Raw genomic sequence first — 72,089 nt, 5'->3', positions numbered from 1 at the left:
ACTGTTAACAAATAAGTATCATTTTATGAGATTTAATGTCACATGTCCTCTTACATTCTTATCAAACCTTCCGATTATCACATTGTCATGTATCTCAGGTTTCTTTTACTACCTAAATTTTCTACCCTAATTGTCTTTCTCATATGGGATGTTAATTATTTCTATGTTCTTATCATTAATCATTTTTATTTTAAGATATTTAATTGATAAAGTTTGACTATAATCAATGTATACAATGTCCTTATTTGAAATATGCAAATGCTATGTAATGATTATTGCAATCAAACTAATTAACACATCCTTACCATCCACATAAACAGTATAGCTCCAAAATTTGGGAGTGAAGGAAAAAGAAGAAGTTGATAACGGGTCAGTAAATCACTTTTAATAAGTCATCCAAATTTTCTTATCTTGGAGCAGTTTCTATTCTTTATGATAAATGCATTAACCACTTTATATTTGACAGTGTTGGTTTTATTCACTTTTCAATTCCTTATTTAAACATAAAATATCTTCTTTAAAATATTTTTCTACATAAATTTTCAACAAGTTATTTTCTTATATTACATTTGGATGTGTTACATTTACCTATTTTACATCACATTTCTATCCTATCAATTTCTCTTTTGTTTTCTTTTTCTTAGATTATTTGAATTCCCTTGGTCTTTTTAACTCCTTACCTTGAGTATTTAGATCACTGATTTTCTATGTACTTCTCTCAAAATACATAGAGGCAGCCACAACAGTGAAACTAAAGATATTCACAAAGAAGACTTCCAGAACTGCTTCAGAAAGTGTCGAGCATGGATGGGTAATTGTGCTTGAAGTGGGGAGTATTTGAGAGAATTAATAACAATGTGTCTTTTACTATAATGTTTTAAAATTAAAACTTCTTATTTTTTGATCACACGTCATATATCTCGAGTTTCTAAGATGTTATCTGGCACATGTTATGTCTTCAAAAAAAAGTTTTAAATTGAAGAATTGGTTGAAAGGTCTTGGAAATCTTGGATAAATTTGTGAATGAAGAATATTTAAATAAGACATAGCCAATAAAAACAAACGAAAGAATGTCCACATACTCTAGAGAAAAGAAGAAAAGTCAAATAAATTAAAGGAGAATGATTTTCTCCTGTCAGACTAATGAGTCATATAAGTAATGACAATAACTGTGTTACAGCAATGATGTAGCGAATGACAATAACTCCGTGTAGCAGCTATGGGTGAATTCTCATTAGAGCTCACGAGAGTCAGAAACTCTCCGGTTTCCATGGCCTTCTGTCTTTGAACTTAGCACTGCTGGATAATGAAAAACGGATAGCTAGGACAATCTAGGAATCGGACTAGTACAAGGTCACCAGTTCCAAACCATTCTATGAAACACCAGGGGAACTGATTTCGTTTTTTCTCAGGCTACAGTTTCTTCCTGGCAGTGGTGTTATCGTACAGAATGGTGAGGTCATTTTGGGAATATGTGTGTACATTGACTCTGTAGTTTAACCACTCCTTACTTGAATGTTTTCATTTTGATTTACTTTATTTTCCTCAGAATTTGGCACCCTGCTCCACTGGCCTTTGGTATCAGATGTGGAAATAACAAAGAAAGCACATTCAGGAAGTAAGAAAACCAAGAACATTTGAGGCATACTTGATTCCATGTACATCTTATTTATTTCAGTGCATTTTTTTTTAAGAAAAAAAAGAGGAAACAGTAATTTTTTTTTTTCTGGTCCTATTTGAACCCAGGCCCTTTACACTGAGCTACATCCCTAGCCCTTTTAATTTTTTTGAGACAAGGTGTAAAAGTTTCTCACTGTCCTCACACTTGCTATCATCTTGCTCCAGCCTCCTGAGTACACAGAATATCACAGAACTCAACAAGAATAGTGTTTAAATCAGGCACTCATGACCGTTTTCCATCTCTTATTTAAGAGTATGAGTCTGGATATTACATCTTGTACAAAAGGTATCATAGCTCTTTCCTTACATTTAAAATGAATTACCTTGACTACCCTGCTTATATTAATGGAGAAATTTTTTGGTCTCTGGCAATTGGGAAATTGTGATTTCTTCTCTGTTAAGGATGCTTCCTCCTTTAGAACCTTAGCCATTTATATCTTGATGTTTTTAGTATTTTGAGTGCTTTTGTTTTATTTCTGCCTCTCATTGCCCATCTTACATGGAGTAGCATTCTTTTCCCATCATGTCCCCTTTGGTTAAATCCATGAAGTTTAACATCTGAGAAGAGTTAATGTTGCAATTTTTTGAGCCTGAGCAAGGAAAATTATTTCTTAAATATTCCTGCAAAATGACTTGTAGTGCATGTTTCTAAACTTTTAGCAGCAAAAACAACTTTAAAGTAAAAAGAGATAGGGTGGGGGTGATGCATGTCTGTAATCCAAGCATTTGGGGATTCTGAAACAAGAGGATCTCTAATTAAGGCCCATCCTGTACTATTTAACAATTTAGCCTGTCCTAAAATTAAAAAAAAAATATGAAGTGCTGGAAATATTGTTCAGTTGGATGGCCCTAGCCTCAGTCCCCATGAGGACTGGGAAGGAATCTGATGCTGGCTTTCATCAGCTCACAGACAAACAACTTATAAGTAACTTCTCAAGCAGTAAAAACATTCCACATAGACTGCTCCTTTTAACAGTGACAAAATGCAGGGGTATTATAGGCCATTGCACAAGCAACAGTATCAAGTTCCTCTGTTCTCAGGCTGACAAAGGAAGACAGTAGAGTGCAGAAAAGGCTAATTAAACTTTCCTTAATTAGAATACAGGCCAATTGATACACATGTTTATTTAGTTCCGAAAATTTAATGCAAATAGCATTGAAAGAGCGTACTATACTTAGAATATCTTCAAAAAATAAACTTAGCAAATGAGCAAATAAAATAAAAGCAATCACTTGTTTGCAAATAATATGGTAAAGTGAACTTTTTCTTATCTAGTAAGTATAGCATCATTACTAGATGACAGCTATGGACAGCTAAAGCATGTTTATTTTGTGTTTAGTTAATAAACATTAAATATAAAAAAATTGGAAAGAATTCATGATTCTGAATTACAATGAACTCAGACTGGCTTTCTTCCCAAATAAATCATTCATTTTATTTAATAAATATTTCTTTAACATTTGATGTGCATATACCAGTATAACAGAGTATATGCTTTTCATTATAGTGTTCATCAATTGATGTACAAATTCTTTATAAATATAATGAAGGACTTTAAAATGTGAAACTCTAGAGAAACAATATGCCAAAATATAGAGTATAATTTTGTCTATATACACTCAGCCTTAGAGGTTTTCCACACTTCTGTGTATTTTCTATATGTCTACCTTGGTTGTGAGAGTCCTAGGATTAGAGATGTGCTCAGCCACTGTGGTGGATTTTGTTCTTGGAGACTGTTTGTGACAAACAAATCCTAGAGATTGGTGTGAACTTTATAATCTTTATTATTGATTTGTAATAATTTTATTTTAATGTCAAAATATGATTATATTGTTAAGATTTCTTTAAATTATTTGATTTGTCAGTGGCTTATTGGTAATATAAAGACAATGTTAAATATTTATCTTTGCATTTTTCATAAATGACATGTTATGTGGAAAAATATAATACATAGCCATTTTTTCCGTTAAACAATGATACCTGTTCAAATTATCTCTTAACTTGTAGTTTAAATGTTTACTAAAAATTCAGTTAAAAGTATCAAAGTATACTTAATCTTGATGAAATATATAACTCACCTGTTATTTGAAATTTGTGATGATATTTCACGGCAATTAGAAAAATGCAGGCATCAATCAAGGAATTAAGAATTGAATTACATAAATGATATTGCTCTGTTTCAATTATTTTTACATTTATTTTTTTGTGTCCAAAAGGGGATTTAATTTGTCTCATCAGTTCATATACATTAATTCACATGAATTAAAAATATAATTGAGTAAGAGATAAAAATATTGCTCACAATTGTAAATTAGCTATCAGAAGTATGGTCATCAAGTAGGGATTTGATGGTAAGTGAAATTGAAGGGGTAAGGTAAGATAAAACTAAGGCTAGATAAAAACTAGTCATTTAAACAAAATAATAGTAGTTTTATAACTGGTTAAATTTTAAAGGACACTTATTATATTTCATACTTCTTTAAAAACATATTACTTTTAAAACTGAAATAGGTACCATCTTATTTGATATAAAATTTGAAATTCCTAATTGGACTAAAGAATTCCCTAGTTATGCTAGCTCTCTGACCTCAACTATAGTTGTACACCTTTACTTGCAAGGAATACATTCCAAGACAGTAGATGATGTCTGGAACAACAGGTAGAAATGAATCATATAGACTAATTTTGTATGTATACATATATACCTATGATACTATCTAATTTATTAATTAGTCATAGTAAAATTCTAACAATTATAATCAATTATAAAATACACTATGATGTTATTTAAATTTGAATTTTTATTTTTAGAATTTTCCATTCAATATTTTTGCACCTCAGTTGAGTATAGATAAATCCAACCATGGAAAGAAAAGCCTTGGATTGGGGCAGTTACTGTACTTCCCACTCTGGCACTCCCTCAGGTCTCTCTGCAGTGGTTTCTTTGCTGTACTCAACTACCTGAACTGCTTTCCACAAAAGCGTTGCACTTGCCATCCTCTATGGTTAATTGGTGTCTCATTTACTTCATATCTTGACTCAATTGTCATCTTTGTGAAATCTCTTCTAAATCACCTTTTACTAAATAGCAGCCAGCCCTTATGTCTATTTCAGGGAGTCCTTATTTTCTTGCCCCTACTATATCTTTTCTTAGAAACATTGATCTTACTAAATAATATATTATCAATTAAGTTCATGTTCTCTCTTTTTCTACAACAATATAAGCTATCAGAAAATTTGTTTCATTTTATTGTATCAATAGTTCAGTTTCCACTGTCTGGAACATAGCATTGTCCAAAGGTAACACTACAAAAATAAACATACTTATTGAGAAAGGAATATTTTCAGCCAGGTGAGAGTAACTGTTCTGCAGTAAGAGAAAGTGTATCCACTTTTAGTAAACTGTTGTGAACTGGAAAAGAATATTGCTGACGGCTCGATCCCTGTTTTCAATTGACTTGAATAAGTTGTGGCTACCTTGTGGTTTCACATCTCAGCTAAATCTTTTCAGTACGAATGTTCATGCCAGCACAAGGCACACAACAGATCTCTTTTGTGTTCTGCTTTTCTCAGTACCAAAGGCTCTTTCATAAATATACATAGCGCACATTTAGCTCCCAGAATACCACAGAAGTAGTGAATTTCTTTTTTTCATTCCATTAACATCTTTTATAAAAATGCCACTCTTTAGTCAAACAACAACTAAAAGAAAAGAAGGCAAACAGTATCCTGCACTCCATTTCTGTATACTTTGTGTCCTTGTACAAAATGTTGGCTACTTGGCTTCATGGTTCTTTTTAAGGGTACAGGCAGAGTCCAGGGGGACATTTCTCTTCCTAAATGTTGTGTTGTTGCATGAGGATCAATATATATAGGTCAACAATTATTTTTTCTCATCAAACTTACGGTCAGTGGGAATTATTTTAGGACACTATTGAGCTGTGTATCACTTTTAGGGTACAAGACTGTTATATAATATTGGTGTCATGCTATTTATTTATTTAGTTATTAGGTTTTAGAGGTCAGACACTGGCAGAATGTTTATGACAAGATGATACTCTGACTCAATTTAAAGTGGAAGTAAACTTCTTTTTAAAGCTTACACTACTGGTTTTAATGTACGTCATTTTTAAAGTTTCAGAGAATACTGCCTCATTTATCACCAAGAGAACTGTTGCTGTAGCCCACAAATAAAGGCTATATTGCATATACAGATAACATCAAAATGAATCATTTATATGAATAATTTTATTAGGTAAGTACAAGAAATAATGATTATAAATCACATTCACATATTAATAAACTTGGCAATATTTTTGCACCTTTAAAAGAGAAGGAATAAAAGAAAGGAAGAGGAAGGCAAAGAGGAAGGAAAGGAAGTAAAGAGGAAAGTAGCAGAATATACTTCAGATAATGCGTTGGTGCAGCTAATTTTTAACCATCACAATTAATGTATAGCTGAAAAAGCAAGTTAGATTTTATATGCTACAAGCTATAATGATCAACGTACTACAAAAATAAGTTGAACATGAACTGCTCATGGAAATACATGCTATAATACCTAGCAATAACGCAAAAAAGCACAATAAAATAGTGTATAAATGTGTCTTAATTGCTTTTTCTTGTCACTGAGACAAAATACCCAACACCCAAAGTTAAAAGAGAAAATGTTTATTTCAGCCCACAGTTTGCAGAGGTTCCAGTCTATAGGCAGCTGGCTCTAAGGCAGGATGGTATAGCGGAAAGATATCAGAGGGGAGAAATAATCCGTGGCCAGCAGGGAGGGGAAAGCACATTCACTCTCTTTCTGTCCCTTACATTTATAGTGGGTATCTTCCCTAGGGCAAGTGTAGCACTCACACCCTTAATCCTAGCCAGAGCTAAGCCAAACTCAATCCCTCACTGAGTAATAGCATAGTCTCGACCCTAGCCCCACACACTGTAAATCCGGTCACCTGTGAAAAGTGCCTCCCTGTGACTGCGTGAGGTTTTGGGGGGATATCTAGACATAAGCCATAACTAATGTTCATAGATTTAATAAATATTATTGTTATTATATGAAAATTACATACTATGAGTTCATTGTATGCTGTTAAACATCTCTGAAGAAAGACTTTACTCTGGTTCATATTACCTGTTAATATTTGTTTGAAATATTAAAAGTTGACATGAACATATATTAGAATACCTAAGAAGCCGTTCATTAAAAATCCATGAGACACTAAGAACTGTGTGATAAAAAGCAAAAAAATTTGTATTTAAAAATTATTATTATGATTAGAGGTGTCCAACTTAATGTAAACCTAGAATCATGAAAAGCTCAACTTACAAATATATTTATACATTTTGACTGTGTTTGCAAACATTAAAGGTGATTTAAAAAAAATGAAAGTAGCTTAACCAATGAAGTTTGTTTTCTTTTACCTAATACATAGTCTGGATGAGCTAATCCAATGCTGGGTGGTCAGGGATTCCACAGAACCACCACTGTGCCTGATTCCATGATCAGACCTTGCACAATCTAGGCAAGGGCTCTGCCACTGAGCTGCATCCTTGGCTCAGTCTTTCGGCTATGCCATCCTAAGAATGGAATTCCAATCACCACATGGTTTTGTAATCCAAGCAGAGCTACTGAAGCTCTTGCCCTCCAAGAAGGAGCATTCTTCAAAAGACCTAAACATACATACTTATCAATTTATCAAGCTTTCCTGGAAGGCTCATCATTTGGTGACTCATAATTGTATTCACTGACAAGTCACTTTTTAAATGTTTTTAGGAAAATATAGGCTTTTACCTGGCCATAATGTTGCCCTGACAATCTAACACTTTTTTTTAATAAAGGAGGTATGGCATTAGGCGGAAAAACACCAGCCTGTTCTGCAGTCTGTTATGAAGATGCAATAACACTAAGAATATAGGCACATCATAGTAATGGGAGAAATTTTCCATAACAGAATATCTTAGAGGGACTTTTCATTATGTGAGATTCAATTTAATACCTTTTAAATAGCTAATTAGTGGAAAAGCTCTTCTCTCCCCTATCTTCCTTTCTTTGGTATTTTAAAAATCTCTATTGTTTTTGTCCTTCTAAGGCATTGACAGGTTTCTAGTCTTTTTTGTTGTTGTTTTTGTTGTGGTACTGAAGGTAGAATTAGGGTCCTTGCACTTGCAAAGCAGGCAGGGGAACCACTGAGCTAAATCCTGGACCCTTTCTAGTCATTTTGTAATCTTTTAGTGTTTTTCTTATTATTTTAATAAGTTTTGGCAGGGCCTGGTGGTGCACGCCTGTAATCCCAGCACTCGGGGAGGTTGAGGCAGGAGGATCACTGTGAGTTTGAGACCAGCCTGGGCTACATAGTGAGTTCCAGGTGAGTCTCAACTACATAGTGAGACCCAGTCTCAAAAACAAACAAACAAACAGGCCCAAATAAGTTTCAATTCCACTTTCTTAAAAAGTATATTTGAATTTTTGTGTAAATCTTCAAAAGATTGTGGCATTTTTCTGGTATTTTCATTTTATTTCCCACCCAGTTGATCACTTACTACGGCTACTTTACTCTAAGATCAACATTAGGTTATATTTAGCCACTAGTTTTCATTTTCTTCTCCTCTCTCCCCTCCAAAAGAGGTAAGATTTTAGTGTGCTTTTATAATTTTATTTTGATGTAACTCTGTGGACAATTTCTCTTTTCTAATTTATTTTATTTGAGGTTTCTTTCTTTGCAATCTGTGGTTTCATGTTTTTAATATAATGCCATATTTCTCTCAAGCATGATTTAAAAAAAAATGTCTCTATTCTTCCTTTCTATTTTCTTCACCCGGAAAGCCAGAGACAGGCATAGTAAAGACTCAGATTTAATTCTCAATTTCTTAACATTTTACTCAAAAATTTTTTCTATATATTTCAGTGGTTATGGTGAGAAGATGGTATCTGTTGGCCAGAGTTGTTTTTTTGTTTGTTTGTTTGTTTTTTTTTTTTTTTTTTTTTTTTTTTGCAATGTTGTGCATTACTATGTAATGTTGGCCCTCTGGACTGGTAGAAAGTGTTGATCTGGGAGAATTTCACGAATGTGAACATTAGGTGGATGTAGGATTAAGAACTTGCAAGTGTACTGATTAGAATATTAAAGAAATACATAATTATTGTTCTACTCACACTTTTAAACTTTCATTTATATATCAATATCCACATATAACTGAAACATTTTGTAACATGTTTCAATCTAATTATTCAAACCTTACAGACACATAGAAATATTTTCTAAGACAATCTACACCATTGGATCATCCTTGGTGATGCTAGGATTTTTATATTGAAGAAGTTTCCATGGTAGACATAAATCCTGTATTTTCTTACTACTTCAAATGACTCTTGTTTTTTCACTGCCAGTACTTATACTTCCTACACATTTTGAGAATCTATGTAAGCTTCAAGAACATTAAGTATTTTTGTGCACTAGGAAACAATAAAAGTAGCTATTTTAATTTCCTTTTCTTTTAAATGTTTAACTCATGTACTTATATATGCTCACAAAATGTTATTGGTGTTTAAATATATTATAACAAAGGGATAATCTTATCAGTAAGCATAAATAATTTCCAAATTTTGATCATAGCCTGAGTGTTTCTAAAGAAAATTAAGTAGTCTTTTCTTATATTTCTAGTAACGCCTTCTCAATGTAACTACTTTTTTCTTCTTTTTTTGTAACGGGGATCAAACTTGGGACCTTGCACTTGCAAGGCAGGCAGGTGGTGGAACCACTGAGCTAAATCCCAGCCCTACTACTTTTAATGACTTAATGCGAACCTTTTAAACAAAAAGGTATGTATGCATTTATCTATTTCTGGGTATACGTCATATACACATATCATATTTGCTGTTTCAGTACTTTACTAAATATTTTATTCTGTTATATAAATGTACCCAGTTATTTTCCTATAATCAAAGTTCATATTCTCTCCTTTTATGTTTGCCGTTGTAACATTGTCTTAGGAAATACTAAATGGCATCACTGCATATTTGTTAATCCAACTTCTCAGTGGTGTACTTTATACAACTTTGCTGAAAGTTTCAAGCAATTCTTTTTAGAAAGTAGTAAGTTACTGTTCTTAGGAAAATTACTAATATATAGTCCAACCAGCATTTTAAAGTATTGTCCTTGCTCACTCTATTTCCAGTCAACTTCTCTGTGCTTCCTTCTCTCTACATTCACAAAAATGATTATACCTAGCCCATAATGCTCCTGGAATGATTAAGTGACATAGCATGAGAAGAGGTAAAATAAACAGTTCGCTACATTACTAAATGTCAGCTAGCATTTCAAAGACCTACTACAGATAAATCTTTAGCTATGCCTATGTTTACTCTACTCATATGTCCATTTTAGCATATTTTAAAACTTGAGAAATTGTCTATAATAATCACAATTGTTATTTTAAGCCTAGATACTTTATTTATATTTCATCTTTTTGTACAGTTTAAGTAAAATTATGATTTACCTATCTTACATACTGCATTTATTGTCCTACACAAAATACAATTACTTTGATTAGAGTTCTTTTTGTTATTTAGTAAAGGGTGAATAATAGCATTTTTTAGAATTTTTTCATTTGGTAGTTACAAAAGACATGCTTGATTTATAGCAAACATTAAATTTATTCTTATGTCTTCTAAATTGTCCAACTATACTTTTTAGGACAGCAAATGATGTGCATATTCAATAACTCTGTTATTTTTCTTAATAGAATTTCTTATACTATTGTAGAGTAAATGAAGCAGCTAAGTTATAATGAGGTGTTTACTCACTTGCTTGGCTCATAACAGAAATATTCAGTATTGCCTCTGAAATGTTTCTCAATAAGGTGCTCAAATCTCTGGAAACTAGCATTTTAAAAATTTAAATGTTGTGAGTACATTATATATATACATTGTACATATTAAAGTGAATGTGGATATCCTACAGTAAAATCTACTTGTTCCACGGTGATAATTAGCAAATGCAAATCCCTTAAAGGCAGTGAATAAGACTTTCAGTTGAAAAAGTCATCTTAGAGAGTTTACTGTCAATAAAAGCAATGAGAAATTAGATCATTCTTAGTCAATATGTTTGAGCATCCATAGCTAAGTACAGACATTTGAGATGAAAATCCAGATTTCCCCAATATAATGTCCATTCTATTGCATTTTGAGATTTTTCTGATTAAAATATATAACACAGATGACACTTAAAATATATGTGTAAAGACATGACCTTAAAATTTGGATAATTCCCTAGTATAAAAAAATAATATCACCTGCACTTTTGATTGTTTCAGTGAACTTCACACATTTAACTATGGCAGTAGAAAGTGCTTATGAAAATGAGCAATTGTACATGGAATTATTTCATTTTCTTCCAAAAAGTGATTGGTTCCACCGAAACTTATTTATTTGAAAATATTTATTTTATCTTATTATTTATTTTATATTGATTTGAAATATAAAATGTTGTGGTAAGTTATCTGATTTCTTACCCAAACTTATGTATACATTTACTAAGCACTAAAGTGGTGCTAACTGTGAGAAAGGAAACATAGCACACCCCTTACAGGCAGACAGGCAACGTCATTTCTAAGAGATAAAAACCCAATTTAGGAAAGCAGAATTTAATTCGGGTTTAACCTGAGAAATAGAAATTTAACTTAAGGAGGCAGAATTTATCTCAACCTATCAGGCAGCTCTGGTTTGTTCCTTTCTGCCCAATCACCCTTACCCAAATCTCCTAAATCCAGAGCCCTGGGTATGTAACTTGGACACCCCCACTGGGGGCCTACTCCTGGATTCATAACTCAGGTGTGTGGTCGCCAGAGGTCATAAAATTTTCTCTTTAAATTTCCTCGTGGCTGGTTGTATTGCTGATGTTGCATGGATATTCTTTGACCTAACACTAAAAATTTCCTTTTTTAAGGATTATATGGCCTCTTACAGGCTTTGAAAGGTTTAATTCAGGAATTAACCATTTACCCTTCCAAAAATTATCCCAGAGTACGCTCTATCCTTAACTCTAACATCTAAGTCTCAAAAATGTTCCATTGTAAATTCACTCATAATTTGCTATCTGAAACATTCAATTACTGATGTGAGTCTCTACTGAAAGTTTCAAAAGACATTTATTCTCCCTACTATGGTCACATATATGTAAGAGGTTTTCATTTCAAAAACATGAGTCCTGGAATAAAATTTTCTTCCATCACACTTGAATGCTTCATAATGATGTGGTGACTCAGTGTACGTGACTTCTAAAATCTTTTTGAAGACAAAGAGATATTTCAGATGTTTTTCTTTTTAATTTTTTGTAATACTTAGAACAATTTACCAGAATTTACTAATAATGACTCAGTAGGGGTAGTTTTAAGATAATGTTTGGATTAAAATTTGCATTGATAAATCTTTAGTCCTTCACATTACAAAGCTAGAATATCATCTCAAAATTTTAGTCATCTCAACTTCCATATATTTAATTTGAATTTTTATAATAAATATTACTTCTACAATATATTCATTTTTTTCAGCTTTAATTGAGTTTATTGGTACATTTTAGGGATACAGTACAGTTACATTCATTGTTGGGATTTTGTACCTCTACATGACAAGTCTTGATTCTCATTTTTTCCCCTTACCTCCCCTCCCTTCACCCCCTCCTCCCCTCCCCATCTACAAACACTTTATTTTCATCTTTTTATACTCTCACATTTTTTTCTTTTCCCTTTTTACTCTTCCCCTACCAATCCCACCTTCCATTTTTGGAAACACTTCACAGGAAATACTTAAGAAGTTGGAATTGAAGTAAAAGTATTCCAATGTTAAATAGGGAGAAAAGGTCCAAAGGGGTAGGGGAAAGGAAAGAAGTCAAAGAAAATATATGAGAAAAGGAAAAAAAGGAAACAAAGTCTTTGTAAATAGGGGAAGGCTGAGGGGGTGAAGGGAGGGCAGGGGCATAGGGAAAAAGTGAGAACCAAGAACTGTCATATAAAGGTACAAGATCCCAATGATGAGTGTAACCGTACTGTATACCTAAAAATTATCAACAAATTCTATGAAAAAAAAAAAAAAGGAAACAAAGCCTTTGCAAATAGGGAGGGGTGGAGGGGTTGAAGGGAGGGCAGGGGAATGGAGAAAAAATAAGAAGCAGGATACATCATATAAAGTTACAAGTTCCCAATGATGAATGTAAATGTATTATATACCAGGCTGGGGATTTAGCTCATTGGTTCCACCACCTGCCTCTCAAGAGTAAGGTCCAGAGTTCGATTCCTGGTACCTAAAAAGAAACAGAATGTATTATATACCTAACATGTACTCATAAAAGAATTTAGGAGAAAAAAATAAAGTAAAAGTATTTCAGTACTTGGAAGTTTTTAAACAGTAACGCTTTCAAAACTGTATTGATGAAAGACTGGTAGGAAAGGAGGTAGGAATGAAGGGAGAAGAGGGAGAGCAAAGAAAGGATATAGATTGACAGAAAGAAAGGCAGAGAGAGTCAGAGAGAGAGAGAGAAGATGGGAATGGAGGAAAAAAGCATTTACCAAGAAGTAATATTTTGGCCATCTGATGTTTCTTGGTACTCGTAGATATATTTCCAATGTAGAATGCTTTGACAAACTAATTTATATCACACATTTACATGTAGGTGAGCCGATGAGTGAGTGGTACCTATAATTTTGTTTAATAAAATAACTGTATATTCTGTACAACTATTTTGAGTGCAGATTGACCTGTTATTGCAGTTTTCATAATAATGAGTCTAGTAGAACACTTGATTTATAAAGGATTATTTTTATAGTTTTTTTAAAGTTAAGCTTAAACCACTATGAAGATGATAATCATAATGATCATGATCATAATAATAATTATTAAGTTACAGGATATTTTCAGTGTGTTTCATGTGTATGATGATATTTACTTTTCATCTCAGAACCACGGATCAGTATTATTTTTAGATTATAGAGGAGAAATTGAAAGATTAAAGCATGTAATCAACTTGCTCATAATCATGCAACAAATGGGAACATGGTGGTATATCGTGTTCTCAACCCACAGTGGATACTAACTTTTAATGATTTATGTTTTATGTGATTCAACAAAATAATTACAACTCAATTTCCTTCTCCGTTTCTCAAGGATAACTTCTGAATCCTGTTCCTAAATCCTGTTTTAAATAACAGGTTGGAAAATGTTTCTGGTCCCTTGTGTCTTATGTATTGTGTAATTTGGGGGATATTTTCTCTTGTATTTTCTACTTCAAAAATAATAAAATACAGCTTCCTAAAAGTAAAATAATATGGAAATGAATGACTTGCATCACATATTCAAATAATACATGTAAGTGTGCATCGGATCATATATTCATATATGAATAATCTTCATCCATCCCAGACTACCTTTACTTTTATGGACACATGTCTTTAGGATGTGTGTGCACTGGAGATCTACCACCTGAGTTCTACAAGGAACTAAATGGAATGTATATTGAATTTCTTATAATTTTCTGTATACTGAGTATCCAGCACTTCTCAACTGTTTATAGTAATTTATTTTTTTCTATGTACTTATTTTATTTTTCATTATAATTTTGTCAGATTAGTTCTAACCATAAGAAAGGTTAATCAACTTAGTACTTTATCTTTGTGGGAAAAACTTAGTGAATTCTTGTGATGATACAAGAAAGACTTGTGACTGAAAAAATATGATTTTTTCTTCAACCCGAAGGCTGAAGTTAAAAGCCATTTATTAGTTTTCCTGGATATAATAATCTATCTTTGGTGACACAAACTGTAACTGCATCCCTATTAAAGTTAAATTCTCAGGACAATGTGTTTTTATCTTTAAAATATACTTATTATGAAGAGATAATATTCATGTTTTCCTTAGTGTTTTAAAAACATCTGGAGTTATTTTGTAGAAGTGGCTTATTTCAATCCCAATCAATGACTAATGAATTGAGTATCACTACTATGTAATAAAATGTCTTTCTAATCATATCTATAATTTACAACCTTATTACTCAGTTTTCTAACATTGTTAAGTAATGTAGTCCTCAGCTGTATTATATTATCAAATTTTAGCTTAATATAAAAATATCAGTATTATAAGAGAATTTAGCATTTAGTGAAATGTTCAGAAGAAGTTGAATTTGGCCAATGTTTTAAAAGTATGGAAATAGTTTTATAAGTCATGCCTAACTTTTTTTAAATTAACACAATGTTAACTGTACATGAGATATGCATTTCTAAAGAAACAAGGTCATCTGATCTTTATCCTTTCCAATTTGATCACTAACTACTTTTAGGAGTCCCTAACTTTCTTAATTATAATTTGTAACAAAGGCTCAAATAAGAAACATGGGGCATTTTCTATCTCCATACATTGCAAAACATTTTATGACAAAGATTGAATTGGAGACATATGAAAAACCACATTAACAATTTTATTCTAGTTCCAACATTTTCAATTAAGAGACATTTAACTTCATGACATCATCTAATTATTTTTAAAATCTGATATTTTACAAGTGTATCCTGTGGTTGCTTAATCTTTATTAGCAATTAATCTTATCATTTTGTTATACAGTCTGATTATGTTATAATTTAACTTCAAAACTACCAATTGATTAAGAAGGAATTTGCTTCCAAGTGTTTTTCTCTTTGTCTGATTAAATAAACCCTTAGCGACAATTATTTTGGCCTTAATCAATAATATGAAAATGAATTTTAATTGCAGTGATTTGCACTTGAAGTTGCTCTGTTAATGTTAATTACAATATGAGAATTATATCAGTAGTAAACTTTTTTTAAATAAATGCAGCAAATAATTGACTATTATCAATTTTTCTTGAAATATTTCATCTTCATCAACATCATCACCAAAATCACTTCAATTTGAAAACAAATTTAATTCATCGTTTTACTTGTAAGGCAACTGTGTGGGATTGAATAGGCAAGCATTGCTCCTACAGCTGTGAAACTGAGCCTCAGGAGATTGAATACCTTTGATGTGAGGTTTCAGAATTAGAGACAAAAGTAGAAAGATATACTGAGCCAATCTAATAATGGGTGGTATCAGTTTATACATCCAGAATTTCATGTAATCCCTCAGCCAACACCAAAAAGTACCAAGACAAGAATATTACCACTTTACATATGACGGGATTAAATTGTTCAGAGTCATATAGTTAGGTAATGTTATACAAATTGCATTTTTATTACATCACATAGATCATAGATCCTAGACATGCATGTTATCAAATAAACATATTGTGTTCTTGCATTCAAAGCAGATTTTGTACTTACTGAGACAGAATCCTCAAAATCAATGGAAATTGTTTTAGTCATTATTTCATACAAGTTTTAAAAAGAAATAGTAAGTCATAAAAAGAAAAAAGAGAAAGAAACTGTAGGCAGTGAAAAAGAAAAAGAGCAACTAGCCATAAAAACACATGACCTGGGTCAGGGATGTGGCTCAGCGCACCATGCCTGCCTGGCAAGCACCAGGTCCTGATTTTGATCCCTAGTACGGAAACAAAACAAAACAAAAGAATCACATGTACTGTATGGTATGCTATACTGAATAGGATATGGAGATTTGCATATTATTGTACTATCTCTACATTCAATTGTTCTAATGAAAATATTTTCAAAACAAGAAAAGAAACAGTCTCTGCCTTAGTTACTTCGCAAGGGAAATATTGTTCACTGGAGAGCAATAGAAATATTTTTATATTCCCACAGAATCCAAGGAAGCTGATAAACATGGAAACTTTGTGATCTACAGCCTTACAGAAGTGAGTAAAGAAAATTTCAAACGTTAACCCTGGTCTTGAGAAATAAGTCATTCACAAGTATTGCTCAAAATTTTTTTTACATAACTGCTGTGAAATAAGAAAACAAAACAAAGAATACTGTGAAATTGCTATTCCATGTAATATGTGGTGGCAACTAAATGAAATATTTAAATTTAAATTTCTTTAAGGATTTTCACCAGAGATACCAAAGATTTAACACCTGAGAAGTTCTGCTCAAATAAAAGAATTTGAAGAAGGAACTAATCATTTAGGCAACTGAGATTATTTTCTGGGTGTGTAATATATACGCCCTAGAAAGTTATTCAATTCAAGAAGAGCTCTCCACACAAAAAAATAAGCATGTGAACAGAAAATGTGTATTGTTTTAATAAGATTTTCACTCGTTAACTTAAACTGTTAAAATTTAAATTTTAATGGTATGTATTTTAGATCACAATAAAACCAAAGGAATTATACATACAAATATTTTAAAAGGAAGTCAAAAACTTAATAAAAAGAAATCAGATAGTAAAGAAGTGGATCGGCAGAAACCAGAATTACAATTTAGTCAACAAATATTGTGTCTGTCATTGTGACAAAATACCCCGTACAATTAAATGGAGAAAAGGTTTGATTTAGCCTCTGGTGAGGGAGAATTCACTCAGTTGGCACTAAGGAAGGAACTTCGTCGGGTAAAGGAGTGGTAGAGCTTCAGGGGAATGGTCTAGTGATCCTAAATAGCATTCATACTTAAGTCTTCACGACCCACCAGACAAACCTAGGAGAAAGCCTTACTAATCTATGAAGTGTTTTTAATTCAATTAAGTTGACAGATCAGGATTAATGTTAAACAATGTTTTTAAACTTCAAGGACAATGAATGTTGCTAACAGTAGCGACATTTACTGATTACTACATCCTATTGTCTCGTCATGAAACAATGTCTTAAATGAGAGTGATCAAACTCTCTAAAAGTAAAAGTGAAACAAAGATATTATTAGAAAAAAATCTATCAAACCTCTATCAGAGTCTCAAGAGTAACATTAAAGAAAATTATAAAAGTAGTCCTGCAGGATTAAGGAAGAGTTTCCAAAGTAATTCAGAATTCAGAAAGGAACAAAGAAGGAGATAAATATGTAGATAAATTAGGACAGGACTCATTTAGCTCAGTGATGCCATCACCTGCCTTGCAAATGCAAGGTCCAAAGTTCAATCTCTTGTACCTCCCCCCAAAAAAAGTAGATAAATTTAAGCTCACATTAAATATATAAAATAATATCGCTATGATCAATTCTGTAAAATGTTATGAATATTGATTATAATTGTTATGACCATAAATATATATACATGCTACACATAAGTATTATGCCATAAATGCTAGTTATAATACAGTAATGCTTATTTTATATATTTAAGCACATGGCATATGTGAGGAGGTGGACAACTGCATTTAAGTTTTCTAAGGTCCATGAATTATATGGGAATTAATAAGAGCGTTAGAAATATTATTAAATAAAAAGTAAGAGATTCTTTTAACAATTTTACAGCATAACCATTAGGAGTTTTGTTAAGGTTTATGGACCTGTGTGTTGATCGCCTTCCTTATTTTTGAAAACTCTATTTCAATAATTTCTTCTGCTTTTCTTGACAACTTCGGATATATATATATATACATGCCTCCATTCCCTCAGTTTTCATTTCCAGTTGTGATCATTTGTCATATTGCAATTTGACTTGAGGAAGAACCTCCTAGCAAATTAGGAAATTTCTGGATGTGTCTGTGAATGTTTGACGTGTACACTAGCAAACTGAGGGAAAAGACCCACCCCACATGCGGGTGGCACCAGCCAGAGGCCTATAGCCTGGATGGAATAAAAAGCGACGAAGAAGGAAGTGCTCCCATGTCGAAAGAGCTCCAGACTTTGCCAATCCCTCTGGAAATTGATCACCAATCTCTCTATCCTTCCAGAGCAGACTCACAACAGTGATTCTACAGTGAATTTTTCAGGCCTTCAACTTTGGACTAGTGTGACATTCCTGATCCTTCGTCCTCGGTGGGCTACTGTCTTCATGGAGCCTTGGCTTTCCCAGCCTGTGCGGCCTTTGTGAGTCTTTTGCCTCTGATTCAGCAGAGAAATCTTGCTGACTCTTCCTCATCTGATCCTACAGGGCTACCTAAAAAAAATCCCAGACATAATTATACGTGCGTTTTCTATTGATTCTTTTCCTTTAGACAACACTAACTAAAATCCTAACATTTTACTTTAAAAAAATAAATTCTATTTCTCAGCTCAAGCTTTATATCTGAACTCCTACATTTTCCAACTTTCCACATCATTTATCTTTATTATACTTATTGTAGTAAGTATTGTTACAATCAGCTTAATAAGTCATTGATGTTATACTCATTAATAAGTATCATGCAAACTGATCTCTCAAACATCTGAGCTATTTTTGAGCTTGTTTTGTTTTTTAGTTCTTTTATTGTTAGGTTATATTTTCTCACTTTTTCATGTATATTACTCTTTGGCTAAGTATCAGAATATATTATATAGGGAAAGTAATATGAATTCCCCCACAAAAGTACTATGTCTTCTTTCAGACCAATAGTAGGGGTGTGATTTCAGTTTATTTAATCTGGTTCTCACAGGTCTGGGCTTTGCTATTGCATTATTTATTTATTTATTTGTTTGTTTGTTTGTTTTTTATTGGTACCAGGGATAAAATTCAGGACCTTGTTCTGGCGAGGCAGGTGGTGGCACCATGCTACTGCATTATTTCATAATAGGAATAGAATCACAAACTTTCTTTTAGCATATTTGGGATCTAAGAACATGAAGTTGATGCCTTGGTTTAACTGTCATTTGCTTAACCAATAAATTTGTGCCAAATGGACATAATCTTTCTAAAATCTTGCCTTTCACCAGTATGAGGCAGCTGCTCCCTCATGATCGCATTAAGTACTTTATTTCTTAGTTTTTCTACTTAGCCTTCAGAATTTAGCAGGACCTCATATCTCTAGGTTTAAAGCAGGAATAATGAAGATCGTACCTTGTCTGTTTTTCTTTTTGTTATTTATCATATTGCATATGATCTTCTTTATTCTGTTACAGTTTTTCTTCTACTTTGATTGATTTTTTTCTTTTTTAAAATTTAATTTATTGGTACATTCTAGGTAGACAGTACAGTTACTTTCATTACTGGGTTCTTGTACCTTTACATGCCAGATCTTGGTTCTCATTTTTTCCCCTTGTCCCCACCCTCCTTTCACCCCCCCTCCCCTCCCCACCTTCAAACACTTTAATTCCATTTTTACATTTTCTCATATTTTTTTTCCTTTTACCTTTTTCCCCTTTCCCTATCCTTCTCACTGTCCCTACACCTTTGGCCCTTTTTTTCCTATTTCACATTGATTGATATTATTACTGAATTTATTAGCATCTGTTAACTTAGTAGTTAAACATTCAATGTTTTGGTGACTTTTCTATAAATGTCACAGATACTTTCTCAGGGTCAAATATTAATCAGTATTTTTATCATTCTTCACACACTTCATGGTTTGCTTAATGAATGAATGCTTAAAATCATTTTCGGATCTCACAATCTTACCGGTCTGCCAGTGTTGGTTGTCTTATCAAATTGTGTTACTGTTTTTTCTTTTTCTTTCTTTCTTTCTTTCTTTCTTTCTTTCTTTCTTTCTTTCTTTCTTTCTTTTCTTTTTTATCAGGGTCCAACTCAGGTCCTTGCTCTTAGTCAGGCAGCAGAACCACTGAGCTAAATCCCCAGCTAAGTGTTACTGCTTATAGAAACAATATTATACTAATTTTTTTTTACATTCACACATATTGAAGTTATATACTCATAACATGGTTATTTTATATGGTCTTCTTCATAATAATCTTGTTTTTGAAAAATTATCTATATATTGTTTAAATTTAGATATAGCAGCTGGGGATGCATGTCAGTGGCACTGTGCCTGCCTGGCAAGCACAAGGTCCAGAGTTCAAGCCCAGGTACCACAAATAAAAAATTTAGATATAGCAATATATTTTTTCTTTATATCCTGATCCTTCAAATACTTTATTTATCCTGAAAAACTAGTTTTAATATTTTCTTTAATGTTAGTATATTAACTCACTGACTTTTGTTTTCTTTGATAATATATTTCATATTGTATTTGGTGTGAGTTGCATTTGCTAGATATATGATATGTTTCTACATTTTTATGACACTTTTATGAGTAACATTAAATAATTTTGAACTTTAAATTATAATATTGTAAATATCTGGAACACATTCACTTTTTAATAATTTTAAAGAATCATCAAGTAAATTATTTTTTCTATTGTCTAGAAAATAGATCAATATTTCATTATCATTTTAATTTTATTAAGGCTTTCTTTACAACAGTTGAAGGTCTAAAATAATCCAGAACATGTTTGTTTTGGGGGTTTCAGCACTCTGAGTTACAACACAATACTTGAACTGCATTTCTTAGTGGGCCTTGAAATATACTTTATCTTTTTTTGTTCATGGATCAGCCAAAACGTCCACTCAGATTTTCAGTGTTTTGTCAGCAATTTCTGGAATCTATATCTGACTCCATAAAGTGACTCAAAATGTTAGAAATCACCCTACAGAGTTTCTTCTCCATATCTTGGTGTGAGAACTCTTAATTTCCTTGACAATTTTTGACTCTTTCAATTGCGTTTTGTTTGTTAGTTTGTTTAATAAAACTGTTTTGTCTTACTTTATTTATAATCCTCAAGAGGAGCACTGGCAAAAATTGACTAAGAGTAATGCCCCTGTAGTAATCTCTCTATTAGGAGTTTTGAGCATGAATTTCCACAAGTAGCATAATGTTTAAACAGAATAAATATGAATGATGTATTGAAAATAGACTTCATTGTGATCAAGATCAAATATAGAAAGCGTATTCAAGAAGCAAAACAATCAAGTAGCAGATAGTGGTAAAATAAACCAAGATGGTGATATTGGGACTCTTACAAGGTAGGCAAACAAATTCTGATGGCCTATGCCTTTAAACCCAGCCCTGTAAGAGCCTGAAGCAAAAGGAACTTGAGTCTAAATCCAGCATCATAGTCATTTAACAATTTAGTGAGAATCTGTCACCAAATAAAATATAAAAATAATGGGCTGGGGACATAAACTCAATGTGAAGACTTGGTTCAATCTGAGTACCCTTAAAAAAAAAGCAAGTAAGGAAATTCTGAAATATGTATAGGTTAATTAGGTATAAAACTAATTTGCAATTCTTATTTTATTTCATTTTATTAACATGTATTCATTGTGCATATTAATGAGCTTCAATGTAATATTTCAACATCTGCATATAATATGCCTGGGTCAAATCCAGGTTCCTTTTATTCACCCTCCCTCGTGCCCACTCTCAACTTTATAGTAATTACTCTTCTAGATTCTGGTTGACAATAAGAAAACTTATTTAACATTACACGTGCTTTTCTCATCTATACACTAAGCTAATTTTATACTCAACATTAGTCATGCTTTGTTTTGCTGATTTGTTACATTAAAAAAATAAACTGATGTTTTCTATGAGGTTCAGTTTTGTCATTTATAAAATGGGAATATAATAATATTCCATATTAACTCAGTATGTTCAATGCCTTTGTGTGTGTATATTTTTATTGTGATTTAGAATGCTTCTAAATATATAATTAATAATCTTGGTGTTTTAAATCAAATCAAAAATAAACATAACATTTTAAAATATCTTAAGTTATCTCCTCAGTAATGTAATTTCTTGAAGCTTATCATTTTGAGAAATTAGAAAGTTAATATTTTTTCAGTTCTGAAAAATTATGGTGCCTATAATATTTCATTAATTACTCAAAATTATGGAAATTAAGTGGATGATCCTGAAATTTAACATAACAAGCTGTTTGCAATTATCTTACTTCCTATTATTTATAATAAAGCCAAATCCTTCCTGTCATTGTAGCAAAGTGTGTTATTTACTTAGTTTTATCATAATAAAATCATTGGTCAACTTGGTGGGGGAGGTAGATGATTCAAAATAAAGGAGTGGTGGAATGATAGAGATAGTGATGATTTAATAGTTATTTAGACAAGGGGCTGACTGCCACACTAAACTAAAGCAGGAGAAAAGCTATATTTATTTATCTACTTTACACTATTGGCACTTCATACTATTGGCAAGGTTTTAAAACGACGCAGCACTGTAGACTGGGGAAATATTGAGTAGTCATTGCAAGAAGATGACAAATAATATGGTCAGTCTCATTGATTCAAAGAATAACTTAACCCAATATCATTAAAGCCTTGTGATATCATTGAAATAATTGAGAATTTCCTAAACTTGAAGTGTTAGCTGATGTAAAGATCTGAATTGCCAGTACTACAAGAGATAATGTGTAGACATTTTGTATGACAGAAAGGAATGATAAATTATTAGAACTATTCCTCATGACCTTTCACACACATTTTCCTCGGTCGCCAACAAATATCAAAATGATTTTGACAGTTATTCACACACAATAGCAAAATGTAATATGTATAAATATATTCCAGCCAGGTAGTTTCTTTAAGCATTTACTGCATACATGATGAGGAAAAAAATAATACATTAAAAGACTATTAGTTTTTTTATGACATTATCATAACTTACAGGGAAGTTTAAAGTATTATCAAAATTTCTCCAGCCATTTGAGATTATATTATACTACCTGGGGAAACTTCAGCTGAATAAACATCTGGTAGTTAGCACATGCAGTGAGATAGAGCATCAATAATCTTAATTGGTTTCTCAATGAATCTCTTCTGATGTAAAATATTGAGATATGTTTGGAATGATGTAGATTAAGGAGAACACCAGAACATTCAAACATTAAATCATTTTTAATTATGCTGAAGACAAAGAAATAGGGTTTTACAGAGGCTAAATATACATCACTACAGCAGGTACAGCAGACTATCAATACTTTGATACTTAACATTGCTATGTTTTCAATGTTCTGAGAAGCTACTTGACAGCTTGATGCACAGTACATAGTCTCTTTATCTCTCTGTCTCTGTTTCTCCCCTCTATCTGAGAAAATGACCCCAATTTTTTATGAAATATAACCTAGAAAAAGAACCTGTGTCATTTTTTGACCGCCATACCCAAAGTATGACAGACTAGATAGATAATGAGAAATAGATATTTTCTTTTTGCACAGAGATGGAGATTAGAAGTCCCAAATCAAGATATCAGGTGGCTTGTCTGTGGTGAAGCCTTTCTCTTCTCCTTGACTGGTACACAGAAAGGTGGATTGGGAGTAAGGAAGGGGAAGGGAGCTAGGGAGAGGGAAAGAGGGGGACTTAAAAGAGCATGCTCTGGTATTTTCCTCTTATAAGGACAATGGTGTGACCAGATTATTACCATATCCTTCTCACCACTTTGATCCTGAACTGTCTTCTTAAAGCCTTTATCCCCAAATACAGTCACACAGCTCATAGGTAGAGCTTTGATATATAGATCTGAAGAAGATAAATTCTGCTCATAATTCTGTTTTATTATAATTCTGTTTGTTATCAAAAATATTTTTAGAAGAAGAAATATATCATTGCAAAATTTATGAGCACTTTTATAAAGTTAACTATATTTTCTAAGATTAAAAATACCAACTTTTTTCTTTCTGCTCATAGTTTCTTCAAATTCTCTCTCAAGACTAGTTTTGTACCTCCATATAATAGAAGAACATCTTGTGGCATTCTCAGTAATGCACTATCATAGTCAAAAGAACAGTTTTATTTAAAACCTTGCTGTACCTAAGACCATTAAACAATCAAAAATCAAAATTTTAACTTTTTTAGGTTAAAGGTTTTCACTTATCCTAGTGCAGCCGTATATTGGGGTGGGACGTTTACATTGTTTTTCTCTTTGTGTACTGTATTTCTCTAAGTAAAATTCCAGGTATGTGTATATATTGTCATTAAGAGTTTTAGGAAGTTTTTAAAACTCCTCTCAATTGGTTTGAAGTGAATAAAAAAACACACACAGACACACACAGAAGAATCATCACCACTTTCTAGTGACTCTTACTGATCAATCATCCCTGGACCTTTCACCTTTGACAATCACATTTTAATTATATATCCTACTCAGTTTTCTTCTGACTATTCCAACTGCTGACATGGCTTTGAAGTGTAATCTTTAAAATAATTCTCAATCTTTTAGCATATCAGAGATAGCTTTGGAATTTAACTTCAACATGTGAGAATATCTGACAATCATGTATTTTTGTTAGCCTTTATATTCACTATATTATAATTATTCATATAATTTTTATAAATTTAAGTGAGAAATAGTAAAGAGATTATTTTTCCTATGTAGATTTAAAATTACATTAAAATACAAAGTCACATTGGAATTTATTTTATGTGCTAATCTGGTAATTACTAATTAAGTGAATGGCAAAGTATTCATGCACCTGTTAAAAATGTCAAATGGCTGGGGATTTAGCTCAGTGGTTCCAGTGCCTACCTCACATGCACAAGGAGTTCAATCCCTGGTACACACACACACACACACACACACACACAAAAGAAAAAAAGTTAAATGTCTACTGTAATACAATTTAATTTTTTTCTGATAAAAAGATCTTAGAATAACTGACAATGTGAAATAGGAGGAAAAGAGCTAAAGGTGTAGGAAAAGTGGGAAGGGTAGGGGAAAGGTAATAAGGAAAAGGAAACAAATAGGAGAAAATGAAAAAATGGAAATAAAATGTTTGTAAATGGGGAAGGGCTGAGGGGTTGAAGAGAGGGTAGGGACAAGGGGAAAAAATGAGAACCAAGACCTGACATGTAAAGGTACAAGATCCCAATAATGAAGGTAAGTGTACTGTATATCTAAAATGTACCAATAAACTCAATGAGAAAAAAAAAGATTTTAAAATACACAATGGAGTTAAAGGGTTGTAATGCTATCACCTTTATAAAATATGGTAATAACAATATCTTAAGATAAAAATTATATGGTTAAATTAATTAATAACCCAAAGAAACATGTTTTAGATATGCAAGGATTTCCAAATTCAAATAATCACAGTTTATATTTTAACATAGCAAAACATTTAATGTCTTCATCTAGCTCTGTATCAACACTTCCTCTAATGCAAATTTGTGTTTCATCCTACTAAGTCTAATTTCTTAAATTTATAACCTACTGAATTTATAACCGACTTTTGCTAATGCAATTCAGAGCACTTTATTTTCTTTTAGTATTGAGCTTACTCCTCAAGAAAACTTGCTTGCTTTAACATCCCTCCTCTTTTCAGAGGGAGGAGAAACAAAATTACCCCATATTAACCTGATCAGTGATTTTTAAAAGAAAATCATAGCCAAATATTTCCTCTTCCCTGAGTCAACTCCCAGCCAACAGGAAAGACAATCTCAAAGTAACTAGCACACCACTGACCAGTCAGTTAACTGTAGAGACATAAGCAAGATTGTTTGAAATCAATACAGATAAGGAACACCATCCAGCCAAGCAATGATGATTTATTATGAAGACATAGTTAACTGATATATATTTCTGAACATCGTTTAAAACATTGTCGTTATGCATATATAGAATTCATTGGCAATTTTCAGCACAGTATTTATAATATAGACATTACTGTCTTTTTTCAAATTTCTAAATATGGATCAATAAAATTAATACCAGCCAATAATTTTGGTGACTTTTCAAATATATTTTATTCATTAGTGAAATAATATATTCCAAGTATTTTTTATTCCTTAACAATCTGAGTCTGTGCAAAACAGGGATGATCCGGTACAAATACCTATACTTTATAAAACATATCTATTTAATATGTATCCATTTTCCTATGAATGACTCTAAGTTCTTATTCTTTAAGGCTGAGTAGTATTCCATTTTATAGAAAAACCAAATCTTCTTCATCCAGTCTCCAACTGATGGGCAAATGGGCTGTTTCCAAGTTTTCGCTATTACAAACTGTGCCGCTGTAAACGTAAGTGTGTATATATGACATATTGAGGATATACTCCAGTGAGGGGTCTCCTTCTAGAAGAGGGAGCTGGGGAGACAACCATGGGCACAATGAATGACCAAAAGCTGATGGCTGATGGCAATGTTTATTTCTCACCCAGGATCTTTACAGCAGTTTCAAGGCCACACACAGAAGCATGATCACAGCGGTCACAAGGAGACATGAGTAAGATAAACAGCAGCCACAAGAATCTATGAACAGATACAGACTGTTCAAACTAAAGACAGAACATCTAGATAAAACATCTGTTCATGACTAAAAGGGAGTGTAAACTGGAAACAGGAACAAAGAAAGAATTAGGGGGTTGTTTGTGGGTCGAGGAGTTTGGCTCCAGCACGTCACCTTCGGGACACCTGTGCCCCAGTGAGAACCAGCATTCTGGGACTCAGGGTCAGAGCTTCAGCCTTTTGTCCTTTCACGCCCCAACATACTCCTAAGTGAAATAAATAAGTTACACATGTGTAAATACCAAATAGTTTCTCTGGTGTGAAAAATTATAATAGTACATAAGATCCTAATGATGTAATTGACAATGTCAAATTGGAATAAAAGGGCTAAGGTGTAGGGGAAATGGGAAGGGTAGGGGAAAGGTAATAAGGGAAAAGAAAAAAAACATGAGAAAATGGAAATAAAGTGTTGGCAAATAGGGAAGGGAGGAGTAGATGAAGGGAGGGCAGGGGTAAAGGAAAAAATGAGAACCAAGACCTGTCATGTAAAGGTACAAGATCCCAATGATGAATGTAACTGTACTATATACCTAAAATGTACCAATAAACTCAATAAGACAAAAAACTTATCTATTTAAAATAAATTTTATGTTTGGCAATCAACTGTAAAGATTCAGTATTGAGACAGATATTAGTGCAGTTAATTGGTTGTAAGAAAAGAGGGATAAACGGAAGGCAGACAAAAAGAGAGAGAGAGAGAGAATTATTGAGTATTTAAGTCACTCAAATAGTGGTTTTTATGTGAGGAGGGGATTAGTAATTATTTGAATTACATGAGATTTCCCAGTGCCAGAGAGTAGGAAGAGAATGATATGAAAAAATTTGCCACTATTGTAATAGTTGGGGGCCATATATATCAAACTATTTGCAGTATGTAGAATGGCTCTACACAACAAAGAATTAGAGCACTTCAATCTCAATTACACCTACAAGAAATTGCTGCAAATAAATTGGTTAAAAAGAAGATATACCCACATGAATATATATTGTATTTATTTCTGAATGGCTTTAGTTATACTTTTGGTTATTTATAAGACATAAAATCTGGGATATTCACATATTGATCCCCTTAAGATCTCTCACTAAATAGCTTTCTGAAGGACCTTTGACATAAAAAGAACCTCCACCAGATATTATGTCATCATATTTGTTTTAGGGACAATTTAAAAATAATGTTATCACTTTTCATATTCACTAACATTGACTAAAATGTAAGAATGATTACAATGATAAATGTCCATTTTCATGTTATATCATGAGGGAAAACAGAATTATTTAACTATGTATATGCCAGGGCATTGGCATTGTTGTATCAACTGTGACTTCATGAGAACAAAGGAAAATGAAATCAGCATCAAACCAAGTGGTTACACTAATTCACAAGAATTCTAACAAATTGCCATGATTATCTTTATTGAAAGTTCTGTGATGTAAAAGCTCATGTTTATAGTCATTTGTTTTAAATTATGACAGGGATAATCCTTTGTAGGTTGAAAAATAACATCTAGTGTATTAGCTAAGTCTCTTTAAATTAATTTCTTATTGATGTAGTGAGTATTCTAAATTTAATCATGACAAGTCTTAGAATCATATTAATATTTAAAAATTCAGTCTTTTGGATTGCATTTGTCCTAAAATATGTTCCCCATCCTTCAGTAATTGATGAAAATCAAATTGGTGGTGATTTGTGCATTAGGAAATGTTAATTTTTATTTACACTGACATCGTTACTTTCCTTGTTCACCTTCCCTTGTTCCTGATGTAGATAGCAGTCCAAAGTTAGTGTAGCATCCCCTTTACTGGCTCCAGACAGGCGGTACAGTTCTTATATGCAAATTACTATTTGTGCCTGCAATCATTTCCTGATGCTGTTCAAAGAACTAAAAAGTGTGCTCATTTCTATTTTGTTTAACTCACTACCCCTTTAGAGGAAAAAAGTGGTAGGTACCTCTTGAAATGTTTGTTTCATTGTTTTTTTGTTTGTTTGTTTGTTTTTTGAGACAGGGTCTCACTATGTAGTTGAGACTGACCTGGAACTCACTATACAGACCAGGCTAGTCTCGAACTCAGAGCAATCTTCCTGCCTCAGCCTCCCGAGTGCTGGAATTACAGGCATGCACCACCACATCCGGCTCCTCTTGAAATGTTTGAAGTGGAAAAAATAAAAAACAACAACAAACCTTCACAGCCACCTACTATGAAAGAGGGCAGTTGACACATGAAATATAGATGAGCTAAAGTTTGAAATGAGTTTGGGAACTTAAGGCAATCAAAAGCAAGTTGGTATACTAAAGAATTTTGAGACATACATATGTCCAAGACAGAACACATGCTCAGAAAGAGCACTCAATTTAAGTACTGGCTGACGCTCTGGGAATCATAGGAATGTTCTGTCAAATCTCTTGCTCCTGATGAGATAGCTGCATAAGAGCTTCAAAAAAAAAAAAAATCTTTGCAAACACAGCTTGGAATAAAACATTGAGAAAAGGGTTTGGTTAATGATTGCAGCCTTCAAAATTAACAAGAGAAAACTTTAGTGAAAATGGGATTGATTTCCAGAGTTCCTGAATTATATTTATTCAAATACAAATTTCCAACAACAAAAAACACAAACCACACAAATAATTAGGAAATACAGTCCATTCAGGAAAAACGAATAAATAGACATCATTCCCGAAGAAGCTTAGATATTGGAATTCAAAGACAAATACTTTAAATCAACTGGATTAAATATTCTCAAAATGTTAAAGAAACAGGGAAAACAGGAAAATGATATGAGAAATAAGACCACTGATGTAGAGAAAAGTATTATATAAAAACTTAATAGGTATTCTGGAGTTCAAAATGAAATTACTAATTGAATAATCAAAGGGATTCAACAAGTTTGACAAGCAAATAAGATAATTAGCAAATTTAAGGCAGTAGAATAGAAAGGATTAAGACTGAGGCACAGAAAGAAAAGAAAAAGGGAAAGGCCTTAATGCCTATAAAACCACAAAGTGACCAGTATATGCAGTATGGAAATGCCTTAAAGGGAAGAGTCATGCGGTAAAATATATTAGAGAAAATCAAGGTTAAAACTTCCAAATTTGATGACACATGAATCTTTGTATTCAAAATGCTCTGTAAAATCCAAGTAAGATAACAGAGAGATTCACATTGACTTATGATATAATCAAACTGTTAAAAGGTACATGAGTCCTGAGAGAAGCAACAAAAACTTCTAAATCTGATTAGTATGTATTTTCTCATCATAAACTATAGAAACAGAAAGCCATGGAACTTCATATTTCAAGTGCTGAAAGAGCAGGACTTCCTCCAGAGGAGATTAAAAAAATAATAATATGGAATTTCAAGAAGTCTATAATAGACAAAACAATTTTTAAAATAACAAAATTAAACTAGAGGTTCTATTTGACCCAGCCATCCCTCTCCTGGGTACCTTTCCAAAGAATTAAAAGAATCATATCACAGTGATATATGCACATCCACATTTACAGTGGCACAGTTTGTAATGGCTAAAACTTGGAAACAGCTCATTTGCCCATCAATTGGAGACTGGATAAAGAAGATGTGGTTTTTCTGTAAAATGGAATACTGCTCAGCCATTAAGAATGAGAAATTAGAGTCATTCATAGGAAAAATGATACATATTGAGGATATATTCCTAAGTGAAATAAATAAGTCACACATGTGTAATACCAAATAGTTTCTCTGGTGTGAAAAACTATAATGGTGCATAAGATCCTAATGAGATAATTGACAATGTGAAATAGGAAGAAAGGGGCTAAAGGTATAGGGAAAGTGGGAAGGGTAAGGGAAAGGTAATAAGGGAAGAGAAAAAAATATGAGAAAATGAAAAAATGGTAATAAAGTGTTTGTAAATAGGAAGGGGAGAAGGGGGTGAAGGGAGGGCAGGGACAAGGGGAAAAAATGAGAACCAAGACCTGTCATGTAAAGGTACAAGATACCAGTAATGAATGTAACTGTACTGTATCCCTAAAATGTACCAATAAACTCAATGAGAAAAAAAGAAAAAAGAAAATAACAAAAGTAATGAACTCACAAATTTTATTTTTAAATTTACTATGATATTCTAGCAATTTATACATTTAGATGCAAATCCAAGGCTGATAATTGTATTTACTACAAGTTTTTAATTAGATTAGTGGCTTATTAGCCATAATTTTATAATACGTATTGTCAAAAGGAAGAATTTTGGCTTCAACTTAGTTTTTAAAATTAGTGATAAAATTAATTTAACTCATTTCCCATTGTATCAGTTCTTTTGAGTATTTTGCCATTTTTTATATATTTTATTGATTTTTTATATAGAGAGAAATTGGTAATAGAACGCATGGGCTGTTAGATAATTTGTACAATAAATGAAGAAATGACCTTGTTTTGTCTACAAATATTTTTCATTTTAGTTTTACTCTCTAAAATTCTCCATTGGAATCAACATATGTATGTATGTTCTGATGAATAATTGTTTTTGCCTTATATAATTTTAGGAGTTAGGTTCCCACAAAGAAAAATGAAAATGAAAACATTACAATTGTGTGTTTATGTAAAAAGGATATGTTTTTGTGACAGTCTTATTTATTTTTTAAAAAGTTTTTGAAGCATCTTTAAATACTAAAAAGCAAGGTCTTTCAACTTGCTATTACTGTACCTTTAAGTTCTTTGAAATCTCACTTGTATTGTCTTCAATAGAGACAACTTTCAAATTCCCATGATAGTAGACAACAAATTCCCCTAACAGAAAAAGGTGTCAGAGAAAGAATTTTAAAGTGGGAATGGCAAATATCTGTAAGGATATTTTCCATTGTTAGTTGGGGGTACACTATTCTAAGTGTACACTATTCTATTCTTAAAATAACTTTTTGAATTTTTGGTGCTTTTTTTTTTCTTTCCATATCCAACTCTGAGTATGCAATATATAATATAATAATATATAATATACTATGAAGACTATGAAGAAAAAAGTACTGTCAAGCTTGCAATGTCTTACTTTTGTAGGTTATGGGAAAGATATCCATAGGGAAGCGAAGTGTTAAAGCAAATGATTAGGACCTTTTAACATTTTCTTTGAAAGACTGATTTTTTTTGTAATCTCTTCAGCTGTGTTCTATTTAATGTACTCTATATTAAACAAGTTAATATTACCACCACGAAAGAAAAATCATTTGCAGAATGTGCTTAGATTCAGGATGCATGAACAATGACTAGATGTGAAGTGGCATATTGATGTCTTGAATGAGAAAACTAGAGATGAAAACCATAGTGCATATCAATCGTCTCAGGCAGATTGGATGAAAAAAAAAGCTGTGAGGGAAATCATTCTTATCTCCATTATGAATCATGAGTTTTTTACCTTTCATAAAAGTCATGTGAGGATTTTTTTTCTTTCTTTCTTTTTTTCCTCAGAGGTGTGAAATAACAAGGCAACAATTTATTCACACAGCTTTTCTTTTTCAGATTTAATGCTCTACCTTGTGACGAGTGCACATCTCAGTCTGAGCCTACTGATAAAGCCAGCTGCACATATATATCCTCCCTTCCCTGCTTTCTGCTCTAGTGTTTCTCATCTGGATATTCATTTAAAAGAATGAGCTACATAAATGTTAGGAGATTTCTAATTACTCAAAGTTAAAATAGACTTGTTACTCATTACAACCCAGCTCATAGAAAATGTAACTGTAATTGTGTTTTATAAATCCCATGATTTCAGAACCTGCACTTCAAGTCCCTGCAAACAGGCAGGTTTAAATAGCAGGAGAGGTAAAAATATTAATGAAATAGCTTCTTCTGAAAACAAGTTTTCATTTAAGTTTTCTAAGTTCTCTGTGCTTATTATTTTGTGTGCTATCATTCTATCTGGATCATCACATTTCTTGGATGGTGGGTTTTCTTAACACAGAAATGTCGAGCGGGGGTAACCCCTGTTCAATGATTCCTGAGCGACAGCCTTTGCTTATTTTGAATAAGCAGAGGCAACATCTGAAAAGATCCACCACTAAAGGTCATACATGTGGTTGATAACAATTACAAAAAAAATAAGTCCCATTGTAGACTGAGTTATAAAAATATTCTGAAGGTTTTTATACTGTTTTTTTTCTAATTTATATGTTGTATATTGAGGCCAGTTGTATGTCTGAACAAAATTATATGAGGAACATTCATATTATATTTCTAAATTCAAGATTTTAACTATTTAGATATATTTTGATTCATTTATTTGTCAAGAATTTAAAAATTTATACTTTTTTATTACTTACAAAATCTTATTGGTACTTTTTAAGTATACAGTACAGTTACATTCATCATTGGGATCTTGTACCTTTACATGACAGGTCTTGGTTCTCATTATTTCCCCCATACCACTGCCCTCCCTTCACCCCCTCCACCCTCCCCTATTTAGAAAGACTTCATTTCTATTTTTTCCTTTTCTCATATTTTTTCTTGTCCCTTATTTCCTTTCCCCTGCTCTTCCTACTTCCCTTACACCATTAGCCCTTTTCTTCCTATTTCACATTATCAGTTATACAATTTGTATACAGTTATACAACATATTTGATATTTTCTCTTTCTCTTTTGAGAGATGAGAGACAGGGGGAGGAGGAAGGAAGGAAAAATAAAAAAACTTAGAAAACTAGCTTTTATTTCCTGTCATTAAAAATGTCCAGTTAGGCAAAGAAACAGGCCTGAGGATCATTGGAACAGACTGGAAGACACAAAGTGGAGGACAGATAGCCTCTTTAATAAATGGTGTTGGAAAAACTGGATTTCAACCTGCCACAGATTAAAACTAGAACCTCATCTTTCACCATGAACTAAATTAAAATCCAAATGGATTAAAGATCTAAATATTTAAACAGAAACATTAAATTTGCTGGAAGGTAAGTTAGGCAGAACGCTGGAAGACATTGGCATAGGAAAAGACTTTATGAACAAATCCTCAGTAGCACGGGAACTAGCAGATAGAATCAACAACTGGAATCTCATCTTATTAAAAAGCTTCTGTACTTCAAAAGAAACCATCAGCAGAACTAAGAGATAACCTACAATGTGGTAAAAAATTTTTACCAGCTGCTCCTCAGACAAAGGACTATTATCAAGAATATATAAAGAACTCAAAACAATCAGCCCCCCCAATAAAAAGACCTAATTCAAGAATGGGCATCTGAAACGAACAGACATTTCTTAGACAAAGAAGTCAAAGCAGCAAGTAAATATATGAAAAAATGTTCCACATCACTGATCATTCTAGAGATGCAGATGAAAACAACACTGAGATTCCACCTCACCCCACAAAGAATGGCTGCTATCAAGAAATCACACAATAACAAATGTTGGTGAGGTTGTGGGGAGAAAGGAACACTTCTCCATTGTTGGTGGGAGTGCAGACTGGTGCAACCACTATGGAAATCAATATGGAGTTACCTCAAAGAGCTGGGATTAGAGGTGCTATTTGACCCAGTCATCCCTCTGCTGGGTATCTTTCCAAAAGAACTAAAAGAATCATATCACAGAGAAGTATGTGCACCCATGTTTATAGCGGCACAGTTTGTAATAGCTAAATCTTAGAAACAGCCTATTTGCCCATCAGTTGGAAATTGGATAAAGAAGATATGGTTTTTCTATAAAATGGAATATTACTCAGCCATAAAGAATGAGAAAATAGATTCATTCATAGGAAAATGGATACATATTGAAGATATACTCCTAACTGAAATAAATAAGGCACACATGTGTAAATACTGAATAGTCTCTCTGGTGTGAATAATCTGCAATAATACAGAAAATCCTAATAAGATTACTGACATTGAGAAATGGGAAGAAAGGAGCTAAAGGTGTAGGGAAGGTGGGATGGGTAGGGGGAGGGTAATAAGGGAAAAGAAAATAATGTGAGATAATGAAAAGATGGAAATAAAGTGGTTGTAGATGGGGAGGGAAGGAGAGGGTGAAGGGAGGGCAGGGACAAGGAAAAAAATTGAGAACCAAGAGTTGTCATGTAGGGGTACAAGATCCCAACAATGAATGTAACTGTACTGTATCCCTAAAATGTACCAATAAACTCAATTAAAGATGAAAAAAATGTCCAGTTATTCCCTAAGTCTTAAATTTCAATAATATCCATACTGTTATGCTCCTTTGTCTTATAGAAAAGTATGCCTCTGAAAAGTATCTACTTCACAAATGTGTAGCTCTTCAACTAAAAGAGTGAAAGGAGACTATTAAATTCCTCTCCCTTTGTAAAAATGAAGTGATAATTGCTTAAAATCTTATCTCAGCATATTTGCAAGCAAATGGCAGACTGATCTCAAATTAGCAATTTCTCAACTGTGGTTGATTTATTACCAACATTACAAAAACTGAGTGAGTTCACCACAAAATTTTCAGAAAACATTTAATGCCAATACATCTAGACTCTTCCATGAAATAGAAAAGGAAAGAGCACTGCCAAAAACATTTCTAGCATAAGCCTGAAACCAACAATAACTTTGCAGAAAACAAAGAAAACTATAGGCTAATATTCTCCACTAACACAGATACAAACATCTTCAAAAAGATACTGACAAACACTATGCAAAGAATTTTTAAAAAAATATTATCCACAACCAAGTTGTCTTCATTCTGTGAATGCAAGGATGGTACTATGTATGCAAAAAAATAAACACAATAAATCACATGAACAGAATCAAGGACAAAACTCACATAAACCTCATAATAAACACAGAAAAAGCCTTAGAAAAAAAATCCAATAAATTACATTGAAGGGCTTTGTCTTAAACTGACAAAACCATTAAAAATAAACCCATGGCCAAAATCATACTAAAGGGGGAAAAAACTGAAAGCATTGCCCCTAAAATGAGGAATAAGACAAGAGTATCTACTATCAATTTCAGTACTTGAAATTTTACCTAGCACAATCAGGCAAGACAAAAACAAACAAACAAACAAACAAATACGCGATTTGATTTGTAAAGGAAGAAGTCAAAGAGAAGCCCACCTAGACACCAGAAGCTTTGGCACAGAGGTCCCAGCCAGAGGACTGCCCAGACTCCATCTCTAAGTGTGTACAGATCCAGCTAGAGCCCCATAGGGACAGCAGCTCAGCATGGGGACCCAGATGGCCATCATTCTGAGCCCAGGAATTGGAACAATAGTGAGCAATAGAGAGAAGGCCTCTCCAAGGCTTGTTGAGAATTGAAGCCTACTGAGAGAGTAAAGAGTCACTTCAATAAAGGTCCAACAGTCCACAGCAGTTGCTGTGTTGCTAGGGTCAACACCTCTTACAAGGACCAGAGTTATAATGGGGGAAGGGCAGCTCTAACCTGTAGTAGAACTGTGCAGAGTTCAAACCTAAAGGAGGTCAGGAAGCTCAGTTCCAGCCTCACAGCCAGAAATCAATCTGAACTTCAGTGGACTACAGCTTTTCCCTCTGCCTTCACCAGTTTCTCAGAGTTCACATGATCTTTCTATGTGCTTTAACCTTACTTCTATCCTTTCCCTATCCTTCTATTTTTCTACCCACCCCAACTCCTTCTAAACCTCCCCAGAGGGCAAATTCACTATATTGAATGGCTTAGTTACTGCAAATACATTTTGTTTGGTTCTAGATTTTTATATATAACCACAAGCCTGGTTCGTGTACTCAAAGGTGGTAGATTAACAGTTACCACAGCTTGTCATTTTCTAGGCTGTGTTTGAAAATATTATTTATGCTGATAGTATTACTTTGGCCATGGTGACACAAGTATTATAGTCTGTTGTCCTTCCTGGTATACCAATACTGAATTTCCAAATACCAAGACTCAATACTGAGAGGCCAACTAAACCAGAAAGACTACCCAAGAAGTAGCTTTTCCCTAAGGTTCTAAATAATAGAAATAAAAATGATCACAATAAGAATTTTATGAGAAGTAACCCAGGAATTAAACCAAAAACATCAATAACAACAAGAAAATAGAAATGGGAAGACACGTAAACAACACTCAAAACAAGGGGCAACAAGATGGAACAACTGAAAACTGAACTACCTGGACTCCCTGGTACCAAAGAAGATCTGGAAAACATAATATCAGAAATAATTTCTTAGATAACAAGAGAGATGTTATCCATACTGAAATCAATAGTTAATACCTTTAGAGCAGGCATAGATTGAAAGAAGAGTAGAGGAGCTCAAGAAGATGATGGAATGCCAGAATAGGAAAGAAATGGAATCCATAAAACAGATGCAAACAAATATCCAGGGGCTTAAAAATTCATCAAAAGTTTACACAGCAGAATGAGCTAATGTGAGGACAGAATATCGAATATAGAAGACAGGATTGTGGTTAGTGACAAGAAAACAAAGATTCTTAAAAATAGCAAGAGACCACAAGAAATCAATCCAGCAGCTGCTAGATGATGAATAACATAAGATGGATCAGACTCAATGAAGAAAGAGGAGATAGTGCAAATGACATAAAATAAGTGTTCACAGAAGTATTAGGAGAAAACTTCCAAGTTGGGGAAAATAATTTGACATACATAAGTGAGGCATATAGGACTCCATCTAGCCACTTTTTAAAAAAAATCTATACCTAGGGCATATAATAGTCAAGATTCCAGAAACTAAACAGAAGAACAAAGTACTACAAGTAGTTAGAGAAAATAAACAAATCACATACAAAGGAAAGCCCATCAGAATCACAATAGACTTCTCAAAACACACCCTCAAGTCAAGAAAAGCCTGAAATGAAGTATTATAAGCCCTAAAAACAAACAAACAAAAAAACAAAAACAAAAACAAAAAAAACCCTCCATCCCAGATTGTTGTACCCTGCAAAACTATCTTTCAAAATTGATGGAGAAATGAGGTACTTTCATGACAAAGGACACTTGAGGAAACTCATGAATACCAAATCAGCACTCCAAAAATTTTAAACAATATCCTAGGAAAAGACAATGATGGTCACAGCCTCACAAAGACCAAGAAAATTAATTCATCAGGCAAGACAAGAAATTAAATACAATGGGAGAGAAACGGACAACAGGAAAAGGTCATGACAAGGATAATCTATAAATACCAGTTATAATGATCAATGTTAATGGTCTCCATTCATCAATCAAAATAAATAGATTGGCAGAATGGGTCAAAAAGATCCAACAATTTGCTGCACACAAGAAACACACTTAATTAAAAAAGAAACTCATAGACTGAGTTAAAGGATGAAAAACAATGCTCCAAGTGACAGAAACCCAAAAAAAGAGGGGCAGCTATCTTATTTGCGGATCAAATGGATTTGGAGCCAATATTAATTAAGAGAGACAAAGAAGGTCACTACGTCCTTGTAAGGGGAACAAACCAAGAGCAAGAGAAGACAATCATAAATATAAATGCACTGAATACTAGTTCAATCAACTATATAAAACAAATATAAATGGACACAAAAAGCCAAATAAGCAATCTAATGTTGAATCTTAAGCTTCTAGAAAAAGAAGAGCAAGACAAACCTAAAGCTCATACAAGGGAGGAAATTATAAAGGTCAGCAGAGATCATTGCAATGGAGACTAAAAGAATGATACAAAAAACTCAATGAATCAAAGAGTTGATTTTTTTAAAGAATAAATAAAATCAATAAAGCCTTAGCTCATTTTATCAAAAAAGGAAAGAAAAGGCTCAACTCCATGCAATTATGAACAAAAAAGGTGAAGTCGCAATAGATCCAGCAGAAATCCAGAAGATAATCAATACCTACTTTGAGAACCTGTACTCTAATAAAATGGAAAACAGGAGAAATGGACAGATTGTTAGATACATATGAATTACCAAAGTAGAACAAAAAAGATATAAAAATTCTAAACACCCCAATTAAAATCAGTGAAATTGAAAATGTAATTAAAAATTTATCAACAAAGAAAAGCCCAAGTCCTGGTGGTTTCACTGCTGAGTTCTACAAAACATTTAGAGAAGAATTATTGCTACTACTCTTTAAACTTTTCAATGAAATTGAAAGGGAAGAAGTACTTTCAAATTCATTCCTGGTAGCAAGTGTTTCTTTGATACCAAAACCAGAGAAAAACCCAACCAAAGAAGAAAACTTACAGGCCTAATTCCCTAATGAACATAGATGCAAAAATCCTCAGTAAAGTACTGGCAAACTGAATGCAGAAGATCATCAAGATCATATACCCTGTCCAAATGGGATTCATCTCAGGAATGCAAGGATGGTCCAGTTTACACCAATGAATAAATTTAATTACTATATTAATAGAGCTAAGGACAAAAGCTATATGATCATTTCAATAGATGAAGAAAAATCATTCAACAAAATCCAGCACCCATTCAAGGTTAAAAAATCCTTCAGAAAATTGGAATAGATGGTCTTTATCTCAACCTGAAAAATGCCATCTATGATAAACCAACAACCAACATCTTACTAAAGGGTCAAAAACTGAAATCCTTCATGCCAAAATCAGGCACAAGACCGAGACATCCACTAACACCACTCATGTTCAATATAGTTCTGGAAACATTAGCCACAGCAGTTAGACAAGAGAAAGAAATAAAAGGAATCAAGACAGGAAATTAAGAAGGTAAATTGTCCTTATTTGCAGATGGCATGATATGCTATATAAATAACCCCAAGAATCCAACCAAAAGTCTTCTAAATATAATAAACAAAATCAGTAGTGTAGCCGGATACAAGGTCAACACACAAAAATCAATAGCTTTCCTGTAAATGAACAACTGACTTAATGAGAGAGGAACTGGACAAACAACTGCTTTCACAATAGCATCCCCCCCAAAAAAAGAAAAAAAAAGAAAGAAAAGAAATTACTAAGAGCCAACCTAATGAAAAAAATCTAAGAACTCTACTCTGAAAACCTACAGCACTCTGAAAAAAAGAGATCAAAGAGGATATCAGAAAGTGGAAAGACATTCTTTGCCTCTGAGTACAAAGAACCAATACAATAAAAGTGGCCATATTTCAAAACTGCTATACACATTTCAAGCAATCCCAATTGGAATTCCAACAGTATATTTCACAGAACTTGAGGAAACTATACAAAAATTCATGTGGAACCAGAAGAGACCTAGAATAGCAGAAGCAATTCTAGGCAACAAAGACAAGGTAGGGGGTATCACAATCCCCAACTTGAAACTATACTACAAATCCATTGTGATAAAAAACAAATAAACAAACAACAAAAAACAGCAGAGAAATAGACCTGAGGATTAGGAGAACAGATTGGAAGATGCAAAATCAACTCCAGATACTCAGCCATCTCATCTTTTACAAAGTAGCTGAACACCCTCACTGGAGGATACATAACCTCTTTAATAAAAAGTGCTGTAATAACTGGATTTCAACCTGTCAAAGATTAAAACTAAACCTATATCTCTCACCCTGTACTAAACTAAAATAAAAAGGAATCAAAGATCTAAATATTAAAACAGAAACACTAAACCAGCTGGAAGAGATGTTAGGTAGAACTTTTGAAGGTATTGGTGTAGGAAAGGACTTCACAAACAAAAGCTCAGTTGTATGTGAACTAGCATCAGAATTAAGGATTATTTTAATCTTACATCATTGCCTTTTCTCTTTTACTTTCCTTTTTAGTTTTGTTTTAGGATTCCCTGTTTTTAATGTTCATACAGAGATTTCTTTAACTGAAATACCGAATAGTTTATCTGATGTGAAAAACTATAATAGTACACAGGATCCTAATGAGATAATTAATAATGTGAAATAGGAAGTAAAGAGCTAAAGGTATAGGGAAAGTGGGAAAGGGAAGGGGGAAAGGTAATAAGGGAGAGGAAAAAAATATGAGAAACTGAAAAAATGGAAATAAAATGTTTGTAAATGGGGAGGGGAGGAGGGGGTAAAGGTAGGGCAGGGACAAGGGGGAAAAATGAGAATCAAGACCTATTATGTAAAGGTACAAGATCCCAATGATGAATGCAACTGTATTGTATACCTAGATTGTACCAATCAACTCAATAAAAAGAAAAAAATCAAAACCTGGGATCCAATCCTTATTAAAAATCTTCTTCACAGCAAGAGAAACCACCGACGACAGTGTGAAGAGATAACCCATAATTTCGGAAAAAAATTTTAGCAGCTGTTCCTTGAAGTTCTACAATCTAGAATATATAACAAAATTTGAAAAATCAGACCTCCCAAATTTAAAGACCCAATCCAAAATTGGGCATTTGAAATGAAAAGATGTTTTTCAGACAAAGAAGTAAAAACAGCAAATAAATGTATGAACAAATGCTCCACATTACTGGTCATTTGAAACATGCAGATGAAAACAACACTGAGATTCCACCTCACCCCAGAAAGAATGGCTGTTATCAAGAAATCAACCAGTAACAAATACTGATGAGGTTGTGGGGGAAAAGGAATGTTAATATACTGTTTTTGTTGTTGTTGTTGTTGTTTTGGAGTGTTGAATGAAACTATTAATGTATTTACATAACTTACAATCTTTAAGCAATGGTCTCATAAATATAGACTACGACTTTACATAAGTTAAGCAGTGAATTTTCCCCACCAAAATACTTGGGTTAAATAACAAAATTGATAGCATTTATATTACTTCCTCTTCTTTCTTTTTTCTTCTTTCCCTTTTTCATGCTAGTCAGTTTAGAATATATGCAATTCAATGTATCCGGGCAGCTTCTCTCCACCACCACCATGCTCACAGAGCTTATTTAAAGAGGTGCCAGTAATGTGTTTGGTGCCACACACATGACAGTGTCAAAAGCAAACCCAAAGTGAGTGAGGTGGGAGCTGCCACTGTGATGTCAGCTCACTGCATAGGTCTTTGGTTAATACACACAGTGGAAGCGCTTCTGAGATGGCAGAGATGTGCTTGTTTCCACTCACCCTATATAAAACCCATTTTAGTTTAAAATAATAACTTCCAGCTCCCCATTTGCAAAATTCTACCACATTTTAAATGATAAAATTCAGCTAACAGTGGCAATGGGAAACCAAGGAAATGAAAATCTCCACAAAGTCTTTTTTCCCCCTCATGGACCATGAAAGTGCTAATTTTCCCTTTATAAATGTTACATGAAATCTTGATTACAAAAGTACTCAGTAATTTAATCCTAACACCCATACAATTAGATGTTCTTTTCAGCAAGGTCAAACGCCAATGAGGCAGTCCCTTTGCATACCAGAGAGTCTTGAAGCAATACAAGTCTGCAGATTAAATACACTGCTGCAGTCTTCAAAGAGAACAGAACTGGTCAATTCCTACTTTTGGTTGAAGGATATACTGGTGCAACCACTATGGAAATCAATATGGAGATAACTCAAAATCACTGATATTGGAGGTCTTATTTGACCCAGCTATCACCTTGTTGGGTATCTTTCCAAAAGAATTAAAAGCAGCATACCACAGCGATATATGTATACCCATGTTCATAGTGGCACAATTTGTAATACCTACAACTTGGAAACATCCCAGTTGCCCAACAACTGGATATTGGATAAGGAATATTTTTTTGTTTTTGTTTGGTTGTTTGGTTTTCTTTGTTATAAAACGGAGTACTACTCAGCCATAAAGAATGAGAAACTAGAGACATTTATAGCTAAATGGATGCACATTGATGCCATACTCTTAAGTGAAATACATAGGGCACGCATGTTTAACTACCAAATAGTTTCTCTGGTGTGAGGAACTGAAAATGTAAATGAGAATTAAAAGGTATAATAGATAATGTCAAATAGGAAGTAAAGGTCCAAAGGGGAAGGAAAAGAGGAAGTGGAAGGTGTAGATGAAAGGAAAGAAGGGAAAGAATGAATATGAGAAAAGGAAAAAATGGAAACAAAGTCTTTGTAAATAGGGAGGATGGAAGGGTTGAAGAGAGGACAGGGGAATAGGAAAAAATAAGAATCAAGATATGTCATATAAAGGTACAAGTTTCTAATGATGAAAGTAAATGTATTGTATACCTAAAATGTACCAATCCACTTAATGAATGAAAAAGTCAAAATATCCTTTTTCACAGATGACATGATTTTTATAGAGAAAAATCCAAAAGCTTTACCTAATGACTCATAACTAATAAGTAAATTCAGCCAAGTAGCAGAACACAAAATCAATACACAAAAATTAAGAGTTCCTATATACTAGCAATCAGCCCATAAAGAAGGAAATCAAGGAAACAATCCATTCAAAATGGTTTCAAAATTAAATATCTAAGAATTAGCCTAAATGAAGAACTGAACAATCTTTATAAGGAAAACTACAGTATTCTGAAAAAAGAGATATTGAGGAGTCTGTCTATCATAGCCTATCAGTCTTTGTTGAAGACCATGTGTCTGAATGAGTCTGGGATTGTTTCTACACATTTGATACTATTTTACAGATCAATATGTCTGTTTTAGGTCATTACCATGATGTTTTTATCACTGTAATTTTGTAATATAGCTTGAAGTCCAGGATTTTGTTTCTCCCTTGCTTTGGTCTTGATACTCTCCATTCCTTTGGGTATTTTGGGTTGTGTCAGGTTCCATATAAATTTGAGGATTATGTTTTCTTAGTTCTGTGAAGAATGCTATCAGTATTTTGATTGGAATTGCATTAAATCTACATATTATTTTTGAAAGTGTGGTCATTTTGATAATATTGTTTCTGCTTCTCCAAGAACAAGAGATGTCTTTACATGTTCTGTATTTGAATAAATGTAGATTCTTGTACATGTACAAAATGTAGGATTTTTTTACATGGATAAATGAATAAATGTGATTTTGTCTAAGAAAAAAGAAGACATTCCTGAAAATAAGCCCTAGTATGTCTTTTGGGAGAATAATTAATATAATACCCAGTCTTATTTTGGGGGAAATATAGTAGCTATACCCATCTGCTTCAGTTTTGCATAGCTAACTTTTATTGGCTTAAATTTTCCATGCTGTTTGAAATGATGGTTGATTACTGAACATGATTATATTACTAACCTTTGCTTTATTTATTAAATTTTCTACTAATAAATTTAAGTTCATGTTTCAGTTTTGTAAATAATGAAACAACTAATAATTTTTCTTATATTATTAAATATATACTTACAATAAATATAATGTTTAGAGGACTTAGATGCTTGGTAAACATTTTGATTTAACGTTTATAATTTTTTGTTTGTTTGTTTGTTTTGTTTGTTTGTTTTGTTTTGACACCGGGGATTGAACTCAGTCCTTGCGCTTGCAAGGCAGGCCACCGAACCGCTGAGCTAAATCCCTGGCCTATAAATTTAGTCCTTGCGCGCAGGCCACCGAACCGCTGAGCTAAATCCCTGGCCTATAAATTTTTTTGAGATTAATGTTTGCTGCTTTTATAAGTCAGCCTCATAGTGGAAATTGGTTTGCATAAAACATAATTTCATTTTTTGTTCACTTACATTCTTTGTGACTCTAGGTATGTGGCAAGTTGTATGGAATAAGAAAATTTATGTGCCTACATTATAAATTTTGTTTTGTGAAAGTTAGACTTCTGTTTCTCTTATTCACTCGTCTTTAAAATTATTAATATATGATCACACATTGCAGGTGCTAAATAAAGATATTTTGAATGAAAATTGTAATAACTGACTAAGTGAAAAATTAATTTATAGCAAAACAGAAAGAAATGTTCACTAAGACAAAAGAATGTGATAATGTTGTCCTGGGACAGACATTCAACAGCCCTGGAGATGTGAAAATGTTGAGTCCTTTGATAGCTTCCTCTTTCGCTAGCATACTTTGTTGTTTCCAAAATAGCAAAACTTCTTTGTATTTCTATTTAACCGCCTCTGACATTTCTCTTTTTGCATTCTTATATAGTGCACAATAAACTTTTTCATTTTATTTTAAAAACATACAATCTTAACAAAATATTTACTTATTGCATATTACAAGGCACATGAGGCAAAAGTTCATTTCAAAGATAAGAGAAAGATATTATCTACATTTTTATAGAAACAAATACGTAAACTATGTTAAAGCATAGCACTTGTGTTCATATGGCTAGTAGGTAGAATTTTTAGTTTGTAACTTCAAAAGATCTATTTTCGCTGAACTGGTGGCTTGTGAATGGTTTGTTTCTATCTTTTCACCTGTCCTCTTCTCCATGCTTTTGTCCTCTTAGGTATGTATAAGAATATCTGTGTTTCATCATCCGTAAATTATTATGTAGTTTCTACCTGAGTGTGAGCTCTAACATGCATGAAGAAATTGCTCAACAAGACTGAATTTCAACAATATGGAAAAGAGCAGACAGGCCTCACTCACTAAAAATAAAAAAGTAATTTATTTTATTAATGACTTGCATTCCAGTATTTTTACTTCATATAAAATTTTCTGACTTTTGCATGATTTTAGATTCCATTGATCCTGCCTTAAAATATTCCCCTCCTATGTTTTCTCTGACTCTGTTTCTTTCTGGTTTTCCTCTACCCTCTGTAGATATATAAACACTTGCTCTATGAATCTCTTTCAGGCTTCCAAAGATCTATCCAGCAAGTATTTTTCTTATTCATCCAACTGCTGACTATTTGCATTAATGGTTTCCATTGCCATTTATAAACTTCTAGCATTTTATTTTCTCAATTACTTGTTTATTTTATATTTCAAATATCTACTACAGGCTAGGTGATGCTTTAGGTGCTGGAAATAAAGCAGTATATAATGGCAACAGAATTCCTTCCAGTGTATGAACATTAAATTTTAGTGAAGAAAAATAAAAGAAGTAAATATTCAGAGGAAAACTATTGTAAAGAGAATCAAAATAGATTTAGGTGACAGGATCTAACAAGAAGTATTTTTTTTATAGAAACACATATACTAAAGTAACATTTCAGCAGTGACAAGGAGATGAAGAAGTGATATCATTCATATTCAGGGAATAATATATAATATATAATAATAAAAAGATTCCTGATAGGGATGTGAATTGGCTGTTTAAGAATGCCAGAGAGAACCATGTGGTCATGGATAGATAAATATATGTGAAAGTACGGGCAATGACAGATTATTTAGGTTCATGAGGCTATGTCAAAATTCTTGTTTTATTATGAAAGATAGCAGAAATCTAAAAGTTTCCAAACAGTAATGCTATGATGTGAATTGTTAAAAAAAAAAAAAAAGAAAAAAGAAAAGAAAGAAAGAAAGAAAGAAAGAAAGAAAGAAAGAAAGAAAGAAAGAAAGAAAAGAAAAAGAAAAAGGAAAAGAAGTTTTCTGCTGGCTTTATGGATTTAGAATATTTAGGCTGGAAAATACCAAAGCACCTGAACAAATACATATTACGATAGTGAAAACAAGGTATAAGAATACTTGTACTAAAATAATAGTAGTGAAAAGGAATTTTGCAAGGAAATTTTGCTACCTTAGTTCAAGCTGGACATACTATGAGAAACTCCCTACTTGAAATTTTTCTTTGTTCAATATGTCCCAGCCTGCCCTGCTTCACATGCCTGGACATATCTGAGACAACTTCTGCAACTCAGGAATGGAATGTCTTGGTCCCCAGAAGAGTTTTGTCATTTCACCAGAATGGAAATGAGATGGACCTCATACCTTAAATCACCCAATAAACATGTTACCAGTAATCATGTGTGAGCCAATACCATGACTGAGCTCACTTGTTAATCCATGTTCAATTTCTGTAACCAATGAATGTATGCCAAAGTTGCCTCACTTGAAACGCCCCCTCCTAGAATGTATATCTTCTTTGTTCAAGTGTTGGAAGGGGCCACCTCCCATGTGTGAACATAGACTGGTCTGCTGGCATTAATTAAAGCTTTGTCTCCACAGCTTCTGGTGTGCTTCCATCTTTCTGGACTAACAAATATGAGCCATGTAAATCAAATTGAAATTTGCCACTTCCATAATAGAAGTTGTAAGAAAACGGTCAACCCCAGATGCATTTCTAAGGTAGAACTGAAAGAAAATAAGTTTGTATGATGCTGTGCATGCCTTTTCTTGAGCCTCTAGCATATGTTTTGATAGACTTATTTGAAGTTTCTGCTTTTATGTATAACTGACACCTAAAACTTGCCCTGTTTAAAACCAAGGACGTGAAATTTATCAGTCTATTTCAGCCGCAATAACAAAATACCTAGCTATGTAATTTATAAACCACAGACATATTTTTCTTTCAGCTTTGATGCTGAAGTTCTAAGATCAAGGAGCCTGTAGACCCAGTATCTTGTGAATGAATGTCTCTTCTCTGTAGACAGTACCTCTTCTGTGTCCTAACATGGCAAGAGGAGAAGAAACCACTTGGGGGATTCTTTTGTAAGGGTGGTACTTTCATTGGGGAAACCAAATCGCCTCTGTCAGGCATCTCCTTCTCATACCATCACCTGGGTAAATAGGCTTCAACATACGAATGTGGATAAGGGGCACACAAACCTTTAGACCACAGCAAATCTCTCTACACCCAACTTATGTGATGCACAATGTTCTTGTTTGATTGCATAGTGAAAAAATTCAGTGGCTACCAACCTGCAACTTCTTGTATGTCATAAGTGGCTAAAAATTATATTATAGCCCAAAATGGCTGAAGGATTGGATGACAACAATTATCTCTGCTCCTTTGGTCTCTTACTTATTCCTATTCTCACCATTCTCTCTACTCTCCCACCTACAAAGATTCCTGTGAAGATGCTGAATTCTTTCCTGAGAGTTAACAAATATCTGTAATTAGCATAATCCTTCTAGGAATGTGTTAAACATAGGCTACCATACAGCACTACCACCCCCCAATAAAGTGAAGAAGGGAGATTCTGATTTTAAGTAAGCCTGGAATGAAGTGATGGTGTGTGATTTTTCTTTGTTTTTCAATGTGTTTCTACTTCTAGAGTCTACCCAGCTTCTTTATGCAGTTACATTAAATTCCCTAAAGGAAAGTGGCTCTCACTTAATATCTTACCACTGTTCCCTGTGCCTGCATATTTTTCACTATGTCTGTCTACTTGGAAAACTCCTATTTTTCATTCCTAAGTGGGATGAAATAGCAGCTTCTTTTAGAAATCCTTTGGGTCCCACATTCACTTTATTATTATTTTCTTTATACTGAGGGATTTACCTTGAAAATTTTTTCTTTGCTATATGTATTCTATAAAATACACATATATGTCCCCTCAGTAGATTGCTAATGTATAGAAAAAATAAAGTATAACTGATGATTTCTGCTACCTGGTAAAGAACACATTTGTTGACCCATAAATACTTATTAATATAACATACAAATTGGAGTTCTTTCATTTGGGAATATATGGTTTGTAAGAAAGAATTAAACAAAGGATGAAAGAAAGGAAGGAAAGAAAGAAGAAAGGAAGAAATAATGCTTGCCTTCCTACCTTATACCCACAAATATCCTATGCTTTTTTATGTTAATGAGTTTAACTTACATTGTCATAGATTTTCCCATAAGTGACCAGAAAAATCTTTTAGTATCTTATTTCAGAAATACTGAAATATCATTTATTTTATTTGTATTCTTCTTTTTAAAATTTTTGTACGGAGAAAACATTTTCATGCTTTCTGTTCATGTCATATGTTATTATAGAGAGCAAAGTGTGTTAAAATATTATAAGCAGTCAGACAGAGCTGGGCCCTCAAGAGAACAATACAGAAGATAAGAACATCTTACAACCTTGGCTGTGGGCTCCTTCCTTGAAGGTCAGGCTTCAAGACAAAGAAGAATTGATTATACCCACATACTTCCCAAACAGGGACAAACAGCCTTGACTGATATTCTAAATAGGCAACCACCATTTTGGGTGAGGGACAAAAACCTAGCCCATTTCTTCCTGGACATCCTTTCCTTCCATGTATTCTGACTATCCCATTTGATTCCTATTTAATCAGTATTACCTAAGAAACTGTAGTCACTATCTTACTAGTTGACCATAGTTTTGCCCCACCTTGTACCTGTGTTGTGACTTCCCATTGAATCAACATTACATAAGTGACAAAACTTGTAATTCTATTGCTTGACTACAGGTTTGATCCACCTTGTACCTGCTTCACCTTGTCTTTTCTCCATAAAACTCCCTTGAGAAGAGGGGTCTGTGGGCAAACCACTTCCCAGGCCTCCTTCTGTCTCTCTTAGACAGAAGCTATATTTCTCTCGAATACTTAACTTTTGTTGTTCCTAGAATTCATTCTTTGATTTTAGAGAACACAAACTTGGTGTTGTAAGACTTAAGTCTCACATTTACTCCTGGAGCGTGAACAGCCAAGAGGCTTCCACGATGCTGAGCTCAGAAGCTCAGCGAGGCTCCAGGAGCTTGTCACACAGCGAGAGTCACCCAGGAAGGAACACACCAGGCAAGTTGGCAAATAGACCTTTATTAGTCTGGCCAGATGGCACTCCCCAAGCCAAGTAGCTCAGAGAGGCGGCCAGCTCAGAAACAGAGGCCATTTTATATAGGGCTGAAAAGGGGGGTTTACCCTTAAAACTTACAGGAAAAGGACAAAGGCAAAGAGTCAGTTGATCTGAGTTAGTGGTCGTCACGTACTAATGATCAGCAGAATGATTATCCATTGTTCCATTTACAACCTAGATCATCATAAAGTTCAGAACATTCAGACTACAGGCATGCAAGGAGTGGCGTGACCTGTGTTGGGTCTCTGTGTTCACTACAATTTCCACCTAGTTTCCTAGCTACTTCAAAACAGCCACCTAACAATTCACAATTAATCATTAGTTATCCTATAAAGGAGGGGGGGAGCGACAGTCTCTAGGTCATTCGCTGGTCAAGATGGAGTCGCTCTGGTTCAGCCAGGCTCCCACAGTGTCTTGGATTTCTAGCAGGTTGGGGGCTAAAATATTTCCCTCACATTCATTAGATTATTTCGTGGTCTATAGATCACCCCTATATCACATGCTTTATATCAGTTTCAATTGGGAGGAAGGACTCTGGGAAGTGCATTGACCTGAGCCACAGGAGATCAGCATTCTCCTTTATCTGTGACTGTGGCTGTACCCTATCTAGTGCTCCAAGGGAGAGCTAGCCTCTGTGGGCCTTGGGCCTCTGGCCTGGTGAGGCTATCAGGTATGCTGGGTCTACACAGAGGTCACCTTGGAGTCAAAGTTCTGGGGTCACAATTCATTTGCACCACTTACTCTGCAGCCTTTGGCTAGATAGCTCTGGCAAAGGGTATCACAACATCCCTCACGGGGTGAGAATATTGTGAAGATTATGAGACAGAAGCTACCAGTGCATCCCTTCCTCCAACAGCCCCACTCAGGGCTGCCACACACCTTTCCCAAAATCTGTGCTTGCTTTAGTCTGGATTTTTAAGTTTTTTTGTTTTTTAATTTTCCAACCTATTTGGCAATTCTCTAGCCTCACAGATTCTAGCTGGTGCCCAGGCATTTGCCACCTGTTCCTTATATACTTTGAACCATAGGTAGGTAGGCAAACTCTCTGTTGTGCCCCCCCATGCCAGCTCACAACACACCTGCCTGAGTCCCCAAACCCAAGCCTGGGGCTCCTCCATGACTATCAGCCTCAATGCTGAACAGGGCCGAGTGGAAGCAGTCCAAATCCTCTGTTGAGCAGCCAGAATCTGGGCCCACAGCTAACTCCAAGAGACAACACCTTCTCGGGCTGTGTCCCTTTATCCCTGATCAGGAGTCAGCCTCTCTTGCAGTTCAGAATCCAGGTTTTCCTTTTTGCTTAAGGGCAGATCAAATGATTGTCAGCCACAAAGCAGTGTCCTAGACACTGAAATGTATCTATTCTTGCTGAAGGCTAACCTGTATTCACTCTCTGGACCACATGAGAAGGTTGATCATCTTTACAAAGACAGTTCCCTCCCCAACTACTGGCACTTTGCTCTTCTAATTCCCCAGGCTTTACTCTGTTGGAATATTTTCTTCTCAGCTAAAGTCTTCTCTCACCTCTTAACACAACTTTCTGGCTGCTAAAATCTTTCCAGTCTTTCCACATCTTAGCATATTTATAATATAATTCTCATCTGTAAGGTTTACTGAAGAAATCAGAGGGAGCTGCTCTCTGCCAGAGGCTTCAGGCTGTCGAGGTCATTCTGAAGGGACCACATGTGGACATTCCCTGCCCCTTTATGGAGGCACTCTGCCTGAGAGACATGGATTAGAGAAACAGCCCTCCCAGCTTGGCATGGAGGAGCATGTCGGTAGCCCCCACCCTGGGGATTCTGAGGCAGGAAGATCTTTTCGAGTTCCAGCCTGAACTACCCTGTCTCATAGAAGCACAAAAACACAGACAAAAACAAAACAAAAACAAAAAACCTTTCAGATAGAGTGGGGTGTCACACTCAGCGGCAGCTGCAGGACTTGCCTGCTCCTTCTCATGCAGAGGATAATGCTTGCCCTGTAGTCAACAGACATCCTGGGCCTGGGGGTGGCTCCAGGAACCCCTGCAGTAACCTGGCCACTTCTCCAAGGTTTTCATCCCAGCCCCACACCGTATCTCCAGCTGCAGGAACAGCCTGGCCCATTTGATAAGTAGCAACAGCTTTTGCTTAGGAATAGGGTTCAGCAGGGCTCTTCCTTTGCCCCAAGGGCATAAAAGCCAGATGTTCTCACAGAAGAACTATGAAAAACGTGCTGAGCACATAGTTGATCTGTGACTGTAAAAGTTTACCATGGTATATTCATAGGTAGAATTTTCTGTGGGACAATTAAAAAAATGTTTTTGGTGGTACTGTTACAGCAATCTTAGGACTACCAGAGATACAGGAAATAAGCAGCACTCGAAGAGGTGAAGGGAGCCAAATAACTATTATGCTCGCAGGCCCAATGAAGACAACTTTCCTACCTCTGAGCCCCAAGTAGTAGTTCTGTTTTTTTCTTTTATATGGAAGCTGCAGAAGCAGAACAAAGGCAGTTACTCAAGCAGGGACAACTTGTATCTTAACACATCTAGGTGTCCTTGGTCCAGTGAACAGAAAGAGACTCCCATAGAAACAGGATGTTGCAGAAACATTAAGTTTAGGAACAGAGTGGTAAGGGTGAAGAACAGCTGCCACAGAGAGAGGAAAGATCAAGGGGAAGGTGGCAGAGTATTAGTTATGATCTTCATTTTTATCTAATATTTAAGAATTAGGATAGATTTTTAAGTTTTTCCTTTCTCTTCTGAGGGCAGGGGATTTGGGGTGGATGTCATAGGCTTATCTACAGAAGGGAGAGATCACTGTGGTTAAGAAGCAAGAACATTATCTAGTTGGGGGTTGAGGTTTAAAGTGAGACACCTGGATGTGGCTAGCAGGGTCTAGGCAAAAACAAAACGGGGCTCTGTTATATTCTTTATTAGTGTGGTGATTGAACCCAGGGTGTGCTGAGCTACAGCCCCAGCCCCATTTTAAGGATAAGGGGTGTAAAAAACCAGTAGGAAACACAGTAACAGTGGAATATGGAAAGTCATGGTGCAAGGATGAAGACCACCCAACTCTGCACCTCACCACACATCCCCGGCCACTGCCAGGCACAGCCCACCATCAACTGGACCCTTTCACTCAGTGTCCTTTGCCAATGCTCTTTCACACGCCCAGTCTACATTGCTGCTGTTGCTTTACCAGACCTCACCAGTGCTATTACCAAGCCCACAGGTAAGCCTCATCTGTACATCGCCCCTTTGTCCTCAAAAATCACACTGCAGGGCCAGGGATTTAGCTCAGTGGTTCCGCCGCCTGCCTTGCAAGTGCAAGGACCCAAGTTTGATCCCTGGCACCAAAAACAAAACAAAGCCAAACAAAAATCACACTGCTATCAAGAGGTGTTTTGTCCAATGTTCAAATCAGGGAACATTTCAGGCTCCAATCTCTCCTGAACATACATTCAATATTCTTTATATCAAATATTTTCCATAACACATTGGGTCAAGTACCAATACTATATCAAGCTGTGACTATTGTCTGTCATTAGGTTCAGATTTTTCTAAGTAGTAACTCTTTTAGTACACTATTTAACATTCTGTAAGTCTACAATAAGTTACATTAACAAACCCTTCCTACATAACTAATGTGTTTGAAGCAGAATCCAGGCTGAGAGAATTAGAATCTGTACTTTAACATCAATAGGTCATTCTCATCTATATTTTAGTTCAAGTATTGACTCAAAGTATCTAAGCCACCAAGTAATGTCATCCATTATCAACTCAGTTCTAAATGAAACAAACCAGGGAGCAGAGGATGGTACACAGGTACTTGAAATGTTGAATAATCATTAGGTACTTAGTTATAGTGATGCCCGCCTCTAATCTCAGCTAATTGGGAAGCCTAGATAAGAGGATAGCAAAATTTAAGACTAGCCTGAGCAACTTAATGATCTTGTATCATGTTGGAAAGGAAGAGGCTTAGGGAATAGACTAGCACCTCCTAGTTTCAGTATCCTACAATGATTTTTCAACACCTTGTCTCAAATTTTAAAATAGTATTTTTTAAAGGTTGGGCACATAATTCAGTGCAAAGGTCCTGGGTTTAATCCCAAGTAAAGCAAAAATCAGGGGCCTCATATATCATCTCAATTGGTCATAGTGGATCAAGTATCTACTATGATTCAAGCTAGGCTGAACCTGAGAATGCAAAACGCTTAAATTCCACAGAATAGAAAAAAAAGTGTAACACATTGGAGCTTAAAATTGCAGCAGACGGATTAATACTCTTCACCCTCTTCCTCTCCTTCAGCATGATCTGCACCAATCTCTTCATAATCCTTCTCCAGGGCAGCCCTGTCCTCCTGGGCCTCAGAAAACTCCCCTTCCTCCATTCCCTCACCCACATACCAGTGAACAAAGGCACGCTTGGCATATAATAGATCAAACTTGAGGTCCAGGCTAGCCCAGGCCTCAGCAATGGCTGTAGTGTTGCTCAGCAAGCAGACAGCCCTCTGTACCTTGGCCAGGTCTCCACCAGAAACCACAGAGGGAGGCCGGTAATTAATGCCCACCTTGAAGCCAGTGCAACACCAGTCCACAAAGTGGATGCTGCGCTTAGACTTGATGGTGGCAATGGCAGCACTGACATCTTTGGGGATCACATCACCATGGTAAAGGAGGCAGCAAGCCATGTATTTACCATGGCGAGGGTCACATTTCACCATCGGGTTGGTTGGCTCAAAGCAGGCATCGGTGAGCTCTGCTACAGAAAGCTGCTCGTGGTAGGCTTTCTCAGCAGAGATGACAGGGGCATAAGGGCCAGAGGGAAGTGGATGAGGGGATAGGGTACCAGGTTGGTCTGAAATTGTCAGACCAACATTCAGGGCTCCATCAAATCTGAGGGAAGTGGTGATGGATGACACAATCTGGCTCATAAGATGGCTCAGGTTAGTGTAGCTTGGGAGCTCAATATCAAGGTTTCTACGACAGATGTCATAGACGGCCTCAAAGTCTACCATGAAGGCACAATCAGAGTGCTTTAGGGTGGCATGGGTGGTGAGGTTGGAGAAGTAGGGCTCCACTACAGCCGGGGGGCTGGGTAAATGGAGAACTCCAACTTGGACTTCTTGCCGTAGTCAGCAGAGAGACGTTCTATCAGCAGGGAGGTGAACCCAGAGCCAGTTCCCCCACCAAAGCTGTGGAAAACTAAGAAGCCCTGTAGACCTGAGCACTGGTCAGCCTGTAAAAGAAGGATTAATTTTAGCAGTGAGATATCTGCTGAAAGCTGCACTAGACTTCTAATCTATACAGCAGGCCCTATGTCTACCATTCCATCTCTCAGATATCTTGGGGACACAATAATAATACCAAGGACAAGTGCAATTGTTTTGGCATTCAGTGATTATCCCCTCTGAATCCTAAATGACTTTTACTTCATTTGCCCCTAAAAGCAGGTCCCTGATTGCCAAGTCAATGCTTTCCACTGATGCTTGCTTTTCTGGGATAGGAATCATTATTCCTATTTTTCTGGAAGCCTGCAATAAACATCTGAGGAAAGTATGAAGCCAAGAATGATCCTTTGCAAAACAGACTACTTGTGGCTGTGCTTTGTGTGTGATTTTCCTGACAAACTGCTATACCCTGGCATTCACACTTGATTTTTGGTTAATTTCTTACAAGCTGCCCACATACATAAAGAGTAGGCCACTGGATTTCCAAGGACTTTATCAAAACAATTCAATGTTTCCATTGCATGTACCAACCATCCCAGTGTGAAGTTGCCTGAGACTTTTCTGCCGCAGAGCCAGCGTACTGCCTCATTAAAGTTCAGGCACAGCTTTTCTGTGACTGTTCCTCAAAAGCTTCAGATTTTCAAAGACTGCTACTTGCTTCTGTCCTAAGGAAGCTTCTGATTCCTTTCCACTTTTGGCTTTGCTGTAGTCTCTACTTTTAGCTGTTTATAATTAGTTACACTGGCTTCTCATGCTCTGATTTTTTTTTTTATTTTGGTGGGCTACAGACTGAACCCAGGGTCTTGCACATGCCAAGAGTGCTATCCCTTAGCTTACCCACAGCCCTGAGCTTTATTAACATAGGGCACAGGCCCAGTTTCTTTTTTTTTTTAAATGAGATTGATCAATTAGTTACACATAAGAGTGTCTACTTAGAGCAACTAAAATGACTACAAAATGGATGGGGTCTCAGCTCAAAGGAAGGGGGCTCACTGGTCTTAAATGTTGGTGACACTGTTAAGGGTTCTCATTTCTTATCTTGACACCAGGTAAAGGAATCAGCACAACTGCCCAAATCTGCTGAGTAAAACACACAGAAAGAGCAAGGGTATGTACTCTTGCTGACAGTTGTGCCATAACCCAGGACCATATGGTTTAGGAGGCCATTTAATGTTGAGAGCAGCCCAATTAATTGCACGGGATGAGTTGTCACGCGCCATTATTTCCGGGTTCTTCATGCCCTGCATGAATTCCGGAGGTGAATCCGCCAGTGACGGTGGTTCACGCCTGCACAGAAGAGGCGCTTGGCTCGTCAGAATGACGCAGGCCGGCATTGACCAATAGAAATGGGCCACGTCACCCGAGAGGCTATAAAAGGCAGGCTCGCGTCCGGCTCGGGGTCTTTCCGCCATCTTGAAGAATGCAGAAGAACCTCCAATAAAGCGTGCTTCAGAAGAATCCTGAGTGTTGCGTGCTCCTTGCTGGCGAGGTGCGCGTGACAAGTGGTGCCGAAACCCGGGAAGCGACGACCATCATCGCCGGCATCAGCGGAGACCCCTGACTTCAGGAGGATTCAGAACTGAGCAGCAGGAGGGGAGGATCCACCAACTTTCCGAGAGGTACGCTGTCTGGTGTGGGCGGGTGTTTTAATTTGTTTACTCCAACAGGTTTAACTTTGTCGGTCGCCTACTTTCGTAGATAAGGGAGAAATGGGGAATTCTACTTCACAATCACTGGTTTATGCTTTACAAAGCCTGTTGAAGGAAAGGGAGTTAAAAATATCAGAGCAGGTTTTAAGGAGGTTTTTAAAGGAAGTGGATCGAGCGGCGCCCTGGTTCAGCGGTACCGGGTCACTCACGATCCCATCCTGGGAAAAATTAGGAAAAGACCTCCAGCGAGAGAAAGATAAGAATACCTTAAGACCGGGGGTTTTACCAGTGTGGAAGATGATTAGAGCCTGTTTGGAGGATAAGCGCTGCAATGACAAGGTGCGCGAGGGACAAAAATTGTTTAGGGAGCATCAAGACAGTGTATCAGAAACGGAGAGGGAAGAAAGAATTAAGTCTAGACAAAAACGGAGAATAATGGGAGCTCAAGAAGAAGGGAGCCAAATTTCCGGCCCTATTGAGGCCTCAACGGGCCTCTACCCTGCCCTAGATGAACTAAAAAGATTAACATTAGCAGAAAAGGAAAGTAATTCGGAGGGCTCCTCGGAGGACTCCGAGACCGCGTCGGAGTCCTCAGGGGAGCCGCCCGAAAAAGAGGAAGTAGTAAGATAATTCAATTGGCCAAAACCATCTGAGTGCACTCGTTAAAATTGTCTTATATGTTTGTCTGTCTTAAGTGTTATATGTTTGTCTGTCTTAAATGTTCAAAGATGTTTGTATGTTCTTGATCAGAATGACGTCAAATGCAAGTAGATTGTTGATTTCTACAACCTGGCTTTATAGGATCAAATAAAAAATTTAAAAGATATTTAAATACAACCTTCAAGTTTGGATATGCTCCTGTTGGTGAATAAAGAAGCAGCTGCTCAGAAAGTTTATTCTGATCTTTGTTCACTAATGGGAGCCACCAAAATAATTTTTTATAGCCTTATAAAAAGATACATCTTGTTAAATATGTTGTTGGGAATATTGTTGGTTATCAAAGGTCTGAATTATAAATATGTTTCTGATGGTTATTTTCTGTTAAAAAAAAAAGGGGGGGGAAGATCCTGTTGATACAAAGCCACATTACAGGATATAAGAATTCATTATAATTATTATTGCTATTTTTCTGGTATACAAAATGTATTTATATTGTTTGACCATGCAGGTTTTCCAGCATATTGTTTATGACAATAACCCTTTGGTCCAGGTATTCTCTCTTCTCTTCTGCTCCACCTACTTATGGTTAGTTCTTTTCACCACCAACAACAGGACCATCAACATCACCACAACACTTCAATGGTCTGCGCAACATCACCTTCGCACCCACTCCAGTTTGCGTGTGGCCACCATTTCTTTGGCTTGTGGCTAATGTGACTCTCTCACAGACTATGGAACTGAATTGTGCCAATGATACTTGTTGGTACGCATCCTGCTGGGACGCTACCAAATTTCTTCATGCTGTGGTCGTTCGAATGCCTCGATTCATTCCTGTACCAACGGAAGTCTCGAATCCCTTGAGTATTGTAAGATCTAAGAGAGACTTTGGGATTACGGCAGCAATAGTATCGGCGATAACTATTGCAGCCGCTGGTGCGACCGCAGCCGCCGTCTCTCTTTCCACGTCAGTACAAACCGCAACCGCTTTGAATAATTTGTCAGCCAATGTAGCCTCTGCGCTCGATATGCAAACCTCTGTTAATGCCCATTTGAAGGGAGGGTTAATGATTGTTAATCAAAGGGTTGATTTAGTGCAAGAGCAACTTGATGTGTTATGGCAATTGGCCCAAATAGGATGTATGTGGAGGATGCCAGGACTCTGTGTTACACCTGTACAATATCATAATATGTCAGAAGCTGCGAATTTATCTAGGGAACTCTCTATGTATTTGACATCTAATTGGACGGGACGTTTTGATCACTTGGTTAGACAATTGAGAGTAGCCATTGCTCATGTTAATTCTACCCGAGTAGACATTGTTTTTGCACAAGGTATATCTGATTGGATTGCAAGTGCTGTATCTATTCTGAAGGAGTGGGCTGGAATGGGATCAATGATTGCTTTGTTGGCTTTGGCAGTGTTTTTGGGATTTTGGTGGTTATGTAAGCTGAGACGACAGAGACAAAATGATAATATCATGTTGATGCAAGCTTTTGCTGCCCTTGAAGCCGGATACTCGCCTGCTGTTTGGTTGGCCAATTTACAATAGCTTGAACGTTGGTCATTATCTGCCTATGCCTTGCTCATTCGGGAGCCATAAATATCTGCATCTCTCTACCTCCTTGTACATGGCCTCTGCACTCTGTGGATTAGTCCATTGCACCAGAATCAGGCATGTCTTTTTACAATCTTGTTGATCAGCCTTTGCACCGCTCAGAGGTTCTCCTCATTGCACGAGCTAAGGTGATCCAACAGTTGCTCACATGGAATACCTGCTTCGACCACCTTCCGGCCGGGGTGGTTGACAGGCTCCTCCTGAGCTCTAGTTATTTTAAGGAAGGGGGAGATGTCACGCGCCATTGTTTCCGGGCTCTTCATGCCCTGCATGAATCCCGGATGTGAGTCCGCCGGTGACGGCGGTTCACGCCTGCGCAGAGGAGGCGCTTGGCTCGTCAGAATGACGCAGGCCGGCATTGACCAATAGAAATGGGCCACGTCACCCGAGAGGCTATAAAAGGCAGGCTCGCGTCCAGCTCGGGGTCTTTCCGCCATCTTGAAGAATGCAGAAGAACCTCCAATAAAGCGTGCTTCAGAAGAATCCTGAGTGTTGCGTGCTCCTTGCTGGCGAGGTGCGCGTGACAATGAGTCTCATAGTTTGACCAGCCATGGAAGCACACATGTGTAATCCCAGAACTAAGGAGGCTGAGGCAGTAGGATTGCTGCATGGGCCACACAATGAGTTTAAGGATAGCCTAGACTTCACAGTGAGATATCATCTCAAAAAACAAAAGCAATACAAAAAACTGCAAGACAAAACTGTACCCCCACTGTAAAATATTTAAAGTGCTGTGCTCACCAGTTTCTGAATTCACTCTAAGACTGGGTCTTAGATCTCCCTGCCAATGGTGTAGTGCCCACAGGCATAGTTATTGGCAGCATCTTCCTTGCCTGTGATGAGCTGTTCAGGGCGGAAGAGGTGGCGGTAGGTACCAGTGCGCACTTCATCTGGAAGAGGAAAAGAAACCCACCATCTGTGACTAAAAATCTGCACCTCAAGCCTGGGGCATCAACAGGGCCCTCAGGCCACACCTCATGTCCCAGCACCCTGAGAAATCCTGTGGGTTTCTGAGGTGCACTCACCAACGACTGTGGGTTCCAGGTCCACAAACACTGTCCTAGGCACAAGTTTCCCAGCACCAGTCTCACTGAAGAAGGTGCTGAAGGAGTCATCTCCTCCCACAATGCTCTTGTCACTTGCCATCTGCCCATCAGGCTGGATGACGTGTTCCAGGCAGTAGAGCTCCCAGCAGGCATTGCCAATCTGGACACCAGCCTCGCCAATGAAAATGGAGATGCCTTCTCGCTGTGGGAGGGAAGACAGACAAATGTCAGATGACACATCAGAGGAACAATGTGGAAATGTCACACCTGGATGACTAATCGACCTTCAAAGACAGATAACTGCCTTCTGGAGGCCACTTTTGCCCATGGACTGTTTCATAAGCAAAAGTCTATTGCAGCTGGGCATAGTTGGCATGTGCCCATAATTCCAGCTACTTTTAAGAATGAGGCAGGAGGATCACAAATTCAAGGCCAGCTTGGGTAATTTAGTGAGCCTGTCTCTGAACATAAGTAGGTTGAGGATGTAGCTCATTGGCAGAGTGCCTCCTTGGTCCAGCCTACACTCTATGGTGGGTAGAGATCTTCAATGAAGAAATAATTCAGAAAAAATACACTTTGGAAGACCAGTTGTGCTGATGAACTACTATGGAAAGCCAGACCCTTGCTCTGAAGCCACAGATCAAGTTCAGGTTTCTACATTTTAGAATGGTACAATCTGTTCTATTAGCAACACAATTCCAATTCCCCCCAGCTCCTTATATGCCTGCTGATTCCTTAATACCAAATTCCCCATTCTAGGGCTGATTAATTGTGTTATTGTGCAATTCCTGAATTCATTCTGGTATGACTTTCATCATATTCTTTACAAAACAAGAGCTTCTTCTTCTCCCCTTGAAAACCAGCCTAAACCAACAACTCTAGCCATGACTTATGGGGAAAATGCTAGATAAGTAGAAGTCAGCTGCATTTTAAAAGCTATGGTCAGTGTAGCCTTTTCATTTGGGGAAGTACTTTTGTAAAAGGAATTTAATCATTCGCTATGGATTTATCTCAGAGTCATTGCACGTGCCTGTCAAGCTCAAGGTCCTGAATTTGATCCCAGGTACCAAAAACAAACAAACAAACAAAAACAAAAAACAAAAAACAAAAAAAACCCCAAAGAACAAAATAAAACAAACTACAATTTAATCTTTTGGAAGAAAACATTCTTCTTTCACTATCTAATTCTTTTTCATTGAGTTTATTGGTACTTTTTAAGTGTACAGTACAGTTGCATTCATCATTGGGGACTTGTACATGACAGATTGTGGTTCTCATTTTTCCCCATTCCCCTGCCCTCCCTTTACCCCCTCCCTCTCCCCTATTTACAAATACTTTGTTTCCGTTTTTTTCTTTTCTCATATTTTTTCTTTTTCCTAATATCCTTTCCCCTACCCTTCTCACTTCCCCTACACCTTTAGCTCTTTTCTTCCTATTTCACACTGTCAGTTATATAATTTGGATCTTAACACTTTTAGTTTTTCACACCAGAGAAACTATTCAGTATTTATACATGTGTCCTATTTATTTCACTTAAGAGTGTGGCCTCAATGTGCATCCATTTTCCTATGAATGATTCTAGTTTTGTTTTATTTTTTAAGATAGGGTCTTGGTATATAGTTCATATTGGCCTGTGTAGTTAAGGCTGGTCTTAAAATTGAAGTGATCCTCCTGCCTCAGCCTATAGCTACAGGCTAGAAGTGTGCCACAACACCCAGATAAGTTTTGAGTTTTTAAAAGCTTAACCAATAGGAAACTAATTTAAGAAAATATCACCAGGTGTTGTGGCTCAGGACTGTAATCATAAATGCTTGAGGGTCTGAGACTGGAGAACCACAAGGCCAAACCCAACATGGGCAACATAGCAAGTAGTGAGAGCCCTAACTAAAAAAAAAAAAAAAAGAAAGAAAGAAAGAAAGAAAGAAAGAAAGAAAGAAATGATAATCTAACATGAGCTACCTTCTTGAAGTTCTAAGATTCATAACCCAAAATAATAAAATCCCCAATTTCACCAACTTCTCACATGTGCCTCCCATAAAACAATCAAGGTTCTTGACTACATCAGCAAACTCAATACTGCCTGTGACTACTCAGCCAGCTCTAGGGTTACAGGAGAACATACATTCTTCTAGAGATCCCTTTACTCATTACTGTTGCATCAGGTTTATCTGAGTTTGGAAACTCTTCAGCCACAGAAACTGGAGAGAAGCAGCTCTCTGTTTGTGATGAATCCAGGCTAGGTCAAGCAAATACTGTGCTGTATTTGAGAAGATTCACTCATTCTAACAAAGCACTTCCTTAGCAAAGATCTTAGCTTGGCATGCTGCTGCACATTTGTATTTCCAGCACTCCAGGAGGCTGAAGCTAGAATATTACAAGTTCAAGTCCAGCCTGCACAACATAGTGACTTGGCCACACAATCATCTACTGTTAGAGTTCACCATACAAAGTCGGTGGCCAATGCCCTCCACTCTCTAGGGAGGAGGCATAATGAGTTAATTATTTCCTTCAAAAGAGGACCTTGCCTTCTCCTCAGGTGGACTGGCACAACTGGCAGAGCTCAGAGCTGGCCACGGGTAACTCAGCAACAAGTCAGTGTGTGGCGGACCATCCAGAAGTGAGTGCATGGTCTCAAAGGAGCACACCCAAGTCTTCCAGGGTTGGCATCCTAGGGAGTGGGAATGTGAGGCCATTTGAAGTGTGGGGAGAGAGTTCAGATTCTCCAAGTCCTGAGGACCAACGTGAAGGCTCCCTGATGTTCCAAGCTCAGTGGCAGGCCTGGGGAAAGGGAAAGGATACCCTCTGAGCAAGAAGACCATGCCCAGGTAGCACTTTCCAGCCTGAAATGGAACTGGTCTGGCAAAGTCACCTTTCTCAGCCTGGCTGCCAGGATGCAGTAGGAACGGAGAGGCTGGGAGACTTTAGGAACTACTACAGGGTCCATATGTAGCCTGTGGATCTATGCCCTCTGTGCATGCTTACTCTACCCCACCCCACTGCCCAATGGCAACCCCATTCACCATGATAGGGACTTGTAGGGGTCAGCAGCAATGGAGAAGGCAAGAGGACTGCAACAAGGATCTCCCACAGATAGACTGCCAAGGAGTCTGAGAGTAGAAGCAGTGAGCACAGCATACCTTGAGGCTATATATATCCTGCCTGCATGTGGGGGATTAGGGGAGTAGGCACATGACCACACTCCACCAGAGCCCCATCCACTGAGAAGGGCCAGCAGTGGATTAAATTTCAGATCAAACTCCAGGCAGGAAGCCAGGAGTGGGAAGGGGAAGAGACACCCAAGGGTTGGTGGAGTTGTAAGGGTCTGATAGGCTTTGAGAGAGGAAGGAAGAGGAAGCAACTGTCCTAAGAAAGTGTAGATGCATCAGGTGAGCAAAACCATAGTGAAGTTGCACCAGGTGAAGGAGAAGGCAGCCACTGCCCAGGGAAAGCTTTGCCTTTCTCTTATTTTGTGTGTGCACATAAAACTGATATATGTTCCTTTACTAACATGTTAATTGTGGCTGCTGGGTAATAGGTATAACTTCAACCTGTGAGCTCAGGGACATAAAATTCTAGGTTAGATTTTGAATAAAGCAAAGGAGTTGCAGGAGGATTGCCTAGGTGATTAGGTAACCAATACAAATGTTTTAGAGGCTTCTTCACCCTAGAGCAGAGGGCAAGATTTCTCTCAGCCATTATTTGATTCTATCTGTCTCTAGAGGTGATCTCTTTAGCAGGCTGAGAAGTGTTTCAACTACTTTTAACTAGCTCTTTGGCATTTGCCTTCACTCTCAAAGAATTGGAAAGTACTCGATTAGATCTTTTGATTGTTGGTTTGTGAGCAATGCTTCCTTTTTTTTTTTTTTTTTTTTTTTTTTTGGTACTGGGGATTGAACTTGGGTCCTTGTAATTGTGAGGCAGGTGGTAGAACCACTGAGCCAAATCCCCAGCCCAATGCTTCCTCTTTAAACATGACTGTTACAGCTGAATCCAATTGTAGCTTATGCTTTTAGAAACACTTGCTAGAATTAGAAAAGTGAGCTTTCAAGGAAGATAGGGTTGCAACTGGAAAGGGGTGGCTAGTCTGACTTGACTTATCTTTCAGTTTATTTCCAGAAGGTAGCCCCAGCTCTGGAGTAGAATGACTTCAAGGAAGGCTTGAGGATATAGGAATCAAGAAGAAATTAAAAGGATACCAATTTTTTCTCTTGCATTTATTGGAAACTCAACATCAAAATCCCTTGCTCCTTTAAAATGTATCAAAGCTAGAAGAGAAAAGGGTCTGAGTAGGTGACAGATGTTTCAGAGGTGACTGACCCAGAGGCTAAATGAAAGAAGAGGCATGGAGTTGCCAGGATTCTTAAGACACAATGAAGTGCAGAGGAAAGTATTAATTATGATGCTATTTCACAACTAAAACTGTACTGTAAAAAAGAGGGAAAACGATTAAAATTGCCTTATGTTCAGATTTTCTTTGCATTAAGAAATAATCCTTACTTGTGTTCAAAATTTAAATATAAGCCAGATAAAAACCAGACACTTCTGGCCCTTAAGGTATTCACTCTCACAGAGCCTGAGGCTATTCTTCCTTGCCCTTTGGAAATGGAAGATGAGGTTTCCAAGGCAACTTTAATCAAAGCCTTGCCCACTCTTACTGAGTTTGAAGCTCCCTCTACTCTACCTTTGAGTGCTCAGAGTAGGGCTGCTATGGCTAGCCTCTATGGGGCTGTATTCACACTTAGATAATTTTGTTCAAGCCCCTCAAGGACAATATCCCTTAACAAGAAGTAAATGGTAAATATAGTACTACCAGCATTGATCTGTCCTTTTTCTCTCAGTGACCTAAAACAGATCAAACAGGATTTGGAAAGTTTTCAGACAACCCTAATAAGCACATTGAAATCTTTGGAGTACTTACTCAGAGCTATGAACTATAATGGAAAAATATATTAATTTAAATCAAACACTGACTTCTACTGAGAGACAATGGATACATACTTCAATCTGTGTTTATTAGTTGTATTATAGATACCAAGGAATACATGTTTTCAGAGTGGTTTTAAGCAGAATCTAGCCAGCACTCCTATGGAGGGAAGTTACCTAGGTGATGTTAGAGCCCAGCTTGGCCAGAAGAGAAAAACATCCAGGTGACACTTTTACACATTCTGCAAGGTGCAAAAATTAGCAGGGAGCTAAGGCAGGGATTTGAGATAAACAGTGTACCTCACTCAGCAACACCTGCAGGTTCAGATACCCCTGGAGACCAACAGACTTTCTCTGCCCAAGAACAAAAGTCTTCCTCCACTCAAAGTCAAAAGTTGGCACTTCACACTACCTCTCCCCTACCCAAACTCTCCTCTAGAGTTTACCCCTTCCCAAGTCCAAGCCAGGGTCAATGGTCTTGTCACCCTTGACTAACCTGTACCCAGGCTGGAAATAAAACCTCACTGGTTGCTTCATTTTGTGATAACAGTCTTGCCTGTTACCTAACAGATGACTGACTAGATAGAGCACCCAAAATGTCCTAAAGATCTCTTTCACCAAGGACCAAGATTTCTGTCTCTGTCTGTGACTGGAGGTGATATATCTCTTTCAGCCTGAAATTTTAGTACTTTTGAATCATTTATTAGGAAGTAATTCATAAATAATACAATTAGAACACTTTCATTTTCTCTCACTCTCAAGGAGAAAAAAAGTATATCAGGTTCTTTTATTATCACTTTAATTTTGTAGTTGGAGTCAGCCAGAGCTTTTGTCTCTGGATGCATGTTTTGCTAAGGATAAGAGATCCACTCTAGGAAAGCTCTTGATCTTAATTGTTTTTCTGCACCTGAGATGGTTAATATTTACTTCTTGCATCATACTTACAGTGACACTTCTGTCCCTTCTACATTGGATTGGGCTTGGAAAATAACACAGTTTGCAACAGTATGCAGTCCAAGGGAATCCTCTCTTCTGTGGCTCCTGGATTTCAGGACCAAGATTCCAGAATGGTGAATTTTTCCTCCCTGGAATCCTTCCAGAGTGCAGATGACCTTCACTTACCTCTGGACAATGTTTAAAAAGTTCTAGATTTAATCCTGAAACTCAAAGAATAAATGTAAAAGTTTTATTTCAAGTTTGCCTTTTAGACCTTAGGCAAAACTGGAGATGAACTCCTCTTATGTCCCTCTCTCCTCAAGTAAGATACTGAGTGGTTCTTACAACATAGGGAAGACTGACTGATTTTTATAATGTTGACAAGTTCATTCATAGAAAAAAAAATTCCTCAGGAAATTTATGAATTTAACAACAGATTTAAACAAAAATAACAATTAAAGTCTGGGGATTTAGCTCAGTGGTACTGTTCACTGCTTTGCAAGAGCAAAGTCACAAGTTCAATCCCTGGTACCAAAAAAAAAAAAAAAATTAATATATAGGATAGCAACAGTCCCCAGAGCCCTGCCCCTCTCCTCATGATTTCTTTTCAGAGCATCTTGCTGGGTTAACCACTCTTCTCAGAGATATGGTAAGTGAAGCTTTAAAAAAGGAAGGAGTATAGGTAATTTTGGTCCAAGGGTCACAGATAAAATGTGACAAAAATGGTCATAGGTAGTCACGGACAGCAGGGGAGATAAAGCATCTTGATAGGCCTTCTTCTCCTACAGTTCAAAATACATACTTAGCTCCAAAGAGTGCCACTGAGTCTCACTCTTCACCCAGACCTGGCCTATGCACCTACCTGTGGAAATAGTTAAAATTACTTTTTAACAGTCTGCCCCTCTGGTGGGAACAGTTACATGTAGCTATCAAAAGAGCAGTTTTACACTAACAACAGTGACTGACCAACAAGTATAGCTATCAAAGCAACAATAAAAAGCCTATATAGCTAGATATTTCAATTAGATCTATGAAAAACCTGAGAGGCCATCTTAAAAACTATCTTTTATTTTCATAGGTATAAAAGGTGTTTATTCCTGCCAATTCTTACTACAAGAGATCTCTGTTAATTGACCTATAGAATGTTCTAATTAGTCTCATTTAGTAACAAAACTAAAAACTATTAAAGGTTTATATTTTGACTTGACCAAATACATCGGAGTTTGCTTTGGTTTTATAAACAAGTTATCCTATGAGTGTTTATCTGTCTGTGAACTCTATAATCCATTATAATACTTAGAGCTGTTTTGTATGAGCTCAGCCACTTTATCTTCTTTTTGCCTTTTGGAGTTTTAAATTATTTGTCTATAACTTAAATTGGCTTCTAGATAAATATCATTATAGTTAAGGACATGCTTCCACATAGATTACAAGATAATTAAAATTATGTCGACTGGTTTTGCAAACACAATGCTTCTGAACAATAGCTCGAGAATCTTTCATAGGTCAAGAATAATGTGTTAATTGTTATGATCTAATTCTCATAGGTCATCTGAAAGACTTGTTAAGACTATTAAATTGGTACCCCTTAGGCTTATGGAAACTACTAGATAGGACTCCTCTTGGTGAATAAAGAAGCAATTGCTTGGAAGAAGTAGAACTGCACGGAGCTATCATGCAGCCCTTGCTGCAGTCCCTCAAACTCAGCAGCAGAACAGTAAGAGGTGAGACCTCTCAGAGCTAAACTGTAGCTCCCTGACCTTGGCAGCAGATGGGTGAGAGGCACCTAAAACACCCACCACAAACTTCCCTTACATGCACCTCTGGCCTGCTGGCTGTGCTAGTGTGGTATTCATACCACAGCAGCACAGGGGGTCATAAAGTTCCTTGCCCTGAGCTCTAGCCTTGATTTTGATTTAATTCACACAGTTAAAGGTGATAGATTAAAAACTACCACAAACTGTCATTTTCTAAGCTGTGCTTCATGCTTTGTGTTGCTGATTGTATCAGTTGGGCTAAGATGCTGTGATTGACTTAATCCATTTTCCTTCCTGGTATAATTAAACAGAGATTGCCTCAGAGTCATTAGACATTGAAATCCTAAGGACAAGCTATAACAGGAAGACTGAAGTATTAACCCAGGTATCAAACCAAGGATAGTACCAACAACAAAAATAGGAATGAGAAGACATTCAAGGAAGGCCCAAGCACAAACACAGGTTGCCAGTGCACTAAAGGAAAATTCTGGGGGAAATAAGGTGGAAAAGTCTGATAATCAACCACCTGGATACCTAGAACTGATAGCACAGCAAGGAACAAAACAGATGAATGATGCTCTAAAAAAATTCAAAACAGAAATAATTTCCCCGACAGATACAGAGATGGTGAGCAGAATGAATAACATGATTAGAGACTCTAAAACAGAAACAGATAAAAACAAATACATGAGCTCTGGACCATGATAGACGACATAAATGCACAGCATAGGAAAGAAATGAAATCCATGAAACAGATTCAAATAGGATTCCAGGAGATTAAAAACTCTATTGAAAGTATACATAACATACTGAGCCAGTCTGAAGATAGGATATCAGATATAGGAGACAGGATGGCAGTAAGTGACCATAAATATAAAGATCTATTAAAAATAGTAAGGGCACATGAGAAACCAATCCAACAGCTCCCAGATGATACAAAGAAGAATAATGTAAGACTGATGGAAGTCTGTGAAATGCAAGAGAAAGTACAAATTACATTAAAAGAAAGAAAAATTCACAGAAATGATGTCAAAAAACTTCCTAGAGGGGAAGAATTTGACTTACAAATAAGTGAGGCATATAGGACTCCAACTAGCCAGGATAGAAAAAAAATCTACACTTAGACATGTAATAATCAAGATCCCACAAACTCAACAGAAGAACAAAATACTATAAGCCATTAGAGAAAAGAAACAAATCACATGCAAAGGAAAGCCCATTAGAATCACAGCAGACTTCAACAGAAACCTTCAGGTCAAGGAGAACCTGGAGTGAGGTATTTCAAGCCTTAAAAGAAAACAACCTCCAACTTCGCATGATGTATTCTGAAAAACAAGCTTTCAAAATGGATGAGAAAATACGATACTTCCATGATGAAGAACACCTGAGAAACTTTAAGATTACCAAACCAGCACTTCAAACAATTCTAAATAATATCCTAGGAAAAAAAAAATGAAGATCGCAACTCCATGAGGCCCAATAGAGCAAATCCAGCAGGCAAGGCAAGAAATTAAAAGGATAGGCGGAAAAATTAAAAATAGTCAACAAAATGAAATTAACATAGCAATAATAAGTCAATATATATCAGTTGTAACCATAAATGTTAATGGCCTCAATTTACCAATTAAAAGAAATAGATGGGCAGAAGATATTAAGAAGCAATATTCAGCAATATGCTGCATAAAAGAAACAAACCTAGTTCAAAAAGAAACTCTCAGACTGAAAGTAAAAGGATGGAAAAATAGTTCTCCCGGTTACAGGAGCAAAGAAAAAAGCAGGGGTAGTTATCTTCTGGAAGACAAAGTAAATTTCAAACCAAAAGTAATTAAGGGAGACAAAAGTCACTACATCCTTGTAAAGGGAACAATCCAAGAGGAAGAGATGACAATCATAAATATAGATGCACCAAATACTAATGCTCCCAACTAAATAAAACAAATATTAATGGACATGAAAAACCAAATAAGCACAACCAAATAAGTACAATTGTGCAATAATACAATTGTAGTGGGGGACCTAAATACCACACTATCACAAATAGACAGATCATCTAGACCAAAAAATCAACAACAAAATACTAGAAATGAGCAAAGCTCTTAAAGAAATGGACTTAACAGATATCTACAGACTGTTCCACCCCACAAAATCAGAATGTACAATGTTTCTGGCTGCACATGGTCATTCTCTAAAATAGACCTCATGCTAGAACAAGTTGAAGAAAATGAAAAGGAATTGAAGTTACCCCATGTATATTATCAGACCATCGTGCAATTAAACTGGACGTCAATAGCAAAAGAAACTGCAAGAACCTCACAGACACATGGAACTTGAACAACACTGTCCTGAATAACCAATGGGTCACAGAGGAAATTCAAGAAGAAATTCAACAGCTTTTACAAATAAATGATAATGCTAATACAACATACAGGAATGTATGGGACACAATGAAAATCAGTTCTACAAGGGAAATTTATAGAAGTGAATGCCCACACTAGAAAAACAGAGTGAGCTCAAATAAACAATCTAATCCTAAATCATAAGCTTCTAGAAAAAGGAGAGCAAGACAAACCCAAAGCTTGTACAAGAGAGGAAATTATGAAGATTAGATCAGAAATCAATGCAATGAAGACTAAGAGAATGATATAAAAAAATCAACAAATTGAAGGGTTGGATTTTTTAAAGAACAAATAAAATTGATAAACTCTTAGCCCACCTTATTAAAAAAAAAGGAAAGAAGGGGCTCATCTCCATGCAATTATGAACAAAAAGCATGAAGTCACAACAGATCCAGCAGAAATCCAGAAGATAATCAATACCTACTCGAGAACCTGTACTCTAATAAAAGGGAAAACACAGGAGAAATGGACAGATTGCTAGATACATATGAATTACCAAAGTTGAACAAAGAAGATATAAAAATTCTAAACACCCCAATTAAAATCAGTGAAATTGAAAATGTAATTAAAAATTTACCAACAAAGAGAAGCCCAGATCCTGATGGCTTCACTGCTAAATTCTACAAAACACTTAGAGAAGAACTATTGCTACTACTCTTTAAACTTTTCAGTGAATTGGAAAGGGAGGAAGTACTTCTGAATTCATTCCTACAAGCAAGTGTTTCTTTGATACCAAAACCAGGGAAAGACACAACTAAAAAAGAGAAGATGCAAAAATCCTCAATAATATACTGGCAAACAGAATGCAGAGGGTCTTCAAGAAGATCATACACCCTGACCGAGTCAGATTTATTTCAGGAATGCAAGGATGGTTCAACATACATAAATTAATAAATGTAATACACTATATTGACAGAGTCAAGGGCAAAAACCATATGATCATCTATGTAGATGCAGAAAAAGTATTCAACGAAATTCAACATGCATTCATGATAAAAACCCTGCAGTAAATTGGAATAGATGGTCTTTATCTCAAATTGATAAAGGCTATCTATGAAAAACCAACAGCCAACATCATACTAAGTAGTCAAAAAACTGATCAACTTCACACTAAAGTCAGGAACAAGACAAGGATGTACACTGTCACCATTCCTGTTTAAAGTATTTTTGGAAATAGCAACAATAAATTAGAGAAGGGAAAGAAATACAAGGAATAAAGATAGGACAGGAAGAATTTAATCTGTATTTATTTGCTAATGATATGATACTCTACATAGAAGACCCAAAAAACACTGCCAAAAGACTTCTAGACCTAATTGACAGTTTCAGTTGGTAGCTGGATACAAGGTAAACACTCAAAAATCACTAGCCTTCTTGTACACAAATAAAGACTCATTGAGAGAGAAATTAAGGAAATAATCCCTTTCACAATAGCATCTCCCCAAAATAAAATATAAAACCATCAATCTAACAAAGCAAGCAAAAACCTCTACATTAAGTACTACAACACAAGAGAGAGAGAGAGAGAGACAGAGAGAGAGACAGAGAGAGAGACAGAGAGAGAGAGAGAGAGAGAGAGAGAGAGATCAAAGAGTATATAAGAAAGTGGAAAGACATCCCTTGTTCCGGGGTAGGAAGAACCAACACAGTGAAAATGACCATACTTTCAAAACTGATATACCCATTCAATGAAATCCCTACTGAAACCCAATAGTATGTTGCACAGGATTAGAGAAAACAATCCAAATATTAATTTGGAAGTAGAGGAGACCTAGAATAGCAAAAGCAATTCTTGGCACAGAGAAATGTCAGAGGGTGTTACATTCCCCAACTTGAAACAATAGCACAAAGTCACTGTATTAAAAATATCACAGTACTGGCAAAGAAATAGAACCAATGACCAGAATAGATCAGAATAGATTAGAAAATTCAAAAACAACTCAGACATTCTGAGCTACCTCATCTTTGACAAAGGAACTGACCACCCTCAGTGGAGGAAAGAACCTCTTTAATAAAATGGTATTGAAAAAAATAGATTTAAACTTGCTAAAGATTACAATTAGACCCCTATCTTTTACCATGCACTAAACTAAAATCTAAGTTGATTAAAGATCTAAATATTAAAACAGAAAAACTAAACATGTTGGAAGATATGCTAGGTAGAACTCTTGAAGACATTGGCATAATAACAGACTTCATGAACAAATCCTCAGTAGCATGGGAACTAGAACAAAGAATCAACAACTGTGATCTCATATTATTAAAAAGCTTCTGAACTGCAAGAGAAACCACCAAATGAGCTAAGAGACAACCTACAATGTGGCAAAAATTTTTAGCAGCTGTTCATCAGAAAAGGTCTACTATCTAGAATATATAAAGAACTCAAAAAAATAAGAACCCCCAAATATAAAGACCCAATTCAGACATAGGCTTCTGAAATGCAGAGATATTTCTTATACAAAGAAGTAAAAGCAGTGAATAAATATATGAAAAAATGTTCAATATCACTGGTCACTTGAGAGACGCAGATGATAACAACACTGAGATTTCATCTCACCCCAGAAAGAATGGCTGTTATAAAGAAATCAATGAATAACAAATGCTGGTGCAGTTGTGTGGAGAAAGGAACACTTCTTCATTGTTAGTGGGAGTGCATACTGGTGCAACCACTGTGGAAATCAATATGGAGATTGATCCTTAAACAACTAGGATTAGAAGTCCCAGTTGACTCAG

At 35.8% G+C, this 72,089-nt stretch overlaps 1 pseudogene; it reads right to left on the bottom strand.

Annotated features, from left to right (window-relative positions):
• Positions 1-53,419: 53,419 nt before the first annotated feature.
• Positions 53,420-59,536, bottom strand: LOC104854410 (annotated as a pseudogene).
• Between the last annotated feature and the right edge of the window lie 12,553 nt (positions 59,537-72,089).

This window comes from Fukomys damarensis, unplaced genomic scaffold, assembly GCF_012274545.1.
Source record: "Fukomys damarensis isolate Sample0158 unplaced genomic scaffold, DMR_v1.0_HiC HiC_scaffold_36, whole genome shotgun sequence".
NCBI lineage: Eukaryota > Metazoa > Chordata > Mammalia > Rodentia > Bathyergidae > Fukomys > Fukomys damarensis.
The sequence above is the reverse complement of the archived record's forward strand: the minus strand, read 5'-3'. Positions and strand labels throughout refer to the sequence as shown.